The 70,699-nt window shown below is 47.9% G+C and overlaps 5 protein-coding genes across 5 annotated transcripts; all 5 read right to left on the reverse strand.

The window, feature by feature from the left end:
- Positions 1–3,232: 3,232 nt before the first annotated feature.
- Positions 3,233–4,114, reverse strand: LOC132574855 (proto-oncogene Mas-like). Its single transcript, XM_060243087.1, has one exon. It carries the CDS (start codon positions 4,112–4,114, stop codon positions 3,233–3,235), a length of 882 nt encoding a protein of 293 aa, XP_060099070.1.
- Positions 4,115–9,578: 5,464 nt separating this feature from the next.
- On the reverse strand, positions 9,579–10,514 carry LOC132574856 (mas-related G-protein coupled receptor member H-like). The gene has a single exon (XM_060243088.1). It carries the CDS (start codon positions 10,512–10,514, stop codon positions 9,579–9,581), a length of 936 nt encoding a protein of 311 aa, XP_060099071.1.
- A 9,843-nt stretch (positions 10,515–20,357) lies between these two features.
- Positions 20,358–21,300, reverse strand: LOC132574693 (mas-related G-protein coupled receptor member H-like). The gene has a single exon (XM_060242928.1). It carries the CDS (start codon positions 21,298–21,300, stop codon positions 20,371–20,373), a length of 930 nt encoding a protein of 309 aa, XP_060098911.1. The 3' UTR covers positions 20,358–20,370.
- Positions 21,301–30,980: 9,680 nt separating this feature from the next.
- Positions 30,981–31,901, reverse strand: LOC132574857 (mas-related G-protein coupled receptor member H-like). Its single transcript, XM_060243089.1, has one exon. It carries the CDS (start codon positions 31,899–31,901, stop codon positions 30,981–30,983), a length of 921 nt encoding a protein of 306 aa, XP_060099072.1.
- Positions 31,902–42,150: 10,249 nt separating this feature from the next.
- Positions 42,151–44,191, reverse strand: LOC132574694 (mas-related G-protein coupled receptor member H-like). Its single transcript, XM_060242929.1, has 2 exons — positions 43,904–44,191; positions 42,151–43,128 (listed from the first exon to the last, which is right to left on the reverse strand). The coding sequence occupies exon 2, from the start codon at positions 43,072–43,074 to the stop codon at positions 42,151–42,153; it is 924 nt and encodes a 307-aa protein (XP_060098912.1). The 5' UTR covers positions 43,075–43,128; positions 43,904–44,191.
- Positions 44,192–70,699: the final 26,508 nt, after the last annotated feature.

A 70,699-nucleotide genomic window follows, 5' to 3' on the forward strand; every position in this document is an offset into this window, starting at 1 on the left:
AGCACAGCCAACTTTAAGAGGGGACTGGATAAAAATATGGAGCAGAGGTCCATCTGTGGCTATTAGCCACTGTGTGTGTGTGTGTGTGTGTGTATTTTGGCCACTCTGTGATACAGAGTGTTGGACTGGATGGACCATTGGCCTGATCCAACATGGCTTCTCTTATGTTCTTATGTTAACTGTAAACTCTTGGAGGACTGGCTCCATCAGGGATGTAGGGTCCAATATGCAAAGGAGTTTCTACAACAGAAAAAGCCCTGATGCCAGCTATGTAGGCCACAGATATCCAAGCAGCCTCCATCGTTCCTGCCATTCCTAGTTACAGCCTAATCCCATTTTCCTGCCAATATCAGCCCAAGTCCAGAAAAGAATGTAGAATTGGCAAAGAACAAAAACAACTTCCTTCAGTGTCCAGCTACACAAAACCTCCGAGCTCCTTGCTTGGCCACTAAGAGTGACCAGGTAGTCCCGAATTCTTCTTCTGGTATGGGCAGGTAGGTCAGAAGCTGGGGTGAAAAGTCTGCAGACAGGAAGCTCTGTGAGCAGGCCTTTTTTTTGGAGCAGGAACGCACAGGAACACAGTTCCGGCTGGCTCGGTGCCATGGGTGTGACCTAATATGAAAATGAGCTCCTGGTGGACTTTTTCTTCCCAAAAGCCCTATGTTAAACAATGGTGATGTCAGGGGGTGTGGCCTAATAGGCAAATGAGTCCCTGCTGGACTTTTTCCTACCAAAAAACCCCAAAAACCCTTGCCTGTGAGCATACCTATTTGGAAATCTTAACAAAAAATGTTAAACGCAAAGAGAAGTTGTCCCAGCCTCGTGTCCTACTGGGCGTGATCCTCATGCTTCATTTCGGCATGGGGCTAGAGCCAAATACTGAAAAGCAAGCTCATTTAATTCCCACAATGCAGTGCAAGAGCCATTTTTTCCACAACACCTCCTGACCATCCCTGGCCCTAAGGATGCCCAGCTCACCTCAACCTTTTCAACCCTGGTCCCTTCCTGGTGGAATCAGCTCCCTGTGGAGATCTGGGCCCTACATGGACTACTACCATTTCATAGGGCCTGCAAGACGGAGCTGTTCCGCTGGGTTTACGGTTGAGGCAGCTGGAGTCGTATTATTCCATCATTTGGCCTCCCTTGTGGGTAAACCGTGCCCTTTTGGTGACATTGTACCTTATCACAACGCTATCACCATCACTTAAATGTGGGTTTATAACTGGCTACTTGACATGCTGTGCCTTTTTTTTTTGCCAATGGTGCATTTTATTTATTGGTTATTGGTTTTACTGTTTAATTTTAATGTGGTATTTTAACTCTGTTTTATAGCCTTGTACTGTTACTATTATATGTTCCGATCCACCTCGAGCCCGGTTACGAGAGAAGGTGGAATAGAAGCCCACAAAATAAAATAAAATACCTTAAGACCACCAAGATTTTTTAAGTCTCAGAGTCAAAGCTGCCCTTTATCAGATACTCTGTGCTGGAGGGAGCTTTGCTTCTCAAAAGCTTAGGATCCCTCAGATTTTGTTGGTCTTTGGGGTACTACTGGACTGAAATCTAGCTGGCCAGCCAAAGAGGTTCTTCTTTCTTCCTTAAAAGGTTTTTCCTCCCTCCAACTGAAGAGCTAAGAGTTGGAGGAAGGATCCTAAAGTTGGAGAAAGGCTTCCAATTTTGTTCTGTGGAGTGGGAGGCGGTGGCTATAAACACAGGCATTGGAGTAGAGGTCCATCAGTTCAAGGGATTGGAGTAGAGGTCCATCAGTGGCTATTAGCCACAAGGTATAGATGGAACACTGTGTCTGGGGTAATGATGCTCTATAGTCTTAGTGCCTGGTGGGAGGGCAACAGTGAGAAGGCTTCTGGAGTTCTAGCCACACTGGTGGACCTCCAGATGGCACCTGGGTTTTAGTCACTGTGTGACATAAGAACATAAGAGAAGCCATGTTGGATCAGGTCAGTGGCCCATCCAGTCCAACACTTTGTGTCACACAATCGCCAAAACAACCCCAAGTGCCATCAAGAGGTCCACCAATGGGGCTAGAAGCCCTTCTACTGTGCCCCCCCCCCAAGCACAAGAATACAGAGTATCACTGCCCCAGACAGAGAGTTCCAACAATAAGTTGTGGGTAATAGCCACTGATGGACCTCAGCTCCATATGCTTATCCATTCCCCTCTTGAAGCTATGGTTGTAGCTGCCACTACCTCCTGTGGCAGTGAATTCCAAATGTTAATCAACCTTTGGGTGAAGAAGTACTTTTTTATCAACTGCTCAGCAATTTCAGTGGTGTGGGGCCATTGGTCTGATCCAACATGGCTTCTCTTATGTTCTTATGTCACACAGTGGCTAAAACCCAGGTGCCATCAGGAGGTCCACCAGTGTGGCCAGAACTCCAGAAGCCTTCTCACTGTTGCCAAGCACCAAGACTATAGAGCATCACTTCCCCAGACACAGTGTTCCATCTATACCTTGTGGCTAATAGTCACTGATGGACCTCTACTCCAATCCCTTGAAGCTGCCTGTGCTTATAGCCACCACTTCCAACTCCACAGAACAAAGTTTGACTTAGAGTGTTGGATTAGATGGGCCACTGGTCCGATCCAACATGGCTTCTCCTATGTTCTTATGGGACAACAGAGTGTTGGACTGGATGGGCCACTGGTCTGATCCAACATGGTTTCTCTTATGTTCTTATGTGATACAGAGTGTTGGACTGGATGGGCCACTGGCCTGATCCAACATGGCTTCTCTTATGTTCTTATGTGACACAGAGTGTTGGACTGGATGGGCCACTGGCCTGATCCAACATGGCTTCTCTTATGTTCTTATGTGACACAGAGTGTTGGATTAGATGGGCCATTGGCCCGATCCAACATGGCTTCTCCTATGTTCTGGCTCTGCCGGTGGACCTCCTGAAGGCACCTGGCTTTTAGCCACTGTGTGACATAGATTGTTGGACTAGATGGGCCATTGGCCTGATTCAACATGCCTTCTGTTACATTGTTGTGTTTTTATGGGGTAGGATCCACCCTAGTGTATTCTCCTTTACTCAAATGTCATGTGTGTAAGCTACTATCTAATCAGTTGTTGTTGGGGGGTTTTAAAATCAATTTGATGGCACAGAACAATGTTGTGCACCACTGTGAATCTCCATTACATTCGCAAAATTGGAAGTATTGGGTCTGATTGAGGGATTTTAACCAGGAGTTCTAATTGCTCCGTACAGCTTTATTCCTCTTCAAACATTCTCTGAAGGATAAGCTTCATGCCCCCCCTGGGCTGTTTCTTCTTCCTTCTCCCAACGAGGAAATAAATCAGCGGATTAACACTGCTGTTGAGCGAGGCACATAACAATCCGTACCGCATAGAAGTGGAAAGAGGTTCTTGGGTCAAACTAGAGAGCAAATAAATGGCATTCAGCGGGAAAGCAAAGATGAGGAAAAAGAGGAGAGTGACAAAGATGGCCGTTAAAAGCTTCCCTCGCCGCCGCTGTTGTGGTTTTAGAAATATTTTGAAGAACAGGGTCAGAGCGGAGATGATCATGAATGGGACGCAAAGCAGGGCATTGACAAAAAACTGGAAGAACATGAGGCGCTCATTCCTTTCCGGGTTTCTAATCTGGAGAATCAGAAAGTGAATGGCATTAAGCAGGAAGACGAGGACCCAGATGACGGCACACACCGTGGTGGACAAGTGAGCCGGTCGGTGGACTTGATGCCACAATGGGAAGAGGACACACACACAACGGTCAATGCTGATGGCGGTTAGCAGAAACTGGCCAGTGCTGTACATGAATATAATGAGCTCCTCGTAGATGGGCGTTGAAGTGAAATTTCCCACAGCAAAAAATATCACCATCGAGAAGAGGACTCCGATGTCAGCCACAGCCAAGTTCAGGATGTAGATGGTGAAAGAATTCCTCTTGATGCGGAAGCCGAGAAGCCAGATGACAATGACATTCCCCAGAAATCCAAAAACATTGACAAAAATAAGAAAGACGAAGAAAATCCTTTGTTCAACGTACTCATAAATTTGAGTGTAATACAACTCATCATCTTCTTGCCCTACAGTCATTGGGGTGTGATTGGTCAGGCTGAAATTGGTCGCCATGCTTTGTATCTGCTGTTAGAAGTCTCTTCTGCCTATGGAGGCGCTCCTGCTAGGATAAAAGACACAGAGTGAGGGGAAGTCAGTTCCTGCAGCAAAGATGAATTAATGATGCAGCCAGGAATCAACTCTGCATTGGCCTGGTCCATGTTATCATTTTGAAAACCCATTACCCACACGGGGAACTTTCGACGGAATGACTAATGATGTTTTTTTTTAAGAAAATTCCATGGAAGGCTAATCAAACAATGAACATATGAAGCTGCCTTATACTGAATCAGACCCTCGGTCCATCAAAGTCAGTATTGTCTACTCAGACTGGCAGCGGCTCTCCAGGGTCTCAAGCTGAGGTTTTTCACACCTATTTGCCTGGACCCTTTTTAGTTGGAGATGCCGGGGATTGAACATGGGACCTTCTGCTTACCAAGCAGATGCTCTGCCACTGAGCCACTGTCCCTCCCCTAATAATAATAATAATAATAGATATTAGTCTAATAAAAAAGATACACTATACCTGGAGACATACTGGAGAGCCAGTTTGGTGTAGTGGTTAAGTGTGCGGACTCTTATCTGGGAGACTTGGGTTTGATTCACCGTAGCTGCTCCTCCGAGATGGGCGGACTCTTATCTGGGAGAACCTGGTTTGATTCCCCACTCCTCCGCTTCCACCTGCTGGAATGGCCTTGGGTCAGCCATAGCTCTGGCAGAGGTTGTCATTGAAAGAGCAGCTGCTGTGAGAGCCCTCTCTAGCCCCACCCACCTCACAGGGTGTCTGTTGTGGGGGAGGAAGGTAAAGGAGATTGTAAGCCGCTCTGAGACTCTTCGGAGTGGAGGGCGGGATATAAATCCAATATCTTATCTTTTTTATCAATTCCCCACTCCTCCACTTGCACCTGCTAGCATGGCCTTGGGTCAGCCATGGCTCTGGCAGAGGTTGTCCTTGAAAGGGCAGCTGCTGTGAGAGCCCTCTCCAGCCCCACCCACCTCACAGGGTGTCTGTTGTGGGGGAGGAAGGTAAAGGAGATTGTGAGCCGCTCTGAGACTCTTCGGAGTGGAGGGCGGGATATAAATCCAATATCTTCATCTACCTCACAGGGTGTCTGTTGTGGGGGAGGAAGGGAAAGGAGATTGAGCCGCTCTGAGACTCTTTGGAGTGGAGGGCGGGATATAAATCCAATATCTTCATCTACTTCACAGGGTGTCTGTTGTTGGGGGGCGGGAAGGAAAAGGAGATTGTGAGCCGCTCTGAGACTCTTCGGAGTGGAGGGCGGGATATAAATCCAATATCTTCATCTACCTCACAGGGTGTCTGTTGTGAGGGAGGAAGGTAAAGGAGATTGTGAGCCGCTCTGAGACTCTTCGGAGTGGAGGGCGGGATATAAACCCAATATCTTCATCTACCTCACAGGGTGTCTGTTGTGAGGGAGGAAGGTAAAGGAGATTGTGAGCCGCTCTGAGACTCTTCGGAGTGGAGGGCGGGATATAAACCCAATATCTTCATCTACCTCACAGGGTGTCTGTTGTGAGGGAGGAAGGTAAAGGAGATTGTGAGCCGCTCTGAGACTCTTCGGAGTGGAGGGCGGGATATAAATCCAATATCTTCATCTACCTCACAGGGTGTCTGTCGTGAGGGAGGAAGGTAAAGGAGATTGTGAGCTGCCCTGAGACTCTTCGGAGTGGAGGGCGGGTTATCTTCATCTACCTCACAGGGTGTCTGTAGTGGGGGAGGAAGGTAAAGGAGATTGTGAGCCGCTCTGAGACTCTTCGGAGTGGAGGGCGGGATATAAATCCAATATCTTCATCTACCTCACAGGGTGTCTGTCGTGAGGGAGGAAGGTAAAGGAGATTGTGAGCTGCCCTGAGACTCTTCGGAGTGGAGGGCGGGTTATCTTCATCTACCTCACAGGGTGTCTGTTGTGGGGGAGGAAGGTAAAGGAGATTGTGAGCCGCTCTGAGACTCTTCGGAGTGGAGGGCGGGATATAAATCCAATATCTTCTTCTTCTTCATCATCTTCTTCGTCTTCTACTCAATTTCATTAAAATGCTTCATTCTAAACTGTCAGCTGTCTTGTTAGTGGCATGTCCCTTGCGTTTTTTTTTTTTTTTAAATGGACCACAACAGACTCCTGTAGTGCAAAATGAGCTGTCATTTGGGTGTAGGGATGCCAATCCCTAGGTGGGGGCAGGGGATCCCCTGGTTGGGAGGCCCTCTTCCCACTTCAGGGTCATCACAAAGTGTGTGAGGGAGGGAATTGTCTGTGAGGCATTCCATTATTCCCTATGGAGACTGATTCTCACGAGATATAATGGAGAATTGATCTGTTGGCATCTGGGGCTCTGGGAGGTGTTTTTTGAGATAGCGGCACTAAATTCACAGCATAGCATCCAGTGCCACTCCCCAAAGCACCCTCCTAGTTTCAAAAAGTTTGGACCAGGGGGTCCAATTCTATGAGCCCCTAAAGCAGGTGCCCCTATCCTTCCAAATGGAGGGGAGGCATTTAAAAGGTGTGCGGTCCTTTTAAAAGTGATGGCCAGAACTCCCTTTTGGAGTTCAATGATGCTTGTCACAACCTCGCTCCTGGCTCCACCCCCAAAGTCTCTTGGCTCCACCCACAAAGCCCCCAGATATTTCTTGAATTGGACTTGGCAACACTATTTGGGGGCAATTTGAAGCCACTCTGATCCCCAAAACTACCTATCTATTGGAAAAGCTGGTCCCACATTTGTTCAGTTGTTTCTTATTCTTGTTCAAGGTATAAACTTTCCTGCACAGGCATATTTCTTCAGCACCTACAGGTGCCGCTGGTCTCAAACTTTGTCCTGCTGCTTTCGACCAACATGCCTACCCACCCGAACCTATGTGGAAAGGAAACTAAGTTTGAGTCTATCTCGGCAGTGCAATCAGCTGCCTAGGAAATGGTGAGCTCTCCCACACTGGCTATCTTAGACCAGCAACTGGACAAACCCTTGAAAGGGACATTTTAGACTGATCCTGCATTGAGCAAGAGGCTGGCCTAGAGGTCTGTATGGCCCCTTCCGACTCCACGATTTTCTGATTCTAAGATTTAATGGGCATTTTGTCCTGTTTAAGTTGCAGTGGCATGATTCATATGGTCTTCTGGTGATCTAGAATTGCCAAGTCCTCTTCGTCTCGGAGCGGGGGACTTTTGTATGTGCGCAAAGCAAGCGCATGATGCAATGATGTCACCCGAAAGTGACATCAATCTGCTGGTGATGCCACGTGCGGCTGCTCTAGGCATTTCTGGGGAAACTCTATGATTTTCCTGGATGCTGTAGCCATTTGAAGAAGAAGATATTGGATTTATATCCCGCCCTCCACTCCGAAGAGTCTCAGAGCGGCTCACAATCTCCTTTACCTTCCTCCCCCACAACAGACACCCTGTGAGGTGGGTGGGGCTGGAGAGGGCTCTCACAGCAGCTGCCCTTTCAAGGACAACCTCTGCCAGAGCTATGGCTGACCCAAGGCCATGCTAGCAGGTGCAAGTGGAGGAGTGGGGAATCAAACCCGGTTCTCCCAGATAAGAGTCTGCATGCTTAACCACTATACCAAACTGGTACCATAGAATTTTCCTTCCCAAATGGCTAGAATGTCCAGGAAAATGGTGGCGTTTTTCTGGAAACGCTTAGAGCAGCAACTGTGCACCGTCGCCTGTGCGATGACATCACTTCTGGGTGATGTCATCATGCCGGCGACATATGGGGAGTTTCCCCCTGCTGGTCCAATGTGGACCGGCAGGTTGGGAGCCTCCCAGGCGGTGATCTGACTGCCATGAGCACTGGAAATCTCTGGGTAGGTGATTGACCATTGGAGACACTGTTGCTGCTCAGAAGTCTGAAACTGGAGGAAGATAAAAGAGGTCAAGGGATAGTAGAAGGGAATAACCAGAGCAGATCCTGGTGGGCATGTTGAGGTTTCACATAGGGTTGCCAACCTCCAGACAGGCTAAGCAATACAGGAGAATCACGGACAGGAGAAAAAACATACTCCACAATACCACGATTAAACAAAATTGCCATGTTTTTGCAAATTATTATATACTATTTATAAAGCTTGAATCTTCTCGCATCTCACAATTTATGTTCCTAATCAAAAACCACACAAAAGTGCCACAATTATTAAATAAAGCAGGAGTCAAGTTTCACCTTTAAGACCAACCAAGTTTTATTGAAAACCTAAGCTTTTGTACGCTCTTTAAGCACACTTCATCAGATGAGGGGATCAGGTATTGTTTCCTGATCCCCTTGTCTGATGAAGTGTGCTTGGAGAGCACACGAAAGCTTACGTTCTCAATAAAATTTGGTTGGCCTTAAAGGTGCCACTTGATTCCTGCTTTGTTCAACTGCTTCAGACCAACATGGCTGCCCTCTTACAATTATTAAATGTTCAGTGTCCCAAAAAATTCTCTTAAAGTCCAAACTCCATACTTGAAAGACCAAAGCTGCTTGGACAAAAGTACTTGTAACCCCATAACTTCCATTTTTATTGGGTAGAGAGACTCCTTGTGCCCCTTCCAATGGAGACGCCACCTTCAGTAGAACTCCATTTCCAAAAAAACTTAAGAAGAAGAAGATATTGGATTTATATCCCACCCTCCACTCCGAAGAGCCTCAGAGCGGCTCACAATCTCCTTTACCTTCCTCCTCCACAACAAACACCCTGTGAGGTGGGTGGGGCTGGAGAGGGCTCTCACAGCAGCTGCCCTTTCAAGGACAATCTCTGCCAGAGCTATGGCTGACCCAAGGCCATTCCAGCAGCTGCAAGTGGAGGAGTGGGGAATCAAATTCGGTTCTCCCAGATAAGAGTCCGCACACTTAACCACTACACCAAACTGGCTCTCCATAAAACATGCTTAAAATGATAGCACTGATTGGTCTTAAAGGTGCTTTCTTTGTAGGAAGGAAGAGAGATGGAGAAGGAAGCAGATGACAGCCAGCTGATCAGCCTGATCCAGCCCCCAAACTTCATATTTGACGCCCCTGTTCTCAAGCTTCAGGCTAAACCAAGGTTGAGTCCAGTGGCACCTGTAAGACCAACAACGTTTTAATCAAACTCTAAGGGCGTTTTCACACTGACCTTAATCGGCAGCGACGCCCCTCTTCACCGCGCAGGATCTGCGCGGATTTCGCACCAATTGCTGCGGAGCACCAGGAAGAGCCGCAAAGTCCCGCGGCTTTTGAGGTGCAAATGTAAACCGCCAAAACCAGTTTACATTTGCGCCACAAAAGCCGTGGGACTTTGCGGCTCTTCCGGGTGCTCCGCAGCAATTGGTGCGAAATCCGCGCAGATCCTGCGCGGTGAAGAGGGGCGTCGCTGCCGATTAAGGTCAGTGCAAAAACGCCCAATGCTTTCATGTGCAAGCACGCTGGATTCAAACTATGTTTTGCTGCTTCAGACCAACGAGGCTAGCTACCTGAAGCTGCAGGCCAGATGTTCGAATTGATGGCATCACAACATTGTTTGGGCGTGTGGTTGTCGTTCCATCCTGGTGTCTCTCTCCTCCTTGAAAACCCTCTGGAGGATCGCCTTCATTCTCTCCTGAAAGGTGCCGCCGTTCTGTCTCCCAGCCAAGAAATAAATCAGTGGATTGATACTACTCTTTAGAGAGGTCCATAAGCCAACGTATATTGCGATATCGTCGGCAAACATGAAAAAAGAGACATACATCAGAATAACAAACAAGAGGAAGGAGAGAAGAACAAGCAAGATCGCTTTCAAAAGATTCCCACACCGACACCTTGGCGATTTCAAGCAGACTTTGATGAGCAGGGTCAGAGTGGAGATGATCACAAGTAAGACACAAATCAAATTCGTCAGAATGTGACCCAAAAGTAGTATAGTTTCGTAATCATCTGGTAACAAGTCCATTAATAACAAAAAAGAGGGCACTCCAACGAGGGCAAAAGAGAGAGCCCATGCGAAGGCGCACACGGTGGTGGACAATGCTGGTGACCGGTGGCGTCGGTACCAATTTGGGAAGAAGACAGACACCCATCTGTCAATGCTAATGGCTGTCAGGAGAAGCGGACAACTGCTGTACGTCGATAGGAAGAGACTAATCAAAAGGCTTCCAAGACCGGCAGGACATTCAAGATAGTCACCGAAAGATGGTGGGTTGAAACATAGATCTACTGGAAGCAGAAATGCGAGGGATCCAAAGTCAGCCACGGCCAAGTTCAGGATGTAGATGGCCAAAGGTTTTCTTTGAATATGGAAGCTAAGAAGCCTGATGAGATTCCCATTCCCCACCAGTCCAATTAGGGAGAAGAGAATAATGAAGACAGAAAGGATAACTCGATCGCCAATGAAACTGTATCGTAGCAGATCTTTTTCAGTAGCACTAAAGAACAAGGTCTTAAGGTCGAACCCATCCGCCACGGTCATCTTCAGCTTGTGTGTGTGCGTGGGGGGGGGGGGTAATTTCTGCGGGTCCTGGGCCGCCACTCCTGCGAGGACAAAAGAGGCAGTGGAGGAGGATTCAGTTCTTGCGGTGGAGCCGAACTAACAGTGTAGCTCCAAAAATGTCTACCTGGTAGGGTTGTCAGTGAGGGGTCCCCTGCCCCCAAGCTCCACCACCCTGCCGCTGATCAGCTGGGAAATTACTCAGGAAAAGAATGAGGCCCAGGTGATGTTGTAGCAACATGTCTACATCACTTCAGTCCAGGGCCGTAGCCAGGATTTTAAAAGTCAGGGGGCTTTTTCAAAAGTTGCGGGGGGCACCCTTTCCCATCCACTGCGGGCCTTGCCGCTTCTCAGAAGCTTTCTGGGGTAGGGGCCAAAACTGGAGGCGCTGGAAGCGGCTAAGTCAAGGGAGCCGACCTTAAAACTTGGGAGTCGAGAAGAGACTGCACCTTGCGTGCAAGCAGGGGGGTTCCTTCCATCTCCATCTCTCTCTCTCTCTCTCCCCTTTTTAGCCAGCAGCACCATCCATCCCCCTCTCCCCAGCCCATTCCACACAGCTCCCTCTGCCTCCCACTCCTCTGCCTCCCTCCTTTCCACCTGCTGTGTTTGCTGCTCCAGTGCACGGTGCCCTGCTCTGCTCTCCCTGCTCCGGCTGTCACTCACGACAAAAACAATGGCTGCACCCTGGAGGGCCCCCTGGGAGTCAGGGGGCCCAACCTTGAAGCCAGGGGGCAGTGCCTCCACAGGCCCCCCTGTGGCTACAGTCAGTTTGGTGTAGTGGTTAAGTGTATAGACTCTTATCTGGGAGAACCGGGTTTGATTCCCCACTCCTCCACTTGCACCTGCTAGAATGGCCTTGGGTCAGCCATAGCTCTCATAGACCTTCTTCCCCTGTAGTGGTTAAGTGTGTGGACTCTTATCTGGGAGAACTGGGTTGGATTCCCCACTCCTCCACTTGCACCTGCTGGAACGGCCTTGGGTCAGCCATAGCTCTCATAGACCTTCTTCCCCTGTAGTGGTTAAGTGTGCAGACTCTTATCTGGGAGAACCGGGTTTGATTCCCCACTCCTCCACTGGCACCTGCTGGAATGGCCTTGGGTCAGCCATAGCTCTCATAGACCTTCTTCCCCTGTAGTGGTTAAGTGTGCAGACTCTTATCTGGGAGAACTGGGTTTGATTCCCCACTCCTCCACTTGCAGGTGCTAGAGTGGCCTTGAGTCAGCCATAGCTCTCATAGACCTTCTTCTCCTGTAGTGGTTAAGTGCATGGACTCTTATCTGGGAGACTCGGGTTTGATTCCCCACTCCTCCACTTGCAGCTGCTGGAATGGCCTTGAGTAAGCCATAGCTCTGGCAAAGTTGTCCTTAAAAGGGCAGGTTTTATGAGATCTCTCAGCCCCCTCCTATCTCTCTCTTAGTCCCCTCCTAACTTCCTGACCGTTAGATCAATTCCTCAGTGGAACAGGCTTCTTCGGGAGGTGGTGGGCTCTCCTTCCTTGGAGGTCTTGAAACAGAGGCTAGATGGCCATCTGACAGCAATGAAGATCCTGTGACTTTAGGGGGAGGTGTTTGTGAGTTTCCTGCATTGTGCAGGGGGTTGGACTAGATGACCCTGGAGGTCCCTTCCAACTCTATGTTTCTATGATTCTAGGGTGTCTGTTGTGGGGGAGGAAGATAAAGGGGATTGTAAACTGCTCTGAGATTCAGAGGGAAGAGCTATAAATCTACAGTCTTCTTCTTCTTCCATGACCCAGAAGTGACATCATCACATGAGCAGTGATGGCAGGGCCAGCGTGTGAGAGTTGACGAACTAGGCAGTGGCCTAGGGCGCCGGCTTCCACAGGGCACCACCACCGCCATCCTCCCTCCCTCCCTGTGGCGCTGGACCCAGTGCTGCACTCCGTCCCCCCCCCCCAAAAAAAACTAGGCTGGTCCTTACCAGGCTCAATGGCTGTGCGTGGCTTCTAAGCGTTTGAAGCTGGGGACTCATTTGACCAACCTCGGAAGGACGGAAGGCTGAGTCAACCTCGAGCCAGCTATCTGAAAACCCAGCTTCTGCCCGGGATCGAACTCAGGTTGTGAGCAGAGCTTAGGACTGCAGTACTGCAGCTTTAACACTCTGCGCCACGGGGCTCCGAGCGGGGTATAAAGCCAACTCTTCTTTTTATAGCGATACATCTCTAAATCGTAGCAATCACTACAACAACCAAAACACCATATTTAAATATAGTAGGTCTACAGGATATATTTACATGCAGGGAAACATCACGGGCTTAAAAAGGAAAGCACACTTTAAAAAAACAAACAAAGATAAATTGGTTTTTTTCTGTATAGATCTAAAACTTACTGCTCTGGGGTGAGTCGAGTAGAAAGCTGTCCCGGTATCGTGTACCGGCTGGAAAGTGTTGTAGGGAAGTCTAAAAGTCGGCAGGACCAGCGATGTGCCTCGTCAAACTCAATGCAAATGGGATCGGAGATGGAACCCGGTCTTGGTCTTTCCTTAGTCTGTTGCCAGCATCATATGACAAAAACATAAAACTGTTCTCTAATCAGCTGTCCAGATAGCTATCAGTAGATTGATAATGCTGAGGCGCTGGCTGTGTAAAGAGTCTATATACGGAAAAGAAGCCCCCTCTTGAGAACAACAGACTGGGAATCGATCTGGAATGGAAATAAACCTGTTATTCTGTAACAACGTGATTCTTTTTAAAAATGTTATTTTGGTTCATAGGATCATAGAGTTGGAAGGGACCTCCAGGGCCATCTAGTCCAACCCCCTGCACAATGCAGGGAACTCACAAACACCTCCCCCTAAATTCACAGGATCTTCATCTTCATTGTCTGGAGAAGTGTATGTGTGTATATAAAAGTGTATATAGAAGTGTATATATAGAAGTGTGTATATAGAAGTGTATGTGTGTATATAGCCACAGTGTATGTGTGTATATAAAATTTTTTGCCACTGTGTGACACAGAGTGTTGGACTGGATGGGCCGTTGGCCTGATCCAACATGGCTTCTCTTATGTTCTTATGAAGTCCCCAATTTTTCTGCTCTCCGATGACTGAAAATGGCATCTGGAAGTCCCATAGGGCATCAGCAAGAATCAAAAGCAGTAACTTGAATGGCTCCCTTTTAGAATGTCGTGAAGGAAGAAAGCTGATTGGCACGGGACGGCTGTGGCTTTGTGAGAGAACCTTTGCTTTGCATGCAGAAGGTCCCAGGTTCAATCCCCGGCATTCCCAGATAAAAGAACCAGGCAGTCAATGCTCCCTCTAAACTGAGTTAGCGTGAGATGGCTCACAGATTTTTAGCCTTCAGCTCACACATTTTTGTCTTAGCTTAGGAAAAACGGCCCTAGAGCACATTTATGCAGTTTCTGCAGTAATTCACAACTTGAATGCCAGTAGCTCACAACTTTAATACTGATAGCTCACAGAGTGGAATTTTTGCTCACAAGACTCTGCAGCTTAGAGGGAACATTGCAGGCAGTAGGTGATGTGAAAGATGATGTGGGGAGGGACGGTGGCTCAGTTGTAGAGCATCTGCTTGGGAAGCAGAAGGTCCCAGGTTCAATCCCTGGCATCTCCAAAAAAGGGTCCCGGCAAATAGGTGTGAAAAACCTCAGCTGGAGACCCTGGAGAGCCGCTGCCAGTCTGAGAAGACAATATTGACTTTGATGGACCAAGGGTCTGATTCAGTATAAGACAGCTTCATATGTTCATATGTTCAAGATCTCTGCCTGAAACCCTGGAGAGCTGCTACCAGTCAGAGTGGACAATGCTCACCTTGATGGACTGATGGTCTGGTTCAGTATAGGTACTTATAAGCAGTGTTCCCTCAGAGATGAGTTAGCTTGAGCTAGCTCACAGTTTTTAAGCCTCCAGCTCACACATTTTTGTCTTAGCTCAGGAAATGGCCTCAGAGCACAGCAATTTATGTACGACTCGCAACTTGAATCTTGAGAATCTTGAGCGTCCCTTGGACTGCAAGAAGATCCAATCAGTCAGTCCTAAGGGGAATCAACCTAGACTGTTCCCTGGAAGGTCAGATGCTGAAGCTGAAGCTCAAAAACTTTGGCCACCCAATGAGAAAGGAGCACTCCCTGGAGAAGACTCTTGAGAGTCCCTTGGACTGCAAGAAGATCCAATCAGTCAGTCTTAAGGGAAATCAACCCAGACTGTTCCCTGGAAGGTCAGATGCTGAAGCTGAAGCTCAAATACTTTGGCAACCCAATGAGAAGGGAGCACTCCCTGGAGAAGATCCTGATGCTGGGAAAGACAGAAGGCAAAAGAAGAAGGGGACAGCAAAAGATGAGACGGCTGGACAGCGTTACTGATGTAACTAACACGAATTTGAGCAGACTTCGGAGGATGGTGGAAGACAGGAGGGCCTGGCGTGACTTTGTCCCTGGGGTCGCAAAGAGTCAGACTCGACTGTGTGACTGAACCACAACCACACAACTTGAATGCCAGTAGCTCACAACCTAAATACCAGTAGCTCACAAAGTAGAATTTTTGTTCACAAGGCTCTGCAGCTTCAAGGGAACATTGCTTATAAATGCACCATGGTATCCAAAACAGGGACGATCTCATCACGTTTCTTCCGCAATCTCATCTTGATAGAACTTTCGCCGTTATGTGATAAAAACTAGAGGCTGTCTTTACTGGGTAGAGAACAGGAAATGGACAGTAAGACACATGAAGGGAAGTAAGAAGAGAGGCTTTTGTTATCATTTTTATTTAGGTTGGCCAACCTCTGGGAAGGGAATGGAGATCTCCTGAAATTACAACTGACCTCCAGTTTCTCTGGAGAAAATGGCTGCCTTAGTGGATTCTGTGGTATTATACACCAAACCCTACCTTCTCCAGGCTCTGCTCCCAAATCTCCAGGAATCTCCCAACCTGGAGTTGGCAACCTTCGTGTGTTTATTTTATTCATGTATAATCTATAGGGTTGAGGGGAGATAGGGTCAAGATGGCTGAGGACACCCATTTGCTCAGGATGGAAAAAACCCAAATGAAATGTGAGAGGATTTCTTCAGATTTTTCTCCCTCTCCTAAAATGCTAGAACAGGAGGGCCTCTAATGAAGACGACAGGCAGTAGGTTCAGGATGGACAGAAGGAAATACAGCTTTATGCAGAGAGTGAATAAAAATGTGGGATTCGCTGCCAGAAGATGGAGGGATGGCCACAGGAACAAACAGTTTGAAAAGGGGCCTGGAGGCAACATCAGGGGAATGCCTCGTCATCATCTGCTCCCTGGTGTTCACCCTCCAGAGGGACTGGTTGGCCACTGTGTGAGACAGGATGCTGGACTAGGTGCACCACTGGTCTGATCCAGCAGGGTCCTTCTGATGTTCTAATGAAGGCCTTGGCTTCTATGCCCTGTTGTTGGCCTTCCAGAGGAACTGGTTGGCCACTGTGTGAGACAGGATGCTGGACTAGGTGGATCATGGGTCTGATCCAGCAGGGTCCTTCTTATGTTCCAATGAAGGCCTTGGCCTCTATGCCCTGTTGTTGGCCTTCCAGAGGAACTGGTTGGCCACTGTGTGAGACAAGATGCTGGACTAGGTGGACCACTGGTCTGATCCAGCAGAGTCCTTCTGATGTTCTAATGAAGACTTTGGCCTCTATGCCCTGTTGTTGGCCTTCCAGAGAAACTGGTTGGCCACTGTGTGAGACAGGATGCTGGACTAGGTGGACCACTGGTCTGATCCAGCAGGGTCCTTCTGATGTTCTAATGAAGACCTTGGCCTCTATGCCCTGTTGTTGGCTCTTCAGAGGAACTGGTTGGCCACTGTGTGAGGCAGGATGCTGGACTAGGTGGACCACTGGTCTGATCCAGCAGGGTCCTTCTGATGTTCTAATGAAGGTCTTGGCCTCTGTGTCCAGACCCGGCACTAGGGTTTCCTGTGCCCCAGACCAAACCCTGCTCCTCTGCCCCCCCCAAAATATATATATTTGCGCGTGCTTTGCGTGCAAGGGGAGGGACGGTAGCTCAGTGGTAGAGCATCTGCTTGGGAAGCAGAAGGTCCCAGGTTCAATCCCTGGCATCTCCAAAAAAGGGTCCAGGCAAATAGGTGTGAAAAACCTCAGCTTGAGACCCTGGAGAGCCGCTGCCAGTCTGAGAAGACAATACTGACTTTGATGGACCAAGGGTCTGATTCGGTGTAAGGCAGCTTCATATGTTCATATGTTCATGTACCAATGATGTCATTGGTTTAAATTGATAAGTGAATTATGGTTTTATATGTTTTATGGAATTGATTGTTTTTATGATATTGTAAGCCGCCCTGAGTCCGCTTGCGGAGAGGGCGGGATATAAATGTAAAGTAATAAATAATAAATAAATAAATGTCATACCCCCCAAATTTGCCAAGGTCTCCCGAGAGCCTCGGCAAGTCTTGGTGAAGTCCAGAAGGCAGCGTGCACACTCAGAGCCTGACCCTGAGTGTGCGCGCTGCCAAGGCCCCCCACTTTGCCAAGGTCTTCTGAACCTCAGGAGGCTTTGGTGAAGTCTGGAAGGCAGCACACGCTTGCTCAGAGCCCGACTTTGAGCGCATGCTGCCACGCTACCAGCACTTTGCTGAGGTCTCCCGAGTCTTGGGAGGCCTTGGCGAAGTCTGGAAGGCAGCGCGTGTGGGAGAGGGGGTGCCTCATGGTGCCCCTAGGCCAGGCAGCACCCTAGGTGGCCACCTACTTGGCCTACTCCCAAGTACTGACACTGTCTCTGCCCTGTTGTTGGCCCTCCAAGGGAACTGGTTGGCCACTGTGTGAGATGGGATGCTGGACTAGATGGTCTGATCCACACTGCTCTTCTTATGGTCTTAATGTAGCTGTGGAGGAACTGACATTGAATGGGTCTCACAAACATCTCTATTTGACATCCTGCAAGGAGAATTACCCCAGCTGGCCTAAGACAATCATAATATTGTGGGTTCCATGCAATGAAGAGGCGAGGTGGTAGTGATCATAGCTCTTTTATTAGGTACAGCATAGTATAGGGCTGCACTCAAAAGACTGGAGAACTGGGCCAACGGTTGCCAACGCAAGGGTTCCCACGCAAGCACATTATTGGACCATTCAAACGCAAGGGTTCCCACGCAAGCACATTATTGGACCATTCAAACCAGCAGGGGGCCTGTGATTGGAGCAGGGCAGCAGGGACTTTGATCCTGCTGCCCATTGTTCCCGAGTCCCCAAGCTCAGTCCTTACGGCTCCAATGAGCCCAGCAAGAACACCCATAGTAGTCTTCACTTTAGTCCGCATACACAACAATAAACATCAATGAAGAAATTGCCTTTCCAACACGAGATCGATGGACTCCATCAAAGAAGCCCGGACTCTCAGTTTGCAGGACCTGAGCAATGGTAGGATGTTTTTTTGGAGGTTAGTAATTCATAGCGCTGCCGGGGGCTTTTTTGTTGTCATTGCAGGAACTCCTTTGCATATTAGGCCACACCTCCCCGATGTAGCCAATCCACCTGGAACTTACAGTAGATCCTATAGGAAAAGCTCTGTAAGCTCTCGGAGGATTGGCTACATCAGGGGGTGTGTGGTTTAATATGCAAAGGAGCTCCTGCTACAATGAAAGCCCTGGCATTGCCATAAGTCAGAAGTATCCACTTTGTCGTAGTCAGCTGACCTCATCACACTAATTTGTGCTACAGGCCAATCAAGGCTGGATCGATGCAGCACACTTTATGTGAAACTGCAGGGAATTTCAATGAAAACTAGCTCCCGTTTTCTCCCCCTTCTTCCTCTAAAACAGGGGTGTCAAACCTGCAGTTTGGGGGCCGAATCAGGCCCCCAGAGGGCTCCTCTCAGGCCCCCGAGCAACTGCCTGTCATCTGCTTCTTTCTCCCTCTCTCTTGCTTCCTTCTGCATAAAGGCTTGCTGTAAAGTATATGTGGTTGGAACAGTGTATTTTCATTTTTGTAACGAATTGTGTAATGAGCGGGATTAGCATATTATTATAAACTGTGATAACGATTGTAATGTGTTTTCACGGATTGTTTCAGGGCTTGCGGTTAACCTCCAGATGAGGCCTGGAGATCTCCTAGAGTTACAACTCACCTCTAGGCTACGGAGATCAATTTCCTGGGAGAAATTGGCTACTTCAGACGGTGGTATTATATACAACCGAAGTTCCTCCCTGGGATCTACTCTCAATTCTCCAGGAATTTCTCAATCTAGAGTTGGCAACCCTACACATGACCATTGAAAAAAGTGAGCTGATATGCACTATTCCCTCAGGCTACACATCAGTACTTTCCCATCCATGCATAAGCATCAAGAAGCAAGTCTGTAAATCTTGCATCCAGTTTCCCAGAAGACATTTATGCAATTCGTTTACAGGCAGAGCTTTAAAAAAAAATTGTAGAAAAAGCCTAACAGGAACTCATTTGCATATTAGGCCACACCCCCTGACATCACCATTCCTTCACACAAGATTTTTTTTTGCCAAAAAAGCCCAGCAAGAATCTATTTGCATATTAGGCCACACCCCCTGACATCACCATTCCTTCACACAATTTTTTTTTGTCAAAAAAGCCCAGCAAGAATCCATTTGCCTATTAGGCCACACCCCCTGACACCACCATTCCTTCACACAAGATTTTTTTTGTCAAAAAAGCCCAGCAAGAATCCATTTGCCTATTAGGCCACACCCCCTGACATCACCATTCCTTCACACAAGATTTTTTTGTCAAAAAAGCCCAGCAAGAATCTATTTGCATATTAGGCCACACCCCCTGACATCACAGTTCCTTCACACAAGATTTTTTTTGTCAAAAAAGCCCAGCAAGAATCTATTTGCATATTAGGCCACACCCCCTGACACCACCAGTCCTTCACACAAGATTTTTTCTTGTCAAAAAAGCCCAGCAAGAATCCATTTGCCTATTAGGCCACACCCCCTGACATCACCATTCCTTCACACAAGATTTTTTTGTCAAAACCCCCCAGCAAGAATCCATTTGCATATTAGGCCACACCCCCTGGATACCCAGCCAGCTGGAACGGTGCTCCTGCATGTTCCTGCTCAAAATAAGCCCTGCTTACAAACACACTCTTTGTGTGGCAGGAGCTGTGGCTCAGTGGCAGCGCATCGCTTCCGGGTCAGCATGCTGCCACCCTGAGCCGGTGGTCTGAACTCAGCCTATGTTTTCATTTTAGAGCCTTTCATGTAGGGAAAGGCTTGATTAAAGGATCAGATGTGGCTTCAGAAGAGAAGAACAGATCTGAGTAATCTATGTTTCAAAGCTATGCGTTAACAGGATTGTTGTTAGAGGCCTGGCTTTTTAGAGCAGGTTTTCTTTTCCATATACTGTATTTAGTCAGGTCCAAAAAGCCAATTCAGTTTCTTAAGGGACTGTTAGGATATTGGGCTTTTTTCGGGGAGGGGGAAGAGCCCTGTGTGAAACAATGGTGATGTCGGGGTGGGGGTGGCCTAATAATCAAATGAGATCCTGCTGGGCTTTTTCTACAAAAAAGCCATAGAGAGAGGCAGGGAGAGAGAGAGGCAGAGAGAGAGAGAGCAGGGCCGGATCAAGGGGGGGGGCAGAGGGGGGTGCTTGCCCCCGACGCCAACAGAGGGGGTGGCATCAAATTGGATATGAAGTCCATTGTACCCTAAGGGACTATAAGATAGTATGGCCCATAAGGGGCGCCATTTTTTAATTCCCACCCCCCTCAAAAAACATGTAGATCTGGTCCTGAGAGAGAGAGAGATGGGATCTGTTGAAATTCAGACACGCTTTCTTAACGACTTTAAGTGAAAAGCCTAAAGGAATCTATGTTCTTCAAGCAACAGGCAAGATGTTCTAATGACGGCATCACAACATTGTTTGGGTACGTGGTTGTAGTCCCATCTTGGTGTCTCTCTCCTCCTTGAAAACTCTCTGGAGGATCGCCTTCATTCTCTCCTGAAATTTGCCACCATTCTGTCTCCCAGCCAGGAAATAAATCAGTGGATTTATACTACTGTTTAGAGAGGTCCATAAACCAAAATATTGCTGTATACCGACGGGCAGCGTGAAGGTAAAGAAAGTTGTCAGGATCATAAACAGGAAGAAAGAGAGAAACATCAATAAGACCACTCTCAAAAGACTCCCACACTGACACCTTGGTGATTTCAAGCAGACTCTGGTGAACAGAGTCAGAGTGGAGATGATCAAAATTAAGACACAAATCAAAGAAGTCAGAGCATAACTGTAAAGAAATACAGGTGCATAATAATAGCGTATCAAATCAATATAATATAGAAATAAGGGCACCCCAATGAGGGCAAAAGGGAGAGCCCATATGAAGACACACACGGTGGTGGACAACGCTGGTGACCGGTGGTGTCGGTACCAATTTGGGAAGAAGACAGACACCCATCTGTCAATGCTGATGGCTGTCAGGAGAAGCAGACGACTGCTGCACGTCAATAGCAAGAGACTGAACAAAAACCTGCCAAGATCACTAGGACACCCAGGATAGTCATAGAAAGATGGTGGGTTGAAACATAGATCTAGCGGAAGCAGAAACACGAGGGATCCAAAGTCAGCCACGGCCAAGTTCAGGATGTAGATGGCAAAAGGTTTCCTTTTCATACGGAAGCCAAGAAGCCGGATGAGATTTCCATTCCCCACCAGTCCAATAATGCAGAAGAAAATAATGAAGACAGAGAGGATAAATTGATCGCCAATATAATTGAACCATCGCAAATCTTTTTCGTCTTTGTGAGAGAATAAGGTCTTAAGGTTGAACCCATCCACCATGGTTGTGTTCAGCTTCCGGGGTGGTTGATTTCTGCTTGTCTTGGACCACCACTCCTACGAGGACAAAAGAGGTAGCAAAGGGGGATTCAGTTCTTGCAGTGGAGCTGAACCAACAATGTAGCTCAGGGATGGCCAACGGTAGCTCTGCAGATGTTTTTTTGCCTACAACTTCCATCAGCCCCAGCCAGCAGGGCTGATGGCTGGGGCTGACGGGAGCTGTAGGCAAAAACATCTGGAGAGCTACCGTTGGCCACCCCTGATGTAGCTCAACGATGTCCACCTGGTAGTTGCCAGATGGGGTTCCCCCAACTTTAGGCCCCACCACCCTGCAGCTATATAAGTTGTTGTTCCCCCCCTAGTCAGCAGGGATCCTCTCAAAAATCTCATCCATATAAGGATATCTCTCTAAATTATAAAAGAAGAAGAATTGCAGATTTATACCCCGCCCTTCCCTCTGAATCAGAGACTCAGAGCGGCTTACAATCTATCTTCTTCCCCCACAACAGACACCCTGTGAGGTGGGTGGGCCCGAGAGAGCTCTCCCAGAAGCTGCCCTTTCAAGGACAGCTCTTTGAGAGGCTACGGCTGATCCAAGGCCATTCCAGCAGCTGCAAGTGGAGGAGTGGGGAATCAAACCCGGTTCTCTCAGATAAGAGTCCGCACACTTAACCACTACACTAAACTGGCTCTCACTGGAAATCACTACAGCTACCTAACACCATATTTATATACAGTAGATATTCAGAATATATTCAATTGCTGCAGAATTTCCTGGGTTTTAAAAGGGAGAAGCAAACAAAAGTTACATTTTTTACATAGGTCTAAAACTTACTGCTCTGTGGTGAGTACAGTAGAAAGCTGGTCTGCTATCATGTACTGGGATGGAAAGACTTCCAAGGAAGTTCAAACTTCGACAGGACCAGTCATGTGCCTCGTCAAACTCAATGCAAGTTGGATAGGAGACGCAACCCGGACTATGTCTTTTCTTTGTCTGCTTGCAAATATCTTATGACAAAACATAAAACTGTTCTCTAATCAGCTGTCCAGATATCCATCAGTAGACTGAATATGTTGAGGCTCTGGCTGTGAAAAGAGTCTATATCAGGAGTGGCCAAACTGTGGCTCAGGAACCATATATGGGTCTTTAACGCATATTGTGTGTCTCTTGAAACCCCCCCCCCCACTTCCTGTTGGCCGGGTTGGAGAAGGCATTTCTCTCTTTAAATCCCTTCACCAAACCAGCTGGCAGCTTGGAGAAGGCATTTTAAGTTAAAGTTGCTTTCTTTACACTTCTCCTTCCCACTTCCCTCCCACCCTATCTATTTTCCTTCCTTCCTTCCTCCCTCCCTCCCTCCCTTTGCGGCTCTCAAACATCTGACATTTATTTTATGTGCCTCTTAGATTAAGCAACTTTGGCCACCCCTGGTCTATATACTGGAAAAAAACAACAACACTCTTGAGAGCAACAGATTTGGAATCAATCTGGAATGGAAATGAACCTGTTATTCCTGAACAATGTAATTCTTTTCAAAAAAACATTTTGTTTCTACATCGATTGTCTGGAAAAGTCCCCTATTTTTCTGATCTCCAGTGGTTGAAAATGGCATCTGGAAGTCCCACAGGGCATCAGCAAGAATCAAAAGCAGTGTCCCGGACAGCTCCCTTTTAGAATGCCATGCAGGCAGAAAGCTGAGGGACATGTTTGGGCTGTGGCTTAGTGGAAGACCCTTTGCTTTGCATGCAGAAGGTCCCAGGTTCAATCTCCGGCATCCCCAGATAAAAGGACCAGGCAGTAGATAATGTGAAAGAACTCAGCCTGAGACCCTGGACAGCTGCTGCCAGTCTGACAGAACAATACGGACCTTGATGGACTGATGGCCTCATTCAGGGATCATTTTGTAGAAGAATAGGTGGTGGAGCTCATTCAGGCGTTGTTATGCAACTGCACCTACTATTCAATAGACAAGGAGGTGGAACTCTCAGAAGGAGGAGGTGGAACTCTCAGAAACGGCACTCCTGTGAGTTCCCACTGAATCTGAGGCCTGGTCTCATTCAGGCTAGGTACTTTCGAGGGTGCCCTGGTGTTCAAAGCAGGGAGATCTCATCATGTTTCTACCAGTATCTCATCTTGATAGGACTTTAGCCGTTAGGTGATAAAAACTATGGGCTGTCTTTACTGGGTAGAGAACAGGAAATGGACAGTAACATACATGAAAGGAAGTAAGAAGAGAGGGCTTTTATTATCATTCGGACTTACGGTTGCCAACCTCTGGGATGGGAATGGAGATCTCCTGAACTTTCAACTGATCTCCAAACTAGATTCTCTGGAGAAAATGGCTGCCTTAGAGGGTGGATTTTGTGGTATTATACACCAAACCCTATATCCCCCAGGCTCTACTCCCAAATCTGCAGGAATCTCCCAACCTGAAGTTGGCAACCTTCGTGTGTTTATTCTATTCATGTATAATCCAGAAGGTTGAGGAGACATAGGGTCAAGATGGCTGAGGACACCCGTTTGCTCAGGATGGCAAAATCCCAGATGAAATGTGAGAGGATTTCTTCAGATTTTTCTCCCTCTCCTAAAATGCTACAATGGGAGGACACCCAATGAACATGACAGGCAGTAGGTTTAGGATGGGCAGAAGGAAATGCGACTTTATGCAGAGAGTTAATCAAAATGTGGAATTCGCAGCCTGAGGATGTTGGGATGGCCATAGGAACAAAGCTTGAAAAGGGGATTCATGGAGAATAGATCTATCGGTTTGTTGTTGTTGTTCAGTCGCACAGTCGAGTCCGGCTCTTTGTGACCCCCTGGACCAAGTCACGCCAGGCCCTCCTGTCTTCCACCATCCTCCGAAGTCTGCTCAAATTCGTGTTTGTTACATCAGTAACGCTGTCCAGCCATCTCCTCTTTTGCCGTCCCCTTCTTCTTTTGCCTTCTGTCTTTCCCAGCATCAGGATCTTCTCCAGTGAGTGCTCCCTTCTCATTGGGTGGCCAAAGTATTTGAGCTTCAGCTTCAGCCTTTCCAGGGAACAGTCTGGGTTGATTTCTCTTAGGACTGACTGATTTGATCTTCTTGTAGTCCAAGGGAGTCTCAAGATTCTTCTCCAGCACCACATCTCAAAAGCGTATTTTCTCCTGCGCTTGGCCTTCCTTATGGTCCAGCTCTCACAGCCATACATTACTACTGGGAATACCATCGCTTTGACTCTATGGACGGCTACTATCAATAGTGACTGAGTGGAACCTCCACATTCGGAGTCACTAAGCCTCTGAATCCCAGAGTCAGAAGGCAACATCAGGGAAATGCCTCATCCTCTGCACCTTGTAGATAGATAAATTTATTGTCATTGTTCTCAACAAAAAGAGAGCAACGAAATGAGGTTGTTGTTGTTGTTGACCTTCCAGAGAAACTGGCTGGCCACTGTGTGAGACAGGATGCTGGACTAGGTGGTTTGATCCAGCAGTGCTCTTGTTATGGTCTTAATGTAGCTGTGGAGGAACTGACATTGAATGGGACCAATTTCCCACACGACGCTCTCACGCTCCTCTTCTCAGTGGGGCTTCCGTCCAATTTCACACTATCAGCCCTGGGGCTGCAACCAGCTTCGCCTTTTTCCTGCAGCAAAGAGAAGCTGGTTTTCAGAGGTTTCTGTTGGCTGCGCAAAAAGGCCGAAGCTAGATGGAGCCAGCGTTCCCTCTAAGCTGAGTTAGCATGAGGAGGCTCACAGATTCTTAGCCTCCAGCTCACACCTTTTTGTCTTCGCTCTGGAAGGATGACCCCAGAGCACATTAATTGATGCAGCAGCTCACAACTTGAAGCCCAGGTACTCGCCATGTTAATGCCAGTAGCTCACAAAGTAGAATTTTTGCTCACAAGACTCTTGCAGCTTAGAGGGAACATCGGTTGTAGCCCCGAGGCAGGTAGTGCGAAATCAGACGGAAGCCCCGCTGAGAAGAGGGCGTGAGAGCGGGGTATGGCGAGCGGGAAATCGGCCTTTGTCTCACAAACGTCTCTATTTGACATCCTGCAAGGAGGATTTCCTCAGCTAAAACGATAAACATCTATGAGGAATTTGCCTTTCCAACGTGAGATCGATGGACTCCATCAAGGAAGCCCTGACTCTCAGTTTGCAGGACCTGAGCAAGACTGTTGATGGCAGGAGTTTTTTAGAGGTCAGTAATTAATAGAAGAAAAAGATATTGGATTTATATCCCGTCCTCCACTCCGAAGAGTCTCAGAGCGGCTCACAATCTCCTTTACCTTCCCCCCCCACAACAGACACCCTGTGAGGTAGATGAAGATATTGGATTTATATCCCACCCTCCACTCCAAAGAGTCTCAGAGCGGCTCACAATCTCCTTTACCTTCCCCCCCCCCCACAACAGACACCCTGTGAGGTAGAAGAAGATATTGGATTTATATCCTGCCTTCCACTCCAAAGAGTCTTAGAGCGGCTCACAATCTCCTTTACCTTCCTCCCCCCCAACAGACACCCTGTGAGGTAAATGAAGATATTGGATTTATATCCCGCCCTCCACTCCGAAGAGTCTCAGAGTGGTTCACAATCTCTTTTACCTCCCCCCCACCACAACAGACAACCTGTGAGGTAGATGAAGATATTGGATTTGTATCACACCCTCCACTCCGAAGAGTCTCAGAGCGGCTCACAATCTCCTTTACCTTCCTCCCCCACAACAGACACCCTGTGAGGTAGATGAAGATATTGGATTTATATCCCGCCCTCCACTCCGAAGAGTCTCAGAGTGGTTCACAATCTCTTTTACCTCCCCCCCACCACAACAGACAACCTGTGAGGTAGATGAAGATATTGGATTTGTATCACACCCTCCACTCCGAAGAGTCTCAGAGCGGCTCAAAATCTCCTTTACCTTCCTCCCCCACAACAGACACCCTGTGAGGTAGATGAAGATATTGGATTTATATCCCGCCCTCCACTCCGAAGAGTCTCAGAGTGGCTCACAATCTCCTTTACCTTCCACCCCCCCCGCACACACAACAAACACCCTGTGAGGTAGATTAAGATATTGGATTTGTATCCCACCCTCCACTCCGAAGAGTCTCAGAGTGGCTCACAATCTCCTTTAACTTCCACCCCCACAACAGACACCCTGTGAGGTGGGTGGGGCTGAGAGGGCTCTTACCGCAGCTGCCCTTTCAAGGACAACCTCTGCCAGAGCTATGGCTGACCCAAGGCCATGCTAGCAGGTGCAAGTGGAGGAGTGGGGAATCAAACCCGGTTCTCCCAGATAAGAGTCCGCACACTTAACCGCTACACCAAACTGGCTCTCCAGGGCTTTTTTTTTCATAGCAGGATCTCCTTTGCATATTGGGCCACACCTCACAGATGTAGCCAATCCTCCTGGAGCTTACAGTACGCCCTGTACAAAGAACCCTGTAAGCTCCTGGAGGATTGGCTACATCAGGGGTGTGTGGCTTAATTTGCAAAGGAGTTCCTGCTACAAAAAAAGCCCCCTGGGGCTGACAGAAGTCAGAACGCGAGCATCCGCTTGGTTGCAGTCAGCTGACCTAGTCACACTAATTTGTGCTACGTGAAACTCAAGGCTGGATCCTGGCAGCATAACTTTATGTGAAATTGCAGGCAATTTTGAAGAAAACTAGCTCCAGTTTTCTCCCCCTCCTTCCTCTAAAAGAAACAAGATGAGAGACTTCTGACGAAAGCATTTATCAGCCTGGCATGCTGCATGGGTCAAAGCCTTCAGTCGCGGTTTCAAAGGTGCTGGCGTCCCAATGCTTGCCAACCGCAAAGGCTATCAAGTTCATGCAGTATGATACAAGCATTCCAATGATTATCTTTCGTGCCATTAGCTATGAGCATTCATTTCTCATATCCTCCTGCAGAGGAGTCTAAGGCGATAAAGGCATGACTGCTCAGAAGTCTGGAGGGAAATAAGAAAGGTAAAGGGTGACTGGATGGGAATAAAAGGAGCAGATACTGGTAGGGATGTTGAGGCATCATGCGGGGTTGCCAACCTCCAGATGAGGCCTGGAGATCTCAACTAACCTTCAGAGTACATAAATCAGTTTCCTGGGAGAACGTGCCTACATCAGAGAGAGGACTGCGGCATTATATTAGGGTTGCCAATCCCCAGTTGGGGGCAGGGGATCCTCCGGTTTGGAGGCCCTCCCCTTACTTCAGGGTCATCAGAAGGAAGGGGGGGGGAGAATGTCTGCTGGGCACTCCATTATTCCCTATGGAGACCGATTCCCATAAGGTATAGTGGAAAATTGATCTGTAGGCATCTGGGGCTCTGGGGATGGGCTGGTTTTTTTTTTTTTGAGATAGAGGCACCAAATTTTCAGTGCAGCATTCAGTGCCTCTCCTCAAATCACCCTCCGAGTTTAAAAAAGATTGAACCAGGCAGTCCAGTTCTATGAGCCCCAAATGAAGGTGCCCCTATCTTTCACTATCACCAATGGAGGAAAGACATTTAGGTGCGCAGTCCCTTTAAATGTGGTGGCCAGAACTCCCTTTGGAGTTCAATTATGCTTGCTGCCGACTCCACCCCAAAAGTCCCCAGATATTTATGGAATTGAACCTGGTCACCCTACATTATATCCAGCTGAGGTCCCTCCCTGGGATCTACTCTCAATTCTCCCGGAATTTCTCAATCTAGAGTTGGCAACTCTACCCATGACCACTGAGGACAGAGAGCCAATTTGCACTAGTCCCTCAGGGTAAAGATCAGTCCTTTCCCATCCATGCATAAGCATCAAGAAGCAAGTCTGTAAATCCTACATCCAGTTCCCCAGAAGACATTTATGCAATTCCCTTTCAGGCAGGTGATTCTTTTTTGTTGGTAGAAAAAGCCCAGCAGGAATTCATTTGCATATTGGGCCACACCCATGACATCACCATTTCCACACGGCTTTTTTTAGAAAAGGCCCAGCAGGAACTCATTTGCATATTAGGCCATACCCATGACATCACCATTCTCACACATCTTTTTGTAGGACAAGCCCAGCAGGAACTAATTTGCATATTGGGCCACACCCATGGCATCACCATTTTCACATGGCTTTTTGTTGAAAAAGTCCAGCAGGAACTCATTTGCATATTAGGCCACACCCATGACATTACCATGTTCACAGGGCTTTTTGTAGGAAAAGCCCAGCAGGAACTCATTTGCATATTAGGCCACACACCCCGGATGCCCAGCCAGCTAGAACTGCGTTCCTGTGTGTTCCTGCTCAAAAAAAGCTCTGCTTACAGACAAGATGGATCCCCTCTCCGGAAACCCCAAGCTCTTCCTCTCTTGTTCAGAATTTCTCCTTCATAATCACCCAATGAGAAATGGTGATGCTACTTAATGGTGTTATAACACCAATATCTCTTAAAAAAGAAAAGAAAATGTTGTCGCTATATGAGGTCTGCTGTTTTAAGAATGTATTAAAACAATATTGTCACCTATATAAGGACTGCTGCTTTAAGAATGTATTAGCAACACACGATACTACCTGTTTCTGAAAGTCAAGGATACAGCAGGCTCCGGTACCTCTCTGACAACAAGCATCCAGGAGTGGATTCCTTTTCAAGTTGGATGTTATGTATTGGAACTGGAGTTTCGCCTTAGGGCCAGCAGAGAATTGACTCTAAAACAAGAGCCACCTGGATTCAGGAAGGAGGCCCATCAGGGATCTTTAGGCCAGCTATTAACCTGTAGTTGTGTGCAATGAGATGATGGTAATGGGATTCAGGAAGGAGGCCCATCAGGGATCATTAGGCCAGCTATTAACCTATAGTTGTGTGCAATGGGATGATGGTAATGGGATTCAGGAAGGAGGCCCAACAGGGATCGTTAGGCCAGCTATTAACCTATAGTTGTGTGATGGTAATGGGTTCGCCACCGCTCCCTGGTGCCAAAAAGGGTGGGGACCACTGCTCTAAATGAAATGAGACAGAGAGACATTTTACACAAGCATTTATTAGCCTGGTATGCTGACAGGTAGCAGATCCAAGGCTGCTAGCATCCTAATATTTGTCAAAAGCAAAGGCTATCAAGTCGATACAATATGATATAATCATAGCAATTATTATCCTCAATACCATTAACGGTGAGCATTGATCTCTCACATCCCTCTGCAGAAAAATCTAAAGAGAAAAAGGCATGTCTCTGCTCAGAAGATAAGAAAGGTCAAGGGGAAATGGAAGGGGATAAAAGGAGCAGATGCTGGCAGGTATGCTGAAGCTTCACATAGGGTCGCCAACTTCCAGAGGTGGGGTTGCCAGGTCCAACTTAGAAAATACCTGGGGACTTTGGGGATGGAGCCAGTAGACTTTCTCATTCCATAAAATACATAAATAAATAAGCAGCAGTGCTGTTCTCCTGAATACAGACGTCATTTCCTCACCCCCCAGCAGCTGGCTACACTCCCAACTAAATGAAAGTGAACACAAGCAAACGCTCGCTCACTCACAAAGCAGCCAAAATAAACACAGTTTGGAAGCGCACACTTTTGTGATCTCATTGGGGCAATTTACTTACGAGTTGCTGAATGGAACCATCTCCTGTATTTCTAGCAACTTCTGGAGGCCAACACAGGGAAACAAAAGGTTCTAGTTTGCCCTTTCCTATGCAAATGACTTAAAGAATGGAGGGGCTGGGCTGGCTTCCCTAACTTTCCAACAGCACAGACTTTGGAAACAGGCGCGCGGCTCTGCCAGCTCACCCCACTCACTTCCAGCCTTGCTTTTAGTGAGATTTAAAGGCACACACACCTTCCAAATTTCTTCTAAGCCTATCGAAGTGGAAAGGTACATGGTGGCCATTGGAGCAAGGCTTCCCCCTGCTGACCAGTTGGCTGCTGGTGGGAGGAGCCTGCAAAACCGAGGGTTCCCCTGCTGGGACCTGGGGACTGGCAAGTCTATCCAGAGGGGGCCTGGAGATCTCCCAGAATTACAACTGATCTCCAGACTAGAGAGATCAGTTTCCTGGGAGAAAGTGGCTACTTCAAAGGGTGGACTCTGTGGCATTATGTCTGGCTGAGGTTCATCCCCAGGATCTACTCTGAAATCTCCTGGAATTTCTCAGTCCAACGTTGACAAACCTACACATGACCTTTGAAAAAAGTGAGCCAGTTTGCACTACTCCCTCGGGGCATCATATCAGTACTTTCCCATCCCCACAGAAACAAGTCCTTAAGTTCTGCATCCAGTTCCTCAGAAGACCTTTATGCGACTCCCTTACAGGCGAGAGGGCTCCCCCACCAGTGTTCCCTCTAAGCTGAGTTAGCGTGAGCTAGATCACAGATTTTTAGCCTCCAGCTCACACATTTTTGCCCTAGCTCAGGAAGTTTGACCCCAGAGCACAGTACATCATGCAGTAGCTCACAACTTTAATGCCTGGAGCTTACAAAGTAGAATTTTCGCTCACAAGACTCTGAAGCTTAGAGGGAACGTCGCTGCCCACCCCAGAAACTCCGAGCTCTTCCTCTCCTGTTCAACATCTCTCCTTTGTGATCACCCAATGAGAAATGGTGATGCTACTTAATGGTGTTATAACACCAATAACCAATGTGGGGGGAGGGCCTCCAAGCCAGGGCATCCCCTGCCCCCACCTGGGGATTGACAACCCTAGAAAAGTCTGAAGGGATCTATGTGCTTCAAGCTACTGGCCAGATGTTCTAATGCTGCCATCACAACATGGTTCGGGTATGTAGTTCCATCCTGGTGTCTCTCTCCTCCTTGAAAACTCTCTGGAGGATCCCCTTCATCCTCTCCTGAAATTTGCCACCATTCCGTCTCCCAGCCAAGAAATAAATCAGCGGATTTACACTACTCTTTAGAGAGGTCCATAAACCAAAATATACTATGCTTAAGGGCGTCATGAGAAAACAGACAGTTGTCAGGATAATAAACAGGAGGGAGGAGAGAAGCATCAATAAGACCACTCTCAAAAGACTCCCACACTGACACCTTGGTGATTTCAAGCAGACTCTGGTGAACAGAGTCAGAGTGGAGATGATCACAAGTAAGACACAAATCAAAGAAGTCAGAGAGTAACTGTAAAGAAATACAGGTGCATAATAATAGCGTATCAAATTAATATAATATAGAAATAAGGGCACTCCAACGAGGGCAAAAGGGAGAGCCCATATGAAGACACACACGGTGGTGGACAACGCTGGTGACCGGTGGCGTCGGTACCAATTTGGGAAGAAGACAGACACCCATCTGTCAATGCTAATGGCTGTCAGGAGAAGTAGACGACTGCTGCACGTCAATAGGAAGAGACTCAACAAAAACCAGCCAAGATCAAAAGGACACCAAGGATAGTCGTAGAAAGATGGTGGGTTGAAACAAAGATCTAGCGGAAGCAGAAATGCGAGGGATCCAAAGTCAGCCACGGCCAAGTTCAGGATGTAGATGGCAAAAGGTTTCCTTTTCATACGGAAGCCAAGAAGCCGGATGAGATTTCCATTCCCCACCAGTCCAATAATGCAGAAGAGAATAATGAAGACAGAGAGGATAATCTTGTCGCCTATGAAATTGAACCATTGCGAAACTTTTTTGTCTTTGTGAGAGAATAAGGCCTTAAGGTTGAACCCATCCGTCATGATTGTGTTCAGCTTGCGGGGTGGTTGATTTCTGCTTGTCTTGGGCCCCCACTCCTACGAGGACAAAAGAGGTAGCGGAGGGGGATTCAGTTCTTGCAGTGGAGCTGAACCAACAATGTAGCACAGGGGTGGCCAACGGTAGCTCTCCAGATGTTTTTTGCCTACAACTTCCATCAGCCCCAGCCAGCAGGGCTGATGGCTGGGGCTGATGGGAGTTGTAGGCAAAAAACATCTGGAGAGCTACCGTTGGCCACCCCTGATGTAGCTCAATGATGTCCACCTGGTAGTTGCCAGGTTTGGGTTCCCCAACTTTAGGCCCCACCACCCTGCAGCTACATAAGATGTTGTTCCCCCCCTAGTCAGCAGGGATCCTCTCTAAAATCTCATCCATATAAGGATCTCTCTCGAAATTATAAAAGAAGAAGTAATGCAGATTTATATCCCGCCCTTCTCTCTGAATCAGAGACTCAGAGCGGCTTACAATCTATCTTCTTCCCCCACAACAGACACCCTGTGAGGTGGGTGGGCCCAAGAGAGCTCTCCCAGAAGCTGCCCTTTCAAGGACAGCTCTTTGAGAGGCTACGGCTGATCCAAGGCCATTCCAGCAGCTGCAAGTGGAGGAGTGGGGAATCAAACCCGGTTCTCTCAGATAAGAATCTGCACACTTAACCACTACACCAAACTGGCTCTCACTGGCAATCACTACAGCTACCTAACACCATATTTATATACAGTAGATATTCAGGATATATTTACTTGCTGCAGAATTTCCTGGGTTTTAAAAGGGAGAAGCAAACAAAAGTTACATTTTTTACATAGGTCTAAAACTTACTGCTCTGTGGTGAGTACAGTAGAAAGCTGGTCTGCTATCAGGTACTGGGATGGAAAGTCTTCCAAGGAAGTTCAAACTTCGACAGGGCCAGTGATGCGCCTCGTCAATCTCAATGCAAGCTGGATAGGAGACGCAACCCGGACTATGTCTTTTCTTTGTCTGCTTGCAAATATCTTATGACAAAACATAAAACTGTTCTCTAATCAGCTGTCCAGATAGCCATCAGTAGACTGATTATGTTGAGGCTCTGGCTGTGAAAAGAGTCTGCATCAGCAGTGGCCAAACTGTGGCTCAGGAACCATCTATGGCTCTTTAACACATATTGTGTGGCTCTTGAAACCCCCCCCCCACTTCCTGTTGGCCGTGCTGGAGAAGGCATTTCTCTCTTTAAATCACTTCACCAAGCCAGCTGGCAGCTTGGAGAAGGCATTTAAAGTTAAAGCTGCTTTCTTTACACTTCTCCCTCCCACCTCCCTCTCACCCTATCTATTTTCCTTCCTTCCTTCCTTCCTTCCTTCCTTCCTTCCTTCCTTCCTTCCTTCCTTCCTTCCTTCCTTCCTTCCTTCCTTCCTTCCTTCCTTCCTTCCTTCCTTCCTTCCTTCCTCCCTCCCTCCCTCCCTTTGCGGCTCTCAAGCATCTGACATTTATTCTATGTGCCTCTTAGATTAAGCAACTTTGGCCACCCCTGGTCTATATACTGGAAAAAAACAACACTCTTGAGAACAACAGATTTGGAATGAATCTGGAATGGAAATGAACCTGTTATTCTTGAACTATGTAATTTTTTTTTCAAAAAAATGTTATTTTGTTTCTATCTCAATTGTCTGGAAAAGTCCCCCATTTTTCTGATCTCCAGTGATTGAAAATGGCATCTGGAAGTGCCACGGGGCATCAGCAAGAATCAAAAGCAGGGACCCGGACGGTTCCTTTTTAGAATGCCATGCAGGCAGAAAGCTGAGGGACATGTTTGGGCTGTGGCTTGGTGGAAGACCCTTTGCTTTGCATGCAGAAGGTCCAGGTTCAATCCGCGGCATCCCCAGATAAAAGGACCAGGCAGTAGATAATGTGAAAGACCTCAGCCTGTGACCCTGGACAGCTGCTGGCAGTCTGACAGAACAATACGGACCTTGATGGACTGATGGCCTCATTCAGGGGTCATTTTGTAGAAAAATAGGTGGTGGAGCTCATCCAGGCGTCGTTATGCAACTGCACCCACTATTCAATAGACAAGGAGGTGGAACTCTCAGAAGGAGGAGGTGGAACTCTCAGAAACTGCACTCCTGTGAGTTCCCACTGAAACTGAGGCCTGGTCTCATTCAGGATAGGACTTTTGAGTGTGCCCTGGTATTCAAAGCAAGGAGATCTCATCATGTTTCTACCAGTATCTCATCTTGATAGGACTTTAGCCATTAGGTGATAAAAACCATGGGCTGTCTTTACTGGGTAGAGAACAGGAAATGGACAGTAACATACATGAAAGGAAGTAAGAAGAGAGGGCTTTTGTTATCATTCGGACTTACGGTTGCCAACCTCTGGGATGGGAATGGAGATCTGAAATTTCAACTGATCTCCAAACTACAGTTTCTCTGGAGAAAATGGCTGCCTTAGAGGGTGGATTTTGTGGTATTATACACCAAACCCTATCTTCCCCAGGCTCTACTCCCAAAGCTGCAGGAATCTCCCAACCTGAAGTTGGCAACCTTCGTGTGTTTATTCTATTCATGTATAATCTAGAAGGTTGAGGAGAGATAGGGTCAAGATGGCTGAGGACACCCGTTTGCTCAGGATGGCAAAATCCCAGATGAAATGTGAGAGGATTTCTTCAGATTTTTCTCCCTCTCCTAAAATGCTACAATGGGAGGGCATCCAATGAACATAACAGGCAGTAGGTTTAGGATGGGCAGAAGGAAATGCGACTTTATGCAGAGAGTTAATCAAAATGTGGAATTAGCAGCCTGAGGATGTTGGGATGGCCGTAGGAACAAAGCTTGAAAAGGGGATTCATGGAGAATAGATCTATCAGTTTGTTGTTGTTGTTCAGTCGCACAGTCGAATCCGGCTCTTTGTGACCCCATGGACCAAGTCACACCAGGCCCTCCTGTCTTCCACCATCCTCCGAAGTCTGCTCAAATTCGTGTTTGTTACATCAGTAACACTGTTCAGCCATCTCATCCTTTGCCGCCCCCTTCTTCTTTTGCCTTCTGTCTTTCCCAGCAGCAGGGTCTTCTCCAGTGAATGCTCCCTTCTCATTGGGTGGCTAAAGTATTTGAGCTTCAAGTTCAGCCTTTCCAGGGAACAGTCTGGGTTGATTTCCCTTAGGACTGACTGATTGGATCTTCTTGCAGTCCAAGGGAGTCTCAAGAGTCTTCTCCAGCACCACATCTCAAAAGCGTATTTTCTCCTGCGCTCGGCCTTCCTTATGGTCCAGCTCTCACAGCCATACATTACTACTGGGAATACCATCGCTTTGACTCTATGGACGGCTACTATCAATAGTGACTGAGTGGAACTCCACGTTCGGAGGCACTGAGCCTGTGAATCCCAGAGTCAGAAGGCAACATCAGGGGAATGCCTCATCCTCTGCTCCTTGTTGTTGACCTTCCAGAGGAACTGGCTGGCCACTGTGTGAGACAGGATGTTGGACTAGGTGGACCACTGGTCTGATCCAGTGGGTCTCTTCTTATGTTCTAATGAAGGCCTCAGCCTCTATGTCCTTTTGGATGGACAGAAGGAAATACAGCTTTATGCAGAGAGTGCATAAAAATGTGGGATTCGCTGCCAGAAGATGGAGGGATGGCCACAGGAACAAACCGTTTGAAAAGGGGCCTGGGGGCAACATCAGGAGAATGCCTCGTCATCATCTGCTCCCTGGTGTTCACCCTCCAGAGGGATTGGTTGGCCACTGTGTGAGACAGGATGCTGGACAAGGTGGACCACTGGTCTGATACAGCAGGGTCCTTCTGATGTTCTAATGAAGACCTTGGCCTCTATGCCCTGTTGTTGGCCTTCCAGAGGAACTGGTTGGCCACTGTGTGAGACAGGATTCTGCACTAGATGGACCACTGGTCTGATCCAGCAGGGCTCTTCTGATGTTCTAATGAAGGTCTTGGTCTCTATGCTCTATTTTTGGCCCTCCAGAGGAACTGGTTGGCCACTGTGTGAGACAGGAAGCTAGACTAGATGGACCACTGGTCTGATCCAGCAGGGTCCTTCTGATGTTCTAATGAAGGCCTTGGCCTCTATGCCCTGTTGTTGGCCATCCAGAGGAACTGGTTGACCACTCTGTGAGACAGGATGCTGGACTAGATGGACTAGGTGGTTTGATCCAGCAGTGGTCTCGTTATGGTCTTAATGCAGCTGTGGAGGAACTGACAATGAATGGGACCAATTTCCCACCCGCCGCTCTCACGCTCCTCTTCTCAGCGGGGCTTCCGTCCGATTTCACACTATCTGCCCCGGGGCTGCAACCAGCTTCGCCTTTATCCTGCAGCAAACAGAAGCTAGTTTTTAGAGGTTTCTGTTGGCTGCGCAAAAAAGCCGAAGCTAGATGGAGCCAGCATTCCCTCTAAGCTGAGTTAGCGTGAGGCAGCTCACAGATTCTTAGCCTCCAGCTCACACCTTTTTGTCTTCGCTCTGGAAGGATAACCCCAGAGCACATTAATTGATGCAGCAGCTCACAACTTGAAGCCCAGGTACTCGCCATGTTAATGCCAGTAGCTCACAAAGTAGAATTTTTGCTCACAAGACTCTGGCAGCTTAGAGGGAACATCGGTTGAAGCCCCGAGGCAGATAGTGCAAAATCAGACGGAAGCCCCGCTGAGAAGAGGGTGTGAGAGCAGGGTAAGGTGAGTGGGAAATCGGCCTTTCTCTCACAAACATCTCTATTTGACATCCTGCAAGGAGGATCTCCTCAGCTAACGCGATAAACATCAATGAGGAATTTGCCTTTCCAATGTGAGATCGATGGACTCCATCAAGGAAGCTCTGACTCTCAGTTTGCGGGACCTGAGCAAGACTGTTGATGGTAGGAGTTTTTTAGAGGTCAGTAATTAAGAGAAGAAGAAGAAGAAGAAGAAGAAGAAGAAGAAGAAGAAGAAGAAGAAGAAGAAGAAGAAGAAGAAGAAGATATTGGATTTATATCTCGCCCTCCACTCCGAAGAGTCTCAGAGTGGCTCACAATCTCCTTTACCTCCGCCCCCCCCACAACAGACACCCTGTGAGGTAGATAAAGATATTGGATTTATATCCCGCCCTCCACTCCGAAGAGTTGCAGAGTGGTCACAGTCTCCTTTACCTCCCCCACAACAACAGGCATCCTGTGAGGTAGATGAAGATATTGGATTTATATCCCGCCCTCCACTCCGAAGAGTCTCAGAGTGGCTCACAATCTCCTTTACCTTCCACACCCCAACACAACAGACACTCTGAGAGGTAGATGAAGATATTGGATGTGTATCCTGCCCTCCACTCCAAAGAGTCTCAGAGCGGCTCACAATCTCCTTTACCTCCCCCCCCCCACAACAGACACCCTGTAAGGTAGATGAAGATGTTGGATTTGTATCCCGCCCTCCACTCCGAAGAGTCTCAGAGCGGCTCACAATCTCCTTTCCCTTCCTCCCCCACAACAAACACCCTGTGAGGTGGGTGGGGCTGAGAGGGCTGTCACCGCAGCTGAGCTGTGGCTGAACCAAGTCCATGCCAGCAGGTGCAAGTGCAGGAGTGCGGAATCAAACCCGGTTCTCCCAGATAAGAGTCTGCACACTTCACCGCTACACCAAACTGACGCTCCAGGGCTTTTTTTTTTCGTAGCAGGATCTCCTTTGCCTATTGGGCCACACCTCCCAGATGTAGCCAATCTTCCTGGAGCTTACAGTAGGGCCTGTACAAAGAACCCTGTAAGCTCTTGGAGGATTGGCTACATCAGGGGTGTGTGGCCTAATTTGCAAAGGAGTTCCTGCTACAAAAAAAGCCCCCTGGGGCTGACATAAGTCAGAATGCGAGCATCCGCTTGGTTGCAGTCAGCTGACCTAGTCACACTAATTTGTGCTACGTGAAACTCAAGTCTGGATCCCTGCAGCATAACTTTATGTGAAATTGCAGGCAATTTTGAAGAAAACAAGCTCCAGTTTTCTCCCCCTCCTTCCTCTAAAAGAAACAAGATGAGAGACGTCTGACGAAAGCATTTATCAGCCTGGCATGCTGAATGGGTCAAAGCCTTCCGTAGCGGTTTCAAAGGTGCTAACGTCCCAATGCTTGCCAACAGCAAAGGCTATCCAGTTAATGCAACTTGATACAATCATTCCAATGATTATCTTCCGTACCTTTAGCTATGAGCATTCATTTCTCGTATCCTCCTGCAGAGGAGTCTAAGGCGACAAAGGCATGACTCTGCTCAGAAGTTTGAAAGTGAAGGGAAATAAGAAAGGTGAAGGGTGACTGGATGGGAATAAAAGGAGCAGATACTGGTAGGCATGTTGAGGCTTCATGCAGGGTTGCCAACCTCCAGACGAGGCCTGGAGATCTCAACTAACCTTCAGAGTACATAAATCAGTTTCCTGGGAGAAAGTGCCTACATCAGAGAGTGGACTGTGGCATTATATTAGAGTTGCCAATCCCCAGTTGGGGCAGGGGATCCTCCGGTTTGGAGGCCCTCCTCCTACTTCAGGGTCATCAGAAAGAGGGGGGGGGAGAATGTCTGCTGGGCACTCCATTATGGAGACCGATTCCCATAAGGTATAGTGGAAAATTGATCTGTAGGTATCTGGGGCTCTGGGGATGGGGCTGTTTATTGAGATAGAGGCAGCAAATTTTCCGTGCAGCATTCAGTGCCTCTCCTCAAATCACCCTCCGAGTTTCAAAAAGATTGAACCAGGCAGTCCAGTTCTATGATCCCCAAATGAAGGTGCCCCTATCTTTCACTATTCCCAATGGAGGAAAGGCATTTAAAAGGTGCGATCCCTGGGCCAAAGGAGGTAAAATTGCAGAACAGCCGCGCACGGGCCTTCTCCATTGCAGCTCCATGCCTGTGGAACCAGCTCCCGGAAGAGGTGCGGGCCCTGCGGAGTCTTGACCAATTCCGCAGGGCCTGCAAGACCATCCTTTTTAGGTTGGCCTTCGCAGACTGCTGACTAAGGATGGCCGAATTGATGGACCCGCCAAAGTGACTCTGTTCAGTGATCTTCGCCATTATGCAAATAGACAGAATAGCGCCAGGAACATCACTGTTGCTGTTAAATTACGTAAATTGGAATGATTTTTAAGATAATGTTGATTCTAAATTACTGTATAACTTTTTAATGCTGTTTTAAAATTACTGTATAACTTTTTAATTGAATATGTTGTTAGCCGCCCTGAGCCTGCCTAGGCGGGGAGGGTGGGATATAAATAAAATTTATTATTATTATTATTATTATTATTATATTTAAATGTGGTGGCCAGAACTCCCTTTGGAGTTCAATTATGCTTGCTGCTGACTCCACCCCAAAAGTCCCCAGGTATTTATTGAATTGAACCTGGTCACCCTACATTATATCCAGCTGAGGTCCCTCCCAGGGATCTACTCTCAATTCTCCAGGAATTTCTCAATCTAGAGTTGGCAACTCTACCCATGACCACTGAGGACAGAGAGCCAATTTGCACTAGTCCCTCAGGGTAAAGATCAGTCCTTTCCCATCCATGCATAAGCATCAAGAAGCAAGTCTGTAAATCCTACATCCAGTTCCCCAGAAGACATTTATGCAATTCCCTTTCAGGCAGGTGATTCTTTTTTGTTGGTAGAAAAAGCCCAGCAGAAACTCATTTGCATATTAGGCCACACCCATCGCATCACCATTTTCACACGGCTTTTGTAGGAAAGACGCAGCAGGAACTAATTTGCATATTAGGCCACACCCATGACATCACCAGTTTCACACAATTTTTTGTAGGGGAGGCCCAGCAGGAACTCATTTGCATATTAGGCCACACCCATGGCATCACCATTTCCATACAACCTTTTGTAGGAAAGGCCCAACAGGAACTCATTTGCATATTAGGCCACACCCATGACATCACCATTTTCACACAGCTTTTTGTAGGACAAGCCCAGCAGGAACTCATTTGCATATTAGGCCACACACCCCGGATGCCCAGCCAGCTAGAACTGCGTTCCTGTGTGTTCCTGCTCAAAAAAAGCTCTGCTTACAGACAAGATGGACTAATATCTCTTAAAAAGAAAAGAAAATGTTGTCGCTATATGAGGTCTGCTGTTTTAAGAATGTATTAAAGCAATATTGTCACCTATATAAGGACTGCTGCTTTAAGAATGTATTAGCAACACACGATACCACCTGTTTCTGAAAGTCAAGGGTACAGCAGGGTCCGGTACCTCTCTGACAACAAGCATCCAGGAGTAGATTCCTTTTCAAGTTGGATGTTATGTGTTGGAACTGGAGTTTGGCCTTAGGGCCAGCAGAGAATTGACTGAGCTGGAGAACCTAAAACAAGAGCCACCTGGATTCAGGAAGGAGGCCCATCAGGGATCGTTAGGCCAGCTATTAACCTATAGTTGCGTGCAATGGGATGATGGTAATGGGATTCAGGAAGGAGGCCCATCAGGGATTGTTAGGCCAGCTATTAACCTATAGTTGTGTGTAATGGGATGATGGTAATGGGTTTGCCATGGCTCCCTGGTGCCAAAAAGGGTGAGGACCACTGCTCTAAATGAAATGAGACAGAGAGACATTTTACACAAGCATTTATTAGCCTGGTATGCTCACAGGTAGCAGATCCAAGGCTGCCAGCATCCTAATATTTGTCAAAAGCAAAGGCTATCAAGTCGATACAATATGACATAATCGTAGCAATTATTATTCTCAATACCATTAACGATGAGCATGGATCTCTCACATCACTCTGCAGAAAAATCTAAAGAGAAAAAGGCATGTCTCTGCTCAGAAGATAAGAAAGGTCAAGGGTAAATGGAAGGGGATAAAAGGAGCAGATGCTGGCAGCCATGCTGAAGCTTCACATAGGGTCGCCAACTTCCAGAGGTGGGGTTGCCAGGTCCAACTTAGAAGATACCTGGGGACTTTGGGGATGGAGCCAGTAGACTTTCTCATTCCATAAAATACATACATAAATAAGCATACAGTCTTCATTTCCTCACCCCCCAGCAGCTGGCTATACTCCCAACTAAATGAAAGTGAACACAAGCACACGCTCGCTCACTCACAAAGCAGCCAAAATAAACACAGTTTGGAAGCGCGCACTTTTGTGATCTCATTGGGACAATTTACTGACGAGTTGCTGAATGGAACCATCTCCTGTATTTCGATCAACTTCTGGAGGCCAACACAGGGAAACAAAAGGTTCTAGTTTGCCCTTTCCTATGCAAATGACTTAAAGAATGGAGGGGCTGGGCTGGCTTCCCTAACTTTCTCACAGCTTCACAGGCTTTGGAAACAGGCGCGCGGCACTGCCAGCTCACCCCACTCACTTCCAGCCTTGCTTTTAGTGAGATTTAAAGGCACACACCCCTTCCAAATTTCTTCTAAGCCTATCGAAGTGGAAAGGTACATGGTGGCCATTGGAGCAAGGCTTCCCCCTGCTGACCAGTTGGCTGCTGGTGGGAGGAGCCTGCAAAACCGAGGGTTCCCTTGCTGGGACCTGGGGACTGGCAAGTCTATCCAGACGGGACCTGGAGATCTCCCAGAATTACAACTGATCTCCAGACTAGAGAGATCAGTTTCCTGGGAGAAAGTGGCTACTTCAAAGGGTGGACTCTGTGGCATTATGTCTGCTGAGGTTCATCCCCAGGATCTACTCTGAAATCTCCTGGAATTTCTCAGTCCAACGTTGGCAAACCTACACATGACCTTTGAAAAAAGTGAGCCAGTTTGCACTACTCCCTCAGGGCATCATATCAGTACTTTCCCATCCCCACAGAAACAAGTCCTTAAGTCCCGCATCCAGTTCCCCAGAAGACATTTATGCGACTCCTTTACAGGCGAGAGGGCTCCCCCACCAGAGTTCCCTCTAAGCTGAGTTAGCGTGAGCTAGCGCACAGATTTTGAGCCTCCAGCTCGCACATTTTTGCGACCCCAGAGCACAGTCATTCCTGCAGTAGCTCACAACTTTAATGCCGGGAGCTTACAAAGTAGAAGTTTTGCTCACAAGACTCTGAAGCTTAGAGGGAACATTGCTGCCCACCCCAGAAACTCCGAGCTCTTCCTCTCCTGTTCAACATTTCTCCTTCGTGATCACGCAATGAGAAATGGTGATGCTACTCAATGGTGTTATAACACCAATAACCAATGTGAGGGGAGGGCCTCCAAGCCAGGGCATCCCCTGCCCCCCCCCCTGGGGATTGACAACCCTAGAAAAGTCTACAGGGATCTACGTGCTTCAAGCTACAGGCCAGATGTTCTAATGCTGCCATCACAACATTGTTCGGGTACGTGGTTGTAGTTCCATCCTGGTGTCTCTCTCCTCCTTGAAAACTCTCTGGAGGATCGCCTTCATCCTCTCCTGAAATTTGCCACCATTCCGTCTCCCAGCCAAGAAATAAATCAGCGGATTTACACTACTCTTTAGAGAGGTCCATAAACCAAAATATACTACACTTAAGGGCGCCATGAGAAAGCAGACAGTTGTCAGGATAATAAACAGGAAGAACGAGAGAAGCATCAATAAGACCGCTCTCAAAAGACTCCCACACTGACACCTTGGTGATTTCAAGCAGACTTTGAAGAGAATCAGAGTGGAGATGATCACAAGGAAGACACAAATAGAAATAATCATATTGTCCCCTAAAAGAAATACAGGTGCATAATAATAATGTATCAAATCAATAAAATATAGAAATAAGGGCACTCCAATGAGGGCAAAAGGGAGAGCCCATATGAAGACACACACGATGGTGGACAATGCTGGTGACCGGTGGCGTTGGTACCAATTTGGGAAGAAGACAGACACGCATCTGTCAATGCTGATGGCTGTCAGGAGAAGCAGACGACTGCTGCACGTCGATAGCAAGAGACTGAGCAAAAACCAGTGAAGTTCAATAGGACACGGAGGATAGTAGTAGAAAGATGGCGTGTTGAAACATAGATCTAGCGGAAGCAGAACTGCGAGGGATCCAAAGTCAGCCACGGCCAAGTTCAGGATGTAGATGGCCAAAGGTTTGCTTTTCATACGGAAGCCAACAAGCCGGATGAGATTTCCATTCCCCACCAGTCCAATTATGCAGAAGAGAATAATGAAGACAGAGAGGATAATTTGGTCGCCAATGAAATTGACCCATTGCAAATCTTTTCTGTCTTTGTGGGAGAATAAGGTCTTAAGGTTGAACCCATCCGTCATGTTTGTGTTCAGTTTGCGGGATGGTTGATTTCTGCTTGTCTTAGGCCACCACTCCTGCGAGGACAAAAGAGGTAGCAGAGGGGGATTCAGTTCTTGCAGTGGAGCTGAACCAACAATGTAGCTCAGGGGTGGCCAACGGTAGCTCTCCAGATGTTTTTTGCCTACAACTTCCCTCAGCCCCAGCCAGCAGGGCTGATGGCTGGGGCTGATGGGAGTTGTAGGCAAAAAAACATCTGGAGAGCTACCGTTGGCCACCCCTGATGTAGCTCAACGATGTCCACCTGGTAGTTGCCAGATGGGGTTCCCCCAACTTTAGGCCCCACCACCCTGCAGCTATATAAGTTGTTGTTCCCCCCCAGTCAGCAGGGATCCTCTCTAAAATCTCATCCATATAAGGATATCTCTCTAAATTATAAAAGAAGAATTGCAGATTTATACCCCGCCCTTCTCTCTGAATCAGAAACTCAGAGCGGCTTACAATGTATCTTCTTCCCCCACAACAGACACCCTGTGAGGTGGGTGGGCCCGAGAGAGCTCTCCCAGAAGTTGCCCTTTCAAGGACAGCTCTTTGAGAGGTTACGGCTGATCGAAGGCCATTCCAGCAGGTGTGAGTGGACGAGTGGGGAATCAAACCCGGTTCTCTCAGATAAGAGTCCGCACACTTAACCACTACACCAAACTGGCTCTCACTGGCAATCACTACAGCTACCTAACACCATATTTATATACAGTAGATATTCAGGATATATTTACTTGCTGCAGAATTTCCTGGGTTTTAAAAGGGAGAAGCAAACAAAAGTTACATTTTTTACATAGGTCTAAAACTTACTGCTCTGTGGTGAGTACAGTAGAAAGCTGGTCTGCTATCAGGTACTGGGATGGAAAGACTTCCAAGGAAGTTCAAACTTCGACAGGACCAGTAATGTGCCTCGTCAAACTCAATGCAAGTTGGATAGGAGACGCAACCCGGACTATGTCTTTTCTTTGTCTGCTTGCAAATATCTTATGACAAAACATAAAACTGTTCTCTAATCAGCTGTCCAGATAGCCATCAGTAGATTGATTATGTTGAGGCTCTGGCTGTGAAAAGAGTCTATATCAGCAGTGGCCAAACTGTGGCTCAGGAACCATCTATGGCTCTTTAACACATATTGTGTGGCTCTTGAAACCTCCCCCCCCCACTTCCTGTTGGCCGGGTTGGAGAAGGCATTTCTCTCCAAGCTGGCAGCTTGGAGAAGGCATTTAAAGTTAAAGTTGCTTTCTTTACACTTCTCCCTCCCACCCTATCTAATTTCCTTCCTTCCTTCCTTCCTTCCTTCCTTCCTTCCTTCCTTCCTTCCTTCCTTCCTTCCTTCCTTCCTTCCTTCCTTCCTTCCTTCCTTCCTTCCTTCCTTCCTTCCTTCCTTCCTCCCTCCCTCCCTCCCTCCCTTTGCGGCTCTCAAACATCTGACATCTATTCTATGTGCCTCTTAGATTAAGCAACTTTGGCCACCCCTGGTCTATATACTGGAAAAAAACAACAACACTCTTGAGAACAACAGATTTGGAATCAATCTGGAATGGAAATGAACCTGTTATTCCTGAACAATGTAATTTTTTTTCAAAAAAATGTTATTTTGTTTCTACCACAATTGTCTGGAAAATTGTCTGGATTTATATCCCGTCCTCCACTCCGAAAAGTGTCCTTTACCATCCTCTCCCACAACAGACACCCTGTGAGGTAGATGAAGATATTGGATTTATATCCCGCCCTCCAATCCGAAGAGTCTCAGAGCGGCTCACAATCTCCTTTACCTTCCTCTCCCACAACAGACACGCTGTGAGGTAGATGTAGATATTGAATTTAAATCCCGCCCTCCACTCCAAAGAGTCTCAGAGCGGCTCACAATCTCCTTTACCTTCCTCCCCCACAACAGACACCCTGTGAGGTAGATGAAGATATTGGATTTATATCCCGCCCTCCACTCCAAAGAGTCTCAGAGCGGCTCACAATCTCCTTTACCTCCCTCCCCCACAACAGACACCCTGTGAGGTAGATGAAGATATTGGATTTATATCCCACCCTCCACTCCGAACAGTCTCAGAGCGGCTCATAATCTTCTTTACCTTCCCCCCCCCACACACAACAGACACCCTGTGAGGTAGATGAAGATATTGGATTTATATCCCGTCCTCCACTCCAAAGAGTCTCAGAGCGGCTCACAATCTCCTTTACCTTTCTCCCCCACAACAGACACCCTGTGAGGTAGATGAAGATATTGGATTTATACCCCGCCCTCCACTCCAAAGAGTCTCAGAGCGGCTCGCAATCTCTTTTACCTCCCCCCCCCCCACAACCGACACCCTGTGAGGTAGATGAAGATATTGGATTTATATCCCGCCCTACACTCCAAAGAGTCTCAGAGCGGCTCACAATCTCCTTTACCTCCCCCCCCCCACAACAGACACCCTGTGAGGTAGATGAAGATATTGGATTTATATCCCGCCCTCCACTCCGAAGAGTCTCAGAGCGGCTCATAATCTCCTTTACCTTCCCCCCCCACACACAACAGACACCCTGTGAGGTACATGAAGATATTGGATTTATATCCCACCCTCCACTCAAAAGAGTCTCAGAGCGGCTCACAATCTCCTTTACCTCCGTCCCCCACAACAGACACCCTGTGAGGTAGATGAAGATATTGGATTTATATCCCACCCTGCACTCCGAAGAGTCTCAGAGCGGCTCATAATCTCCTTTACCTTCCCCCCCCCCACACACAACAGACACCCTGTGAGGTAGATGAAGATATTGGATTTATATCCCGCCCTCCACTCCGAAGAGTCTCAGAGCGGCTCATAATCTCCTTTACCTTCCCCCCCCACACACACAACAGACACCCTGTGAGGTACATGAAGATATTGGATTTATATCCCACTCTCCACTCCAAAGAGGGCGGGATATAAATCCAATATCTTCATCTACCTCACAGGGTGTCTGTTGTGGGGGAGGAAGGTAAAGGAGATTGTGAGCCGCTCTGAGACTCTTCAGAGTGGAGGGCGGAATATAAATCCAATATCTTCATCTACCTCACAGGGTGTCTGTTGTGGGGGAGGAAGGTAAAGGAGACTGTGAGCCGCTCTGAGACTCTTCGGAGTGGAGGGCGGGATATAAATCCAATATCTTCATCTACCTCACAGGGTGTCTGTTGTGGGGGAGGAAAGTAAAGGAGACTGTGAGCCGCTCTGAGACTCTTCGGAGTGGAGGGCGGGATATAAATCCAATATCTTCTTCTTTGTAGCAGGGACTCCTTTTTTCTATTAGGCCACACCCCTCTGATGCAGCCAATCCTGCAAGAACTTACAGGGCTCTTTTTACAAGACTTACGGTAAACTCTTGGAGGATTGGCTACCTCAGGGGGTGCGGCCTAATATGCAAAGGAGCGCCTGCTGCACAAAAAAGCCCTGGCGTGATAATCTAAGAGCATACCAATTGATTGTGCTTGCCTCGATTTGCCTCCCATTCGTGCCCATCTTCACTCTGATCCTATTTTTCAAAGTCCGCCTTAAGCAACAGCAGCATCAGCATGGGAAATGGAACCTTTGAGGGGTAAGGAAGGGCACGTCAGGTCATTAAGACCTATTATGTTGCGCTGCCGACAGGGTCCAGTAGATGGCAGTGCTCGTCTATGGAAATCGCCCTGGACCCACGTCATTATGGTCAGCTCCTAAAATGGGCCCCGCTGTCCATCTTAAGTAAAACTTTAATTCAAACGTTAAGTTGTTTGGTGGGCGCCTTGGCCATAGAGCTATTGAAAGAAAAAGAATAACAATTCTTCCTCTGTTTTTTTTTCAGCTGGGATGGAGAAAGTAGAGAAAGAAGTCCTTTTCTCCCTTTCTCACAATACAAGAACTCGTGGGCATTCGATGAAATTGCTGAGCAGTCAGGTTAGAATGGATAAAAGGAAGGACTTCTTCACCCAAAGGGTGATTAAGATGTGGAATTCTCTGCCACAGGAGGTGGTGGCGGCTACAAGCATAGCCAGCTTCAAGAGGGGTTTAGATAAACATATAGAGCAGATGTCCATCAGTGGCTAATAGCCACAGTGTGTGTGTGTGTGTGTGTGTATATATATATAACACTTTTTTGGCCACTGTGTGACATGGAGTGTTGGACTGGATGGGCCATTGGCCTGATCCAACATGGCTTCTCTTATGTTCATATGTTCAGCTGTCTTTCCCTCCTTTCTTCTTCACCGGCTGCTTTCTTTTATATGGCATTCCTTTTGGGACTGTCATTTCATTTCATTTCATTTCATTTCATTTCATTTCATTTCTTCTTCTTTTTTTATTTTAAAACCTGCAGCTTTATTTAATCTTAATGCATTACAGCAATGCCAGAAACAAGAATGCAAAAATATAATCAAAGAAGAACCAATTAAATAAATATATATAAAACCAATGCAACAAAAATAATTATATATAATATACAAAAATAAATATATATAAAACCAATGCAACAAAAATAATTGAGCAAACAAAGAAGTAAAGCTGTCTTAAATGAGTACAGGAAGAACATGAACAAGATTTACATAAAACCCCGTAGCAAAATGATAATATAAACAAATAAGAAATAGAAATTAAAAATAATAGTAATAACAATAATAATGGAGGAAAAAAGAAAAAGGAGGGAGGAGAATATAAATAAATATATACACATATACATACACATATATAAACACACACACACACACACATATATATATATATACATACACATTCAAACATATACATGAGAAATGGCACTATCATTTCTGATGGGCATCTATAAATCAGGAGTTGAATCCAGCACTTGTAATCTTACTAGCTCCATCAACCAAGTTGTGTCTATGGAGGAAGGCAGCTGATGGTTGGAATCCAACCAACCGTCAGCAAAAGAGGCACAGTTTCCCCCTGTATCTTTCTCCCTTCCCCAGCTGTTCCTTTCAACTGTTGGAAATAGGGTGGCCAGGCTGGGAAACTCCTGGAGATTTGGGGATGGAGCCTGAGAGGACAGAACGTCTCAGTGAGAGCCAGTTTGGTGTAGTGGTTAAGTGTGTGGACTCTTATCTGGGAGAACCGGGTTTGATTCCCCACTTATCCACTTGCAACTGCAAGAATGGTCTTCTTGGTCTTCGTCATCTTCATCTTTGTCTTGGTCTTGGTCTTCGCACAATGTCACAGAGTCCACCTTCTGAAACATGTTTGTTTACCTTTGTGGACTGGAAGAAGGAATTCTCTGCATGGAGACTTTCCTTGGCATTTCCTTGGCATTTCTGAACAGGAGCACAATTCCTAATATTTGTCACCTGCAATGTGGCTCTTGCGGCGCTCCCAAAACACATGGGGCTGTGTTTATTTATTTCAGAAGTGGGGGACTTTGTTTTTCTGCCAAGGGCCATGTGGATATTTATAACACCATTCACGGGCCATAAAAAATTATCCGCTTAAAAAACAGTGCTCCGCCGAGGGAGAATGATTCAGGCCGGCAAAATAAATGCAAATCATTGTTTTTCTGTTTGAAGTCATGTGGGGAGAGCCTAGTCTGGCACAAACACATACACACACAAACCCAGCCCGCTCCCCTAGGCAAATGTATATGTTCCGGGCATTTTTGTAGAAAAAAATCAGTAGAAACGCAGTAGCATATTAGACCACATCCCTAGGGTTGCCAAGTCGAATTCGAGAAATATCTGGGGACTTTGGGGGTGGAGCCAGGAGACTTTGGGGGTGGAGCCAGGAGACATTAGGGGTGGAGCCAAGAGCAAGACTGTGACAAGCATCATTGAACTCCAAAGGGAGTTCTGGCCATCACATTTAAAGGGACAGCACACCTTTTCAATTCCTTCCTTCCATAGGAAATCATGAAGGATAGGGTCGCCTTCTTTTGGGGCTCATAGAATTGGACCCCCTGGTCCAATCTTTTTGAAACTTGGGGGGTATTTTGGGGAGAGGCACTAGATGCTATACTGAAAATTTGGTGCCTCTACCCCAAAAAACAGCTCCCCCAGAGCCCCAGATACCCGCGGATCAATTCTCCATGATTTTCTAAGGGAATAAATCTCCATAGGGAATAACAGTTCCCAGCAGACATTTCCCTCCCCTCCCCCCGCTTTCTGACAACCCTGAAGCGGGGGGAGGGCCTCCAAACCGGGGGTTCCCCTGCCCCCACCTGGGGATTGGCAACCCTACACATCCCCTAATATTAGCATATTAGGTCACACTCTCATTAGCATATTAGGCCACACCATCTGGGATAATCAAGTGCAAACTAGGGTTGCCAAATCAAACCCCAGAAATATCTGGGGACTTTGGGGGTGGAGCCAGGAGACTTTGGGGGTGGAGCCAGGAGACACTGGGGTGGAGCTAGGGGGAGGGGCGGAAACGGCGCCGGGGAGCGTGGTGAACCACCCCGCAGCCTCTTCTCCGCTCGCCGTGCTGCTCCTCCGAGATGGGCTCAGCCTGAGCCCATCTCGGAAGAGCAGCCACGGAGCAGAGCAGAGGCTGCAGCGGCGCAGCGGCCTCTTCTCCGCTCGCCATGCTGCTCCCCTGAGCCCATCTCGGAAGAGCAGCCATGGAGCGGAGCAGAGGCTGCAGCGGCGCGGCGGCCTCTTCTCCGCTCGCCGTGCTGCTCCTCCGAGATGGGCTCAGGCTGAGCCCATCTTAGAAGAGCAGCCACGGCGAGCGGAGAAGAGGCCGCCGTGCCGCTGCCGCCTCTGGGGTGGAAGCGGAGGTGGGGTGGGTGGAGGCAGGCCGGGGGCGTGGCGAGCCGCAAGTCCGGGTCCTAAAAGGGCCCGGATTCGCGGCTTGCCATGCTCCTGGCCTGCCTCGCCCTCCCCTGCGCTGCTGCCGTCTCTTGGCTGCTCCTCCGAGATGGGCTCAGCCTGGGCCCATCTCGGAGGAGAAAGTGCGGTGGGCGGCAGCGCCATGGCGCGGCGGCCTTGCTGGCTCCAGGATCCGGCGGCTCGGTGCCGTTTCCCCCTTCTCCCCCCGCTTCCATTTTTTGGGAGAGCGGGGGAAGAGGGTGGAAATCCTGGGGTCCCCCGCCAGGGCGGGAGGTTTGGGAAGCCTAGTGCAAACTGAACTGTGACAGTAACTTTTCTGGGCCCTGCAGCAATTCTGGCTGGCCAGCCAGGCCCCACAAAGTCTGCACAGTACATCTGGGCCCTGTGATCCCTGCCTGGCCCTGGGGAGGCTGCTACACAGTGCAGCTGGGCCCCACGATTCTCGCTGGCCAGCCAGGCCCCAGGGAGGCTGCCACATGGCTCAGTTCGGTCCAGCAATCCCCGAGGGCCACACCTAAGGTTGCCAAGTCCAATTTAAGAAATATCTGGGGACTTTGTGGATGGAGCCAGCAGACATTAGGGGTGGGGCCAAGATCAAGGCTGTGACAAGCATCATTGAACTCCAAAGGGAGTTCTGGCCATCACATTTAAAGGGTCGGCACACCTTTTCAATGCCTTCCTTCCATAAAAAAATAATGAAGGATAGGGGCACCTTCTTTTGGGGCTCATAGAATTCGACCCCCTGTTCCAATAGTTTTGAAACTTGGGGGATATTTTGGGGAGAGGCACTAGATGCTGTACTGAAAATTTGGTGCTTCTACCTCAAATAAACAGTCCCCCCAAGCCCCAGATACCCACGAATCAATTCTCCATTTTTTTCTATGGGAATAAATCTCCATAGGAAATAACAGAGTTCCCAGCAGACATTTCCCTCCCCTCCCCCGCTTTCTGATGACCCTGAAGCGAGGGGAGGGTCTCCAAACCGGGGGATCCCCTGACCCCACCTGGGGATTGGCAACCCTAGCCACACCAAGTGACCCCGAGGGCCATATATGGCCCTTGGGATGGAGGTTCCCCACCCCTGATTTATTTTATTTTTAAATTTTATTCAATTTATAGGCCACTCTTTCCTGCAGAACAGGCTCAGGGAAAGATCTATGGAAAAGGAAGACTGAGAAGTGACATTCAGCGGAAGGATGGAAAGCTGAAGGAAGCGGCTGGAGGTAAGATCCAGGGTGCACACAGTCTAGCTGGGGCAAAGGACAACGGGAGGCAAGGATGGCGTTCTTCACTTTATCCTGAGGAGAACCTGGTGGCCAGGATATTCCTGGACACCAGCAGGGGATGGGAAAGAGCTGCCAGACCCAGGCTGGGAAACACCTAGAGGTTTGGTGATGGAGACTGAGGAAGACAAGAACCTCAGTGGAGCACAGCCGTAGAGTCCACCTTCCCAAGCATCCATTTTTCTCCAGAGGGACTGATCTCTGAAGTCTGGAGATGAGCTGGAATTCCATGGAATCCCCAGGCCTCACCTGGAGGCTGGCATCCCTACCTGAAAGGGTCATGTGGGACGTTTGTGGCTGAAAGGACGAGGGACTGTAGCGAGGAAGCGGCAAAACAGACCTCCATCCTCTTTTGCCTGCAACTAATGTCGTTCAAAAAAAATAAGGGCTTTTTTTGTGGCGGGAAATGCTTTGCAGATTAGGCCACACCCCCCCCCCGATGTAGCCAATCCTCCTGGATCTTACAGTAGCCCTGTACGAAGAGCCCTGTAAGCTCCAGGAGGATTGGCAACATCGGGGGGGGGGTGTGGCCTAACACACAAAGGAGTTCCTGCCATAAAAAAAAATCCCTGGAAAAAAAATAAAAGGGTTACAGACATAAGAAAAGACCTGCTGGATGAGACCAGAAACCCATCTAGTCCTGTCTCACCCAGTCGCCAACCGGTTGCCCCAGAGGGCCAATAAACAAAACATGGAGGACAGGTCTTTCCTTTTTTGTAGCAGGGACTTATTTGCATATTAGGCCACACTAGGCTTGCCAATCCCCAGGTCCCAGTGAGGGTTCTTCCACTTTCCCAGGCTCCTTCCTGCCCCCAGTCAGCTGGCTGTCAGGGGGAAGCCCCTCCTCCAGAGGACCATGTGCCTTTCCACCTCTGGAGGCTTCAGTCTCCGATTGAAAGCTTCCTCTTGGGATGGTGTGTCTGTGTTACTTTGAAGAAGTTGGCAGCAACTCGTGAGTGGAGAGGCCAATCCCTTGCTTCAGAGTCACCAGAAACGGGGAGGGTGGGGAGGGAAACGTCTGCTGAGCACTTCATTATTCCCTATGTGGAGATCGATTCTCATAGGATATAATGGGGAATTGATCTGGAGGTTTCGGGAGCTCTGGGGGAGCTGTTTTTTGAGGTAGAAGCACCAAATTTTCAGTATAGTATCTAGTGCTTCTCCCCAAAGTACCCCCTTAAGTTTCAAAATGATTGGACGAGGGGGTCCAATTCTATGAGCCCCAAAAGAAGGTGCCCCTATCCTTCATTATTTCCTATGGAAGGAAGACATTTAAAAAGGTGTGCTGTCCTTTTAAATGTGATGGCTAGAACTCCCTTGGAGTTCAATTATGCTTGTCACACCCTTGTTCCTGACTCCACCCCCAAAGTCTCCTGGCTCCACCCCCAAAGTCCCCAGATATTTCTTGAATTGGAATTGGCAACCCTAGGCCACACAGCCCTAGGCTCAGCCCTACCCTTCTCGCACCCTGCCCCCACCCCTGAGTCACCAGGCCTGCCACCTACTCATGAGTAGCTCCGCGGCTGCCGCCTACTCGCAAGTAGCCCCATGAGTAGGTGACAGGTGCGGGGCTACTCATGAATAGGCAGCCGGTGTGGGGCTACTCGTGGGAAGGGATGGCAGGAGGAAGATGCAGGCAGACAGGTAAACTAGGTGCCCCCTCCCCTCCCCTGAGCATGGCATGACTCAGCGCAGCCCTACCGGCTTCGATGCAGCTTCTTATCCTTCTTTGAAGAAGGCACTGGAGGAGGCTTCTCCCCTTTCCTTTCCAGAACTGGAGGGGAAGGGGAGTGAAGCCTCCTCCAGTGCGGTCTTCAAAGAAGGATAAGATGCTGGCTGCGTTGAAGCCGGAAGGGCTGAGCCTCGGCGTGATGCACTCTGATTGTGTGGCGGGGGGGGGGGCAGAAAGGGAAAGGAAGGAAAGTGGCAGTGGCGGAGAGGAGAGGGGCAGGCAGGCAAACTAAGCATTTGTCATGAGCACTGGGGGGAGTCAAATTCTGCACCCCTTCCCTCTCGGTACCTAGGAAAGCGCCCAGTTTGCCTAGTGGGCGAGCCGGCCCTGCACAATCCTGATTCAGCCAATCCTCCAAGAGAAGAAGAAGAAGATGAAGAAGATATTGGATTTATATCTTGCCCTCCACTCTGAAGAGTCTCAGAGCGGCTCACAATCTCCTTTCCCTTCCCCCCACTCACAACAGACACCCTGTGAGGTAGATGAAGATATTAGATTTATATCCCACCCTCCACTCCAAAGAGTCTCAGAGCAGCTCACAATCTCCTTTACCTTCCTCCCCCACAACAGACACCCTGTGAGGTAGATGAAGATATTGGATTCATATCCCGCCCTCCACTCTGAAGAGTCTCAGAGCAGCTCACAATCTCCTTTACCTTCCTCCCCCACAACAGACACCCTGTGAGGTAGATGAAGATACTGGATTTATATCCCACCCTCCACTCCGAAGAGTCTCAGAGCAGCTCACAATCTCCTTTACCTTCCTCCCCCGCAACAGACACCCTGTGAGGTGGGTGGGGCTGGAGAGGGCTCTCCCAGCAGCTGCCCTTTCAAGGACAACCTCTGCCAGAGCTATGGCTGACCCAAGGCCATTCCAGCAGGTGCAAGTGGAGAAGTGGGGAATCGAACCCGGTTCTCCCAGATAAGGGTCCGCACACTTAACCACTACACCAAACTGGCTCTTACGGGGATCTTATTACAGGGCTTACTGTAAGCTCCAGGAGGATTGGCTGCATCAGGGGTGTGTGACCTAATATGCAAAGGAGTTCCTGCTGCAGAAAAAAAGCCCACCTGAGTCTATATTTGGAGGCGGTCACCCTTATCGTATTCAGGTCCGCTTTGACTCTTGCATCTGAGGCAGTGCAAAGGCACCCACATTTTGGCAAGCATCATAAAACAGGTCAAGTCCTGACTCTCCTGGAAGCAACGTTGAGAGACGAGCACCGGCGCCTGTTGCCAGCTCTCTACCACATCACAGAGGCCTCAAATCCATTCTGCCCAATGGGGCCGAGCAGAAATAACAAACCTGGGATTCCATGCGAGGGCTTGGGTGGCTCTAGTCTGCAGCTGAAGTTCCTCCCAAAATACCCCTGCCAGGAGCCTTTTAATTTAGACCACAAGCGAGGAAGCAATTTGGCAAGAATCTCCTCTTCTGAAGATAACTCCTGCCCTCCTCTCCCTGCCCCGTCGTATGCCAGCGGGGACATAGTTTGCCTCTTTGTTCTCTTTTTTAAGCAGCAAAGCAAAGTACCTGAGTAGATGTACTGGGGGGGGGGGGGAGAGAGAGAGATTCTTTCGCAGAAGCGTTATCTTTCTCTTCATCCAATCCCCCGGCCCCATAGAGGGAGTTATTTCAGAAGCAGCTGTAAAGAGACCAAAATACTTGGCCAACGGAGGCTAAAATTGGCCTGGGTGTTGTTGGTTTCTCTTTGTGCCTTCTTCCTCTTAGCTACGAGGGATCCCTCTTCTTCACAAGTCAAGAATGGGATGCTCACTTAGGTTCATTCGCACATGCTAAGGAATGCCGCTTTCGTCCATTTGCAAGCGGATTTTTGCCAGTTCACACAGTACAATCCAGTTGCTAAGCGGACTGAAAATGGATTGAAAGTGGGTTTACTGAGCGTGTGTGAAAGTGCTAAATGAGCCGGTTTGGTGTAGTGGTGAAGTGTGCGGACTCTTATCTGGGAGAACCGGGTTTGATTCCCCGCTCCTCCACTTGCACCTGCTAGCATGGCCTTGGGTCAGCCATAGCTCTGGCAGAGGTTGTCCTTGAAAGGGCAGCTGCTGTGAGAGCCCTCTCCAGCCCCACCCGCCTCACAGGGTGTCTGTTGTGGGGGAGGAAGGTAAAGGAGATTGTGAGCCGCTCTGAGATTTGGAGTGGAGGGTGGGATATAAATCCAGTATCTTCACCTACCTCACAGGGGGTCTGTTGTGGGGGAGGAAGGTAAAGGAGATTGTGAGCCGCTCTGAGACTCTTTGGAGTGGAGGGCGGGATATAAATCCAAAATCTTCTTCTTCTTCTTCTAAATGGTCTTCTTTGATAGCGTCAGAAACTCCAAATCCATGAACTTTTCCTCCTGCTTTCATGCTCATTTGCTGCTTTCCACTTTCTTCGTTGTTCTCTCCTTTAAGCAGCAAAGTAGCGGCGGCCACAGCTTTTCTTGGGGGCAGATAGCCCACCAGTCTCAAACAGCTATTCTCTCACAACAATACAACATCTAATTTGAACAAGGGCCCTGGAACTAGAATCATAGAGTTGGAAGAGACTTTGAGGGTCATCTAGTCCAACCCCCTGCACAATGCAGGAAAGTCACAAATACAGCCCCCTAAATTCACAGGATCTTCATTGCTGTCAGATGACCATCTAGCATCTGTTTAAAAACCTCCAAGGAAGGAGAGCCCACCACCTCCCGAGGAAGCCTGTTCCGCTGAGGAACCGCTCTAACGGTCAGGAGGTTCTTCCTAATGTTGAGCGAGAAACTTTTTTGATTTAATTTCAACCCATTGGTTCTGGTTCTACCTTCCGGAAATAATACCACACCATCTTCTATATGACAGCCCTTTAAGTACTTGAAGATGGTGATCATAAATTCTTCATTGCTGTCAAATGGCCATCTGGCCTCTGTTTAAAACCTCCAAGGAAGGAGAGCCCACCACCTCCCGAGGAAGCCCGTTCCACTGAGGAACCGCTCTAACGATCAGGAAGTTCTTCCTAAAGTTGAGCCGGAAACTTTTTTGATTTAATTTCAACCCATTGGTTCTGATCCTACCTTCTGGGGCCACAGAAAACAATTCCACACCATCCTCTAGATGACAGCCCTTCAAGGACTTGAAGATGGTGATCCTATCACCTCATCCCCAGCTCCTTCAACCTTTCTTCATAGGACTTGGTCTCCAGACCCCTCACCATCTTTGTCGCCCTCCTCTGGACCCGTTCCAGCTTGTCTAGAGCCTTCTTAAGATGCGGAGCCCAAAACTGACTACAGTGCTCCAGGTGAGGTCTTACCAGAGCAGAGCAAAGTGATATCACGTCACGTGATCTGAACGCTATACCTTTGTCAATACAGCCCAAAATTGCATTTGTCTTTTTAGCCACCATATCACACTGTTGACTCATGTTCAGTATATGGTTCACGAGAACTTGCAATAAACCCAGATGACATCTTTGCTGCCGCGTGCGCCCAGACAACACAATCATTGGACCTAACCATTTCAATTACATCATCTCAGGAGATCACCAGCCACAAACCTGGAGGATGGCACCCCTGTAAAACAACAAACATCCGCTTTACCTCACATACCTAAAACGGGCATTAGAAAAGTTCGGGGTGATGAGGTATGGCCAGGGCTTTTTTATTTTTTCGTAGCAGGAACTCCTTGCGTATTAGGCCATACACCCCTGATGTAGCTAGGGTTGCCAATCCCCAGGTGGGGGCAGGGGATCTCCTGGTTTGGAGGCCCTCCCCCCACTTCAGGGTCATCAGAAAGAGGGGGGGGGAAGTCAGCTTGGCACTCCATTATTCCCTATGGAGACCTATTCCTATCAGGGATAATATAGTATTGATCTGAAGGTATCTGGGCTGTTTGTTGAGGGCTGTTTGTTGAGGTAGAGGCACAAATTTTGCAGCGTAGCATTCAGTGCCTCTCTTTGAAATATCCTCCAGGTCTCAAAAGGATTAGACCCGGGGGTCCAATTCTATGAGCCCCCCAAAGAAGATGCCCCTATCCTTCATTATTTCCAGTGGAGGGAAGGCATTGAAAAGGCGTGCGGTCCCTTTCAATGCAATGGCCAGAACTCCCTTTGGAGTTCAACTATGCTTGTCACAACCTTGCTCCTGGCTCCGCCCCCAAAGTCTCCTGGCTCTGCCCCCAAAGTCCTCAGATATTGCTTGAATTGGACTTGGCAACCCTAGATATAGCCAATCCTCCAAGAGCTTACAGGGCTCTTCGTACAGGGCCTACTGTAAGCTCCAGAAGGATTGGCTACATCAAGGGGTGTGGCCTAATATGCAAAGGAGGCTCCTGCTAGAATTTGACCCCTGTAGCCAGTCCTCCAAGAGCTTACAGGGCTCTTAGTACAGAGCCTACTGTAAGCTCCAGGATGATTGGCTACATCAGGGGTTTGTGGCCTAATATGCAAAGGAGGTCCTACTACATAAAAAAAGGCCCTAAGTATGGCATATTTCTCCATGCTGAGGGATTTATTATTGGTAAAAAGGTATAAATTGGTAAAAAGGTATTATTGGTAAAAAGGTATTAATGTGTTCTTAATGTTTTATTATTGTATTGTTCATTTTAAATGTTGTAAGCCGCCCTGAGCCTGCTCTGGCGGGGGAGGGCGGGGTATAAATAAAATTTTACATTACATTACATTACATAAAAAGCAATAACAAGAGGAAGGTCTGGTAGTGGTAATGTAGTGTAGTGTAACAAGAAGGGACGGTGGCTCAGTGGTAGAGCATCTGCTTGGGAAGCAGAAGGTCCCAGGTTCAATCCCTGGCATCTCCAAAAAAGGGTCCAGGCAAATAGGTGTGAAAAACCTCAGCTTGAGACCCTGGAGAGCTGCTGCCAGTCTGAGAAGACAAGACTGACTTTGATGGACCAAGGGTCTGATTCAGTATAAGGCAGCTTCATATGTTCATAAGAGGTAGTGTAAAGGTAACCCCCTTTAAACATTTATCTATTTAGCATACACATTAGCAGTTTTCCCTCTCTTGAAAATAAAAAAAGCTCAAAATCACTGACGATGTTTTCAAATATATATATATATTTTAAAAAAACCTTCTTAAGAAGATATTGGATTTATATCCCGCCCTATACTCTAAGTTTCAGAGCAGTCACAATCTCCTTTACCTCTTCCCTCTCCCCCCCTGACACGCACACGACAGACACCCTGTGAGGTGAGTAAGGCTGAGAGAGCTCTTACAGCAGCTGCCCTTTCAAGGACAACTCCTAGGAAAGGTATGGCTGACCCAAGGCCATTCCAGCAGCTGCAAGTGGAGGAGTGGGGAATCAAACCTGGTTCTCCCAGATAAGAAGAAGAAGATATTGGATTTATATCCCACCCTCCATTTCGAAGAGTCTCAGAGCGGCTCACAATCTCCTTTACCTTCCTCCCCCACAACAGACACCCTGTGAGGTGGGTGGGGCTGAGAGGGCTCTCACAGCAGCTGCCCTTTCAAGGACAACCTCTGCCAGAGCTATTGCTGACCCAAGGCCATTCCAGCAGCTGCAAATGGAGGAGTGGGGAATCAAACCCGGTTCTCCCAGATAAGAGTCTGTTTGCAGCAAACTGGCTCTCTTCGTTGAAAAACCACCCAAACCCAGTAGTCATTACGAATTAAAAATCAACAAAAGCAGAAGGTACAAGAACCTAAAAACATAGTGAAGCAATGGTGGGAGAGCAATTTGTAAATTCACATGCAGTAGGGTGACCATATTTCGAAAAGCAAAAAAGAGGACTTGTTTCCCAACCAACTCCTTCAAACACTGTGACAAATCTCATTTAAAAACAAGAACAACGACCCTGCTCTCTAACTGGTGACAACTGCCTTTAGCTGGGAAAATTCCTAACCAAACCCCAAAAAGAAGACATTTTCATCAGTTTTTTAAAAAGAGCCCCCAAAACAATGGAGCTCAAAAACGGGAGGACATGTCCTCTAAAAAGAGAACATCTGTAATACAGTGAACATTTCCCTATCTCCCTTCTCTGCTGCAGCTTCCCTCCTTTCCCCAAAGTTCCCTCTAACTTCCACCCAGCTTCCTTCCCTACACCTCTCCTTCCTTCTACACCCCCCCTCCCAGGGCCTCCCCCTCGGCTCACTTTGCCTTTCATTGCACTGAAGTTAGCCTTACTTGAAGCAACATCATTTCTCTCTGTTGCTGCTACCGTGAGGTTGCTGGAGTTTAAGGACACCTTTCCCCCCCCTTTCCTTTCCCTAAATATCCATCTTTTGGTTTTACAAGTACTTTTCGCTGGTTTGGATGGACAGAGATTCAGGGCTGGCTGCCTCCTGCTGAAGTTCCCCTGCTGAGATCGGATCGCTTTGCTTTAAACTCGGAGAAGCGGGTTTTCTGCTTTGGCTTCAAGTGCATTTTGGCTGTGCTTTGGGAAGCAGTCGCTCCCGTTGGAAACTCTCAGCGTTTTTCTTCAACAGGTCAGTGACATTCTTACAGTCCCTTGAGCGGCTATAAAAACTTGATTGCTTCCCTGGTGGTTTCACCTTCTTGTTTATTGGGTGGTCTCTTGGGGAAAGCATATGTATTCTTTTGGGTTATTGAATTTTGGGAAGTAAAACCTTTTTTTTGGGGGGGGGGGACCATCATCGTTTGCAAAACCAGAAGCAAGCTTTTTAAAATTATACACAACTCTTAATGCATAGGTGTCGAAAATCACATAAGGCCGCGCCGCTGCTAGCGGGGTAAAACTGCATTTTTCCTCACTCGAAAGAACTTTCTTGGCACGTTTTTTGACTTTCCCCTGTACGCTAGGCTTGTACCTCATGTTGCAACAGGTAGGGACGATTGCAGACTTTCAACATGTTTAATGCTTGCAACTGAAGTTCCCTCAAAGCTGAGTGAGTGTGAGTTAGCTCACAGTTTTTTCGCCTCCGGCTCACACATTTTTCTCTTCGCTCAGGAAAAAAATGGTCCCGGAGCAAACTAATTGATGAGGCAGCTCACAGTTTTATTGCCAGTAGCTCACAAAAGTAGAATTTTTGCTCGCAGGACTCCACAGCTTAGAGGGCGTATTGCCTGTAATGTTTTGTAGGTGATTCCCCCCCCTTCTGGAGTCACAGATACATATTTACACTGTTGCTATCTGAGACGGGACCCGTTTTCTTTGGCATAAATAGCCTACGAGGCTACTCTACAGTAAGTTATTTACGGCTGCTCACCTTTCGACTGGGGTAAGAGTATCAACTGAGCAAAGTTATGCAGTGAATGGAGTGATATCCCTTTTAAAACCAGTGCTGGTCTGTATTCCTAGTTGTCAACAGACTCCAAACAAACCGGTAGTTCAAGTCACGCTTAAGCAGATCCCCGCGCTGTACCCCTCTGCCCGCTCAGCTGATATCTAATTCTGTTCCTACTGAGACTTCTGTAAGTGTTTAAGAATAGGATGCTAAAGTTGGAAAGAGGAGTGGATTGTCAATGCAGGCACAGCCACGGTCAGCAGAGAGAATAGCTGCCACTAGAAACAGGGGTGACACCCCTATTTAGAGCTCTCTCCCCAGAGAGCTCTCAGGACTGCTCCATTACAGTCTGCCATAGGCTGTTGAGGCAACAAGTCACTTCTGAAGGTTTCTTAGTCTCATCTGAGTTTTGCTGCTGTTTAGGGTTGCCAAGTCCAGTTCAAGAAATATCTGGAGACTTTGGGGGTGGAGCCAGGAGACTTTGGGGTGGAGCCGGGAGACTTTGGAGGTGGAGCTGGGAGACTTTGGGGTGGAGCCGGGAGACTTTGGGGTGGAGCCGGGAGATTTTGGAGCTGGAGCTGGGAGACTTTGGGGTGGAGCCAGGAGGCTTTGGAGGTGGAGCCGGGAGACTTTGGCAGGGGTTTCGCGAATCAGTCTACCATGCCTAGTTGCTTCTTTTTTCACTTCTGCTGTGACATAGCCGGGGCTGGGCCCACGTCATCCCCAGGGGTGAACAAAAGTCACTGCTGGAATGCCCTTGGGCCAGCCATAGCTCTCGCAGGAGTTGTCTTTGAAAGGGCAACTTTTGAGAGAACTCTCTCAGCCCCACCCACCTCACAGGGTGTCTGTTGTTGGGGAAGACTCCTTCAATCAAAAGTGACTCCTTCAATCAAGGCTGGCATGACACTGTTAAGTACAACTAGGGCTTTGTTTTGTAACAGGAACCCTGGAGCTTACAGGGCAATTAGTCCAAGGTCTACTGTAAGCTCTTGGAGGATTGGCTACATCAGGCAAGTGTGGCCTAATATGCAAAGGAGTTCCTGCTACAAAAAAAGCCCTGTCATTTGTCTTGTGTGCTCTGCGCCTTTGATTACCTGAGCCAATGAGAGAGCACTCTGACTTTAATCCAGCCCTGCTGGATCAGACCAGTTGTCCATCTGGTCCAGTGCCTTATTTCCCACAGCAGCACAAGGGCCAAATGGCCAAGACCTTATGAAGGAGAGAGAGAATGAGGGTGTGTGTGAGAATATAAAGATCCTGGACACTGGAACCATTTGAAACCGTATCTTTACTTTTTTGCGAGATTTGCTCGTATGTTCATATACTTGTGAAGAAGAAGAAGACTGCGTATTTATACTCCGCCCTTCTCTCTGAATCAGAGACTCAGAGTGGCTTACAATCTCCTATATCTTATCCCCCCACAACAGACACCCTGTGAGGCGGGTGGGGTTTTGAGAGTTCTCCCAAAAGTTGCCCTTTCAAAGACAACTCCTGCGAGAGCTATGGCTGACCCAAGGCCATTCCAGCAGCTGCAAGTGGAGGAGTGGGGAATCAAACCCGGTTCTTCCAGATAAGAGTCCACGCACTTAACCATTACACCAAACTGGCTCTCTGTGAAATTGTACAAAATATTTTGTGTCTTCCGTTTCTATCACTGGTCATTTCAGGGTAAAAAAAAATTGTGCTGTGTGTCAGAACGAGCTTTTGATGCTGGTAAAAAAACGATTATGACACTTTCGAAAGCGCTTTCTCCCTCGGATATGTGCTGGGACATTCTTCTGTCGGTGTTTCTCATGGAATGCTTTGTAGTGTTCCGCTTTGAGGCCGCGCTTTTATTTATCGTGTTGTAATATTTCACCCTGGAGGCGCACATTTTTAATCACTCTAAAATCTTCCCCTCTCAGGCTTCCCTGGTGAGGAGAAAGTGCTAGAAGGAGCAGAGAATCCCCTGTTAGTGTCTCTGAATAACAAACACAAGGTTTTCTGTCACTCCTGTGATTTTGTGTGTGTGTGCATGGCTTTTTTTTGGTAGAAAATGACCAGCTCTAGTCATTTGCATATAAAGCCACACCTCCTTGGTGTCACCATTGTTTTGCACATGGCTTTTTGCCGGAAAAGTCCAGCAGGGACTCATTTGCATATTAGGCCACACCCCTGACTCATCCGGAACTGTGTTCCTACTCAAAAAAGGTCCTCTACGTGTGCGTGCGTGTGCAGCTCACGCTTTGTTCAAGCAGCTCAAGGCAGCAGTGTACATTACCCACATCCCCCTCTGTTTTATGCTCACAACCACCTTGTGAGGTGTTAGCAAAATCTGAATATGCGGAGAAGTGGAGCACAAGCTGTTTGCATCATAAAGTAGACTTATTAGAAGAACCAACTTGGTAGGAAGGAGGAAAGAAAGCGTTCTGTCGACGAGAAGTCAGTGACAAAGTGTGATTAGTGAACCTGGGGTGGGGAGAACCCAATAAACCAGGGGTGTCAAACATGCAGTTCGGGGGCCGAATCAGGCCCCCACAGGTCTCCTCAAGCAACTGGCTGTCATCTCCTTCCTTCTCCCTATATCTTGCGCCCTTCTGCATAACAGCTTGCTCTGCAAGTCTTGCTCAATCGCACAGGAGCTACAGAGCAAAACCTCTATTTTCTCCATTGGCTGAGGCTCCTCCCTTGGGGAGGAAGGGGGGAGGAAGAGCTTGCTTTGCCAGTCTCTTTCAATCGCACAGCAGAGCTACTGTGCCAAGCCTCTTTTCCTTCTATTGGCTGAGGCTCCTCCCCCTCCTGGTCTCCTGGGGAAGGAAGGAAAGAGCCAGAGCTTCCTTTGCCCAGTTCCCTGGATCCCGTGGGAGAAATACAAAGAAAGCACCTTTAAGACCGATGAGTGCTAATGTTTTAAGCATGTTTTAAGTTTTTAAATATATATATATTTAATAGAGTTTGTCTGTGTCCTTTATAAAGTTTATATCTCTGCTACCTAATCTTAAATAGGTACACGCATGGCCTGGTCTGACATGGCCCAGCCCAACATGGCCCTGCCTAACAAGGCCACATTTATGTCAGATTCGGCCCTCATAACAAATGAATTTGACACCCCTGCAATAAGCCAATCAGGAGACAATTTGAAAAAGGGCAGGAAATTCCCGATCTTACTATGCTAACTGGTTGTCCTCTCTGCTGCACTGCCGCCCCCTGCAGGATCTTGCCGTCATTCTTTCTTCATTTGTGTGCAATAGCCCTTGTATGCCGCAACCTTTTGTGGCTAGCTCCGCCTCCATTTGCAGCCATTTTGTAGCGACTGTAGCTTTTTACATCTTCTGATTTTTATTATTTATTTATTTATTTTTGCTAAAGCTCACTGTGAGGTATTCCAAATGGAATAGTAGAGAAGGGGCAGCCCCCGGGAGAATTTGGGTTGCTGACCAAGGGGCAAGCTGCAATCTCAGCTTCCTCTTGCGAGAGATGAAGAAAATAAATTGCCTTACTTAACGATGGGCTCCCATAAAGTATCTTTCCAGCAACATGGCCCTTCTTTCAGATGGAGTAAGAACACTTGTTTCTGTTGGCTCTCGCATTTCATAACATACTCAAGGCTTGGCTTGGTCATTTCTCCTCCTTTCACTGTTTAATTACATTGTCCTCTGCAGTGTAATTTTAAGAGCTGTTTTTGTGCCTGGGTGTGTGGATTCTTCCCAGTTAGATGGCTAAATACTTCTTTATGCTAATCGAGTTTCGCTTGGATCGGCAATGCCACGGTGCTTCTCTCCCCATTTAATTCAAAACAAGCCTCACTGGTATTAGATTTGCATTGTCAGTTTTCCTTCTATGGGATATGCTCTCCATATGTATTTTCTTAATAAGCCTTTTTTCTCCTTATAGAGGTTTTAATACAGTAGGAATCCATTCCATGTTCTCGAACTGCAGACTTGCTGTTCACCTTGTGTATTTGGTAAATGCAGACAATAGGAAATGAAGGGAGAAAGCCTGAGCAGCTCTAGTCAGAAGTAAGTCCTATTTTATTCAGTGGATCTTATTCCGAAGAAAGTATTCTGAGGACTACACCCAATAGCTGAGCCAGCGTGGTGCAGGGGTTAGGGCAGGGGTGTCAAAGATGCAGCCCAGGGGCCAAATCAGGCCCTCAGAGGGCTCCTAGCAGGCCCCCAAGCAACTGGCTGCCATCTGCTTCCTTCTCCCTCTCTCTTGCTTCCTTCTGCATCACAGCTTGCTTTGCCAGGCTTGCTCAATCGCACAGCAGCTACAGAGCAAAACCTCTATTTTCTCCATTGGCTGAGGCTCCTCCCTTGGAGGGGAAAGCGGGGGGAGGATGAGCTTACTTTGCCAGGCTCTTTCAATCGCACAGCAGAGCTACCAAGCCAAGCCTCTCTTCCTTCTATTGGCTGACGCTCCTCCCCCTCCAGGTTTCCTGGGGAAAAAAGGAAAGAGCCAGAGCTTCCTTTGCCCAGTTTGCTGGATCCCATGGGAGAGATACAAAGAAAGCACCTTTAAGACCAACGAGTGCTTTAAAACCAACAAGTTTTAAGCATGTTTTATTTTTAAGGTTTTTTTTTTAAATTGTGTTTGTCTGTGTCCTTTATAGAGTTTATATCTCTGCTACCTAATCTTAAATAGGAACACACATGGCCTGGCCCAACAAGGTCTCATTTATGTCAGATCCGGCCCTCATAACTAATGAGTTCTACACCCCTGGGTTAGAGAGTTGACCTGGGGTTTGGAACACCTATAGGACTTTTTTTGAGCAGGAACACACAGGAATGCAGTGTCAGCTGGCTTGGCATCAAGGGGTGTGGCCTAATATGCAAATGAGTTCTTGCTGGGCTTTTTCTTCCCCACAAGCCCTGTGTGAAAAATGGTGACATGGGGGGGAGGGTGGCCTAATATGCAAATGAGTTCCTGCTGTGTGTTTTCTACCAAACAAACAAACAAAAAATACCCAGGACAAGAACTATTCCCTATGGAGACCGATTCCCGTAGGGTATAATGGAGAATTGATCCACAGGTATCTGGGGCTCTATAGGGGCTGTTTTTGAGGTAGAGGCACCAAATTTTCAGCACAGCATCCGGTTTCTCTCTTCAATTCATCCGCCAAGTTTTAAAAAAAAGATTCAACCAGGGGGGTCCAATTCTATGAGCCCCCAAAGAAGGTGCCCCTATCCTTCATTATTTCCAATGGAGGGAAGACATTTAAAAGGTGTGCCGTCCCTTAAAAGTGATGGCCAGAATGCCCTTTGGAGTTCAGACACGCTTGTCACAACCCGGCTCCTGGTTCCACCGCCAACGTCCCCAGATATTTCTTGAAATGCACCTCGCAACCCTAAGCTTGTTTCAGACGAGTGTGATTCTCCGCTGAGATCTTTTGTGTGAATTCTGGTCCATTACCAGGATTTTCCTGTTTGCTAACAGCCTGAGCTCAAGGCTAGATGAGTTGGCGGCGGGGGGGTGGGGAGTCGTTATGCAGAATATTGTAATACTATTGCTTAGGGGTGGGATTCTAGCAGAAGCTCCTTTGCATATTAGGCCACACACCCCTGCTGCAGCCAATAGTTTACAGAAAAGAGCCTTTTCAGCTCTTGGAGGATTGGCTACATTAGGGGGGGTGTGGCCTAATATGCAAAGGAGCACCTGCTAGAATCCCACCCCTGCTGTTGCTTAGTCAGCAAATCAGTCCTTCATTGCAAACATTTTGTACCTAAACTGCTTGTTCAGCAGCCTCTTGGAGGAGGGGGGGGGGGATGCTGAGTCATCTTTGAGCTTGGCCCCTCATGCCCACTCCATTCAACTCCATGATGCATGGGCATGTCATCCATCTATTTGTGGTCTATCGCAGGGGTGGCCGACGGTAGCTCTCCAGATGTTTTTTTTGCCTACAACTCCCATCAGCCCCAGCCATTGGCCGTGCTGGCTGGGGCTAATGGGAGTTGTAGGCAGAAAACACCTGGAGAGCTACCGTCGGCCACCCCTGGTCTATCGGATAAGGGCGGTGCTCTTCAATGCTTCATCTCACCACTTGACAATGCGTTGGATATTCTTAGAGAAAATATTATTTAGTAGCGTTAAAACGAGCAGCGCGGCAAAGAATACGCAGAGAACGTGTGTGTGTTTAAAGGATATGATTGCTTTACTTAAAACTACAGGGAAGGGTAAACTGGGAAGAAAAATAACAGACACTAACTTCCTACATGTTTACAGCTAGAGAACAAAACTAGGAATGGCCTCTCTTCTCCACACTTAGACAAAGGGTGGAAGAGATGCCATAAAATGCAGAACAGGCAATACATTGATTTCCAATCACAGCACTCAGTTACTGGTCATTTAACTAAGACCTCCTACAGACTTTCACAGGCTTTCTCTCTAGCTAACGGATAGGTTACAGTGAACACATGTGACTTCCTGTTGACTAACAACAATGGCAATATAATTATTGAATTATTGTTGCTAATCCCAACACAATGTGGCAAAGGGTTGTGGGGTTCTGTGAGCAAGAACCCCCTATTTTTACTTATATATGGACATCATGATTGCTCGTTTGGTTGCCAGGATGCCTGAAGTTCCAACTCACTCACATCTACCCAAAAACATGGGCCTTGACCAGCAGTTTCCTGACAGGCCTATGCGCATATTATCAGCCTCGTCTTCATAGCAGCCCCACTTCTGATGCATCCTAGCCAGCGCAAGCAAGCTTCCCGACCTTCCCGTGTGTGCAAAGCCCTGGTTTCTGCAGTGGAAGAGATCACGTCACTGTCCAATCATGTGGTCTTCAGCTCCTTCTCCATGGAAGCCATTGTCAAGGCTAACATCATCAGCGATCATCTTCATGCATCTCCAGATGCCATGAGGGAGAAGCGGGAGCCCCACGTTTCCAATGATTGCCTCAGACGTTTCCATAAAGCAGGGGTGGCCAACGGTAGCTCTCCAGATGTTTTTTGCCTACAACTCCCATCAGCCCCAGCCATTGGCCATGTTGGCTGGGGCTGATGGGAATTGTAGGCAAAAAAACATCTGGAGAGCTACCGTCGGCCACCCCTGCCATAAAGCAATCAAACATCTCCGGAGCAGATCCCGCCAGACATCCTGAGCCTGTTGTCGACGGAACCCTTTACAAAAGGCTGTGCCAGCCTGATGAGGAAGAAGAAGAAAAGCCAAGTCTGACCTGGAATTCAGTGCCATTGTGGGAGCCGGGTGTCACCTTAGATAACAATTTGGCCCCCTATTGTCACTTTTAGATAACTCTGTGTAGCGTAGGTAATCCCTTTAGTTTATGTCACTTTCCAAATGACATCTAGGAGCCACCCCTTTTTCTGAGGTAATGTACCACATGTCCCTATGTCACCTGACCTGGTGTCACTGGTCACCTGACCACCACCCCCTGAGGGCACAAGGTAGACCTTAAAAGGTGCCAATCTGACAGTACCCCTACCTTGCTGTTTAGATACACCCCCAAACCTGATCAGTTAGGGTCCTCCAGGGAGACTCGTGGGCCAGTTCTCCCTGCCTCCCCATCCTTTTTCGTTGCCAACGGAGCCTTCCTTGGAGACTGCGATCGGTAATTATCACCCTGTTGATCAATCCCTGTGTTACCCCCCTGTCTATTTCATGCTGTATTTCTTAGATCTGTATGTGTGCTGAATGAACTTATTTTCTTGTATGCTTGTCTTATTTTTACAGTACATGCTGTTTGTTTAAGTCAACGTCTTCTCGTTATTGGGTGACTTTCCTGAGAGACATCTCCTGTATACATAGATCCTGGATCTCACGAAAGGCTTGATTGCCCACCAAACTAATTCCCCAAGCCTCCCTTGAGGGCAATTCGGCTTACAGCTCAAGCCAGATAGCATGTGTGGGTCACCCACTGTTGACATGACGACACATTTCAGGAAAGGAGTGTCACGCACCTGACCGCAAATCAAGAAGCGCATAGACATAAAGTGCTGAATCTCCATGCATGTAGGAGAGCCAGTTTGGTGTAGGGGTTAAGTGTGTGAACTCTTATCTGGGAGAACCGGGTTTGATTACCCACTCCTCCACTTGCACTGCTGCAATGGCCTTGGGTCAGTCATAGCTCTGGCAGAGGTTGTCCTTGAAAGGGCAGCTCTCTGAGAGCCCTCTCAGCTCCACCCATCTCACAGGATGTCTGCTGTGGGGGAGGTAGGTAAAGGAGATTGTGAGCCGCTCTGAGATCTCTTTGGAGTGGAGGGCGGGATATAAATCCAATATCTTCATCTACCTCACAGGGTGTCTGTTGTGGGGGAGGAAGGTAAAGGAGATTGTGAGCCGCTCTGAGATCTCTTTGGAGTGGAGGGCGGGATATAAATCCAATATCTTCATCTACCTCACAGGGTGTCTGTTGTGGGGGAGGAAGGTAAAGGAGATTGTGAGCCGCTCTGAGATCTCTTTGGAGTGGAGGGCGGGATATAAATCCAATATCTTCATCTACCTCACAGGGTGTCTGTTGTGGGGGAGGAAGGTAAAGGAGATTGTGAGCCGCTCTGAGACTCTTCGGAGTGGAGGGCGGGATATAAATCCAATATCTTCATCTACCTTGCAGGGTGCCTGTTGTTGTGGGGGGGAGGTAAAGGAGATTGTGAGCCGCTCTGAGACTCTTCAGAGTGGAGGGCGGGATATAAATCCAATATCTTCATCTACCTCACAGGGTGTCTGTTGTGGGGGGGAGGAAGGTAAAGGAGATTTTGAGTCACTCTGAGACTCTTCGGAGTGGAGGGCGGAATATAAATCCAGTATCTTCATCTACCTCACAGGGTGTCTGTTGTGGGGGGGAGGAAGGTAAAGGAGATTGTGAGCCGCTCTGAGACTCTCTGGAGTGGAGGGCAGGATATAAATCCAATATCTTCATCTACCTCACAGGGTGTCTGTTGGGGGGGGGGGGGAAGAAGGTAAAGGAGATTGTGAGCCGCTCTGAGACTCTTCGGAACGGAGCGCGGGATATAAATCCAATATCTTCTTCTTCTTCTTTTGATGTAAGAAGATGTTGCGGCACTGTATAACAACCTAGCTTGTGCACTGACATTTTTATGAACTTCCAGATGTCTTTTGCCTGCCGTTCACCTCCCTCTGATGTAAGGAATCTGCTGACTTTCCAGCTACGGCGCTTCGCCGGTCCTCGGATTCCTTTCCAGACAGTGGGATGAACTGATCTTGCACAAGATGTTCTCTAGCCATGTTGGCAAGGGTGGCTTTTGCACATCTGGTTATGCCTAGTAATCCATTTAGCTCAGAAGTCTATTTCTGCATGTGGCCGGCACCTGAAGTTGTACAGCAAGTGTACAGGGTAATAACAGAGTTTCAGACTTCCTGCTTTTCCCTCCCAGCTTCAGGCAAACTTGGCGACGGCCGTACAGACCACATAATAATAGATACCAGACCGCTTAATGACAGATGGGGGGGAGGGGGAAGTACACCATACAAAAATAGACTTATGTGAAATGCATTATTTATGTGTGAAACGAAATATCGCATGGTAGCCTCAAGAATCTGAGGAAAGGACTTGGTAGAGTGAGGTACTCCGTACTGTGAGATGCTGGGCTTTTCTTTTTGTAGCAGGAACTCCTTTGCATATTAGGCTACACCTTCCTGATGCAGCCAGTCCTCTAAGAGCTTACAGTAGGCCTTGTAAGAAAAGCCCTGTAAGTCCTTGGAGGATTGGCTACATCAAGGGTGTGTGGCCTGATATGCAAAGGAGTTCCTGCTACAAAAAAAGCCTTGGTAATATGCGTGCCCATGTCCCTCGTTCCTCCCATTCTCCCACCTCCAGCCATCCAAAGGTCTCTTGCTCTTTCAGATGATTCTGTTCTTCCATGCTGTCGCTTATTCTGGAACTCCTTCCCAGAATATCTGCCTGATGCCACCTCACGCACTTCTGTATTTCTTTATTTCTTTAGAAAGGGTTTGTCATTCAGTGCCTGGCATCTAGAAGGAGTGCTGTAGGAGGGGATGTGTGAGGCCTGTATGCTGTCTGTGGCCTCACATCACTTCTGGTTAAAATCTGGAAGTGACAAAGATTGAACCAGTGGATCCAATTCTAGGGGCACCCAGAGAGGGTGCCCCATTCCCCATGCTTTCCTATGGCGTGTGGGGGGGGGGAATGTGTCAATTTCCCCATGGTGGGAGAATTGACACTCGGGAGGAGGGGGTTTGAGGGAGAGGCACCAAATTGGCAGTGTAGCTGCAGGAGCCTCTCCTCCAAGGAACCCCCATCTTCAAAAAAGATTGGACCAGGGGTTCCCATTCTATGAGACCCCAAAGTGGTTGCCCCCTTCCCCATTGTTTCCTATGCTGGGGAAAAACTTGCAAACAGAAACAGCAGTCAGATGCTCCTCGATGTTTATCTCATCACCAGGAGTAACTGCCTTTCCCTTTCAGGCATTCCCTTCAGATTCACCAACAGAAGTCTGGATTGCACATTCTGCCTTTTTTCATGGCTTTTGCAACTGCTTTGCAATATATATATATATATTGCAAATATATATAATATATATACACACACACACACACTGTGGCTAATAGCCACTGATGGACCTCTGCTCCATATTTTTATCTAAACCCCTCTTGAAGGTGGTTATGCTTGTGGCCGCCACCACCTCC

Source organism: Heteronotia binoei, chromosome 7 (genome assembly GCF_032191835.1).
Source record: "Heteronotia binoei isolate CCM8104 ecotype False Entrance Well chromosome 7, APGP_CSIRO_Hbin_v1, whole genome shotgun sequence".
Taxonomy (NCBI): domain Eukaryota; kingdom Metazoa; phylum Chordata; class Lepidosauria; order Squamata; family Gekkonidae; genus Heteronotia; species Heteronotia binoei.

Coding starts and splice junctions, on each gene's coding strand:
- LOC132574856 (XM_060243088.1), bottom strand. CDS start 10,514: ATGACCGTGGCGGATGGGTTCGACCTTAAGACCTTGTTCTTTAGTGCT.
- LOC132574855 (XM_060243087.1), bottom strand. CDS start 4,114: ATGGCGACCAATTTCAGCCTGACCAATCACACCCCAATGACTGTAGGG.
- LOC132574693 (XM_060242928.1), bottom strand. CDS start 21,300: ATGGTGGATGGGTTCAACCTTAAGACCTTATTCTCTCACAAAGACGAA.
- LOC132574694 (XM_060242929.1), bottom strand. CDS start 43,074: ATGACGGATGGGTTCAACCTTAAGACCTTATTCTCCCACAAAGACAGA.
- LOC132574857 (XM_060243089.1), bottom strand. CDS start 31,901: ATGACGGATGGGTTCAACCTTAAGGCCTTATTCTCTCACAAAGACAAA.